Source organism: Schistocerca serialis, chromosome 4 (assembly GCF_023864345.2).
Source record: "Schistocerca serialis cubense isolate TAMUIC-IGC-003099 chromosome 4, iqSchSeri2.2, whole genome shotgun sequence".
NCBI classification, from domain to species: Eukaryota; Metazoa; Arthropoda; class Insecta; order Orthoptera; family Acrididae; genus Schistocerca; species Schistocerca serialis.
This window is the reverse complement of record NC_064641.1, coordinates 765,777,202-765,849,290: the sequence shown is the minus strand read 5'-3', so window position 1 is coordinate 765,849,290 and position 72,089 is coordinate 765,777,202. Positions and strand designations below refer to the sequence as shown.

General features: G+C 40.6%; 1 protein-coding gene across 1 annotated transcript; it reads left to right on the top strand.

Annotated features, from left to right (window-relative positions):
- The first annotated feature begins 31,560 nt into the window (after positions 1-31,560).
- On the top strand, positions 31,561-71,000 carry LOC126473315 (peroxiredoxin-like). The gene is made up of 7 exons (XM_050100298.1): positions 31,561-31,725; positions 32,521-32,566; positions 48,320-48,461; positions 55,458-55,593; positions 55,763-55,891; positions 64,733-64,838; positions 70,712-71,000. Exons 1-7 carry the CDS (start codon positions 31,672-31,674, stop codon positions 70,795-70,797), a joined length of 699 nt encoding a protein of 232 aa, XP_049956255.1. The 5' UTR covers positions 31,561-31,671; the 3' UTR covers positions 70,798-71,000.
- The last annotated feature ends 1,089 nt before the right edge of the window (positions 71,001-72,089 follow it).

The following is a 72,089-nucleotide window of genomic DNA, read 5'->3' as shown; positions in this document are numbered from 1 at the left end:
CATTGGTGCCGACATGAGCGACCACCTGCAGATGGGTGCACCCTGTACCCTTCACGGCATCCGGAAGGTCCCTTTCCACATCTGGAATGACTCCCCCCGGTATGCACACGGAGTGCACATTGGTTTTCTTCCCCTCTCTTGCTGCCATTTCCCTAAGGGGCCCCATTACGCACCTGACGTTGGAGTTCCCAACTACCAGTAAGCCCACCCTCTGCGACTGCCCGGATCTTGCAGACTGAGGGGCAACCTCTGGAACAGGACAAGCAGCCATGTCAGGCCAAAGATCAGTATCAGCCTGACACAGAGCCTGAAACCGGTTCGTCAGACAAACTGGAGAGGCTTTCCGTTCAGCCCTCCGGAATGTCTTTCGCCCCCTGCCACACCTTGAGACGACCTCCCACTCTACCACAGGTGAGGGATCAGACTCAATGCGGGCAGTATCCCGCGCAACCACAGTCTTAGTCCAATCAGGGGATGCGTGGGACGAGCTGGCCGTCCCCGACAAACGCCCATCCGGACCCCCACAGTGATGCCCATTGGCAACAGCCTCAAGCTGTGTGACCGAAGCCAACACTGCCTGAAGCTGGGAGTGAAGGGATGCCAACTCAGCCTGCATCCGAACACAGCAGTTGCAGTCCCTATCCATGCTAAAAACTGTTTTGCAAAGAACGTCTGAACTAATCTACAGAGAGCGCAAACAAATCAACAAAATTTAAACGGTTATTAAAATACAAGATTGCCTAGTAAATGCAGTAATGCTGCTACTTGCGCACTGCTGACACTGCTCGGCGGCGGAAGGAGACTACGCAAATTTACACTATTCAGGTACTAAAACGCGATGCTACAACTCTCAAATACTATAATACGTCCGAAATTTATGAATTAAACAATGCAAGTACCAAAAACACGCAAAGAAATTAAGAACTAAACTATGTAACAAATGAGTGAGCTAGGAGTAAACGACTTGCTGCTCAGCTGCTTATCCAACGGCGGCAGGGAGCACACTGACTGTGACCAACCGACACTGACCGTTCAAAACAAAAACAGAAGACAAACGACTACGCGAATTTACACTATTCAGGTACTAAAACGCGATGCTACAACTCTCAAATACTATAATACGTACGAAATTTATGAATTAAACAATGCAAGTACCAAAAACACGCAAAGAAATTAAGAATTAAACTATGTAACAAATGAGTGAGCTAGGAGTATACGACTTGCTGCTCAGCTGCTTATCCAACGGCGGCAGGGAGCACTGGGTGATCAAAAAGTCAGTATAAATTTGAAAACTGAATAAATCACGGAATAATGTAGATAGAGAGGTACAAATTGACACACATGCTTGGAATGACATGGGGTTTTATTAGAACCAAAATAATACAAATGTTCAAAAAATGTCCGACAGATGGCGCTTCATCTGATCAGAAAAGCAATAATTAGCATAACAAAGTAAGACAAAGCAAACATGATGTTCTCTACAGGAAATGCTCAATATGTCCAACATCATTCCTCAGCAATAGCTGTATTCGAAGAATAACGTTGTGAACAGCGCTGTAAAGCGTGTCCGGAGTCATGGTGAGGCATTGGAATCGGATGTTGTCTTTCAGCACCCCTAGAGATGTCGGTCGATCACGATACACTTGCGACTTCAGGTAACCCCAAAGCCAATAATCGCACGGACTGAGGTCTGGGGACCTGGGAGGCCAAGCATGACGAAAGTGGCGGCTGAGCACACGATCATCACCAAATGACGCGCGCAAGAGATCTTTCACGCGTCTAGCAATACTTTGTTGTTTTTTTTTGGTTCTAATAAAACCCCATGTCATTCCAAGCATGTGTGTCAATTTTTACCTCTCTATCTACATTATTCCGTGGTTTATTAAGTTTTCAAATTTATACTGACTTTTTGATCACCCGGTATATATGTGTTTTTTCTTTTAAAAATATAAAAATAAAGTATTATTGTTTTTCTTATTGACAGTATTAATTTATTTTCGTACCTAACAATGTTGCGATAAAAGAAGTTAACCAAGCAGCGCCTAGGTACGCAGACTAGTCATGAACTTTTAATTATCATTTCGAAAAAATAAAGCTAAATAATTAACTTTTTGATTGTACATGTCGGCAGTCCTGGGTGCACTTCGAAATCCCCACGCCACAGTACCGTAGTAAGCCACTACTGGAGCCGAAACAAAATTGCGCAGCCTGTTAATAAAGTGGTGTATCATGTAGTAATTCATTTTCTTCATTTGAAAGTAAACAACGCTGCTACGATACATGCTGAGCTACTGAAGTATGCGGCAACAATGCACCATAATATGAAACAGAGGTTAGGTGCTGTAGACCCTTCCAGTGTGGTCAAAGAAGTCTGAATGACGAAGAACGAAGTGGCACATCAGCTCTCTATGAAGAACCACAATTCACAAGAGAAATGGAAGCCCTGGTGCTTGAATACTGTCGTATCACAATAGATGCGATAGTGAAAAAAGTGAAAATCAGTCATGGATCACCTTTCAGTTCTCGTACGAAATCTGAACACAATAAAGGTCACGATCCGCTACAGTCAATGGCTGCTTACGTCCATTCATAAAGCCTACCGAACCGAGACTGCTGCGGTACAGCTGCTTTGAGGGCGATCTAGGCAGCTTCTCTAGTCACCTAGTCACTGTGGAAGAGTGCCCGGTGCGTCATTATAATCCCACAACAAAGCACCCAAGCAAGCCGTGGAACCTATAGATTTGCCACCACCGAGAAAGGCGAAGACCCAACGATCGTCGGAGGAGATGATAATTGGTGTGTTTTGGGACTCGCATGGGATTGTGCTCGCAGATTATACTCATAAGGGGCACTTCACAAGAGCTTACTACTGTAACCCCCTGATGAGGCCACAGTAGGACGTAGAAATAGTTGCTGAACAGTTCAAAGAAAACTTGAGTCTCATTTCAAATAGGTACCCCACTCATAAAATTATAGCTGGTCTACCCTCGATGCGCTGGAAAAATTATACTTTTAAAGCCGGCGGCAGGCATAAAACGTCATCCGAAATTGTACTAAATGCTTTCTCAGAAAATTATTTTGAACAATTTGTTCATGAGCCCACTCGAAGCGTAAATGGTTGCGAAAGTATACTTGACCTGTTAGCAACAAATTATCCTGTGCAAATAGGGAGTATCATGACTAATACAGGCATTAGCGACACAAGGCAGTTGCTGCTAGGCTGAATACCGTACCATCCGCAACCATTAAAAAGAAACGCAAAGTACATCTGTTTAAAAAATCTGATAAAAATGCTCTCAACGCCTTTTTAAGAGACAGTTTTCACTCCTTTCGATCTGATCACTAAGCGTAGAAAGGATGAGGAATGATTTCAGAGAGATAGTATCGACGGCAATTGAGAGATGTATACTACATAAATTAATAAGTGATGGTACTGATCCCCCATGGTACACAAAACAGGTCAAATCGCTGTTGCAGAAGCAACGAAAAAAGCATGCCAGATTTAAAAGAACGCAAATCCCGAAGATGGGCAAAGTTTTGTCGAAGTACGAAATATAGAGCGTGCTTCAATGCGAGATGCTTTTAATAATTTTCACAACGAAATTCTGTCTCGGAATTTGGCAGAAAACCCAGGGAGATTCTGATCATACATGAACCACACAAGTGGCAAGACCCAATCAATATCTTCACTGAGCGAAGTCACTGATGACAGTGCCACTAAAGCAGAACTATTAAACACGGTTTTCCGAAACTTCTTCACCAAAGAAGACGATGTAAATATTCCTGAATTCCAATCAAGAACAACTGCAAAGATGAGAAACATAGAAGTAGATATCCTCGGTGTAGCAAAGCAGCTCAAATCACTTAACAAAGGCAAGGCCTCCAGTCCAGATTGTATACCAGTTAAGCTCCTTTCAGAGTATGCTGATAGAATAGCTTCATACTTAGCAATTATATACAACCGCTCACTCACAGAAAGATCCGTACCTAAAGACTGGAAGATTGTTCAAGTCACACCAATATCCAAAAAGGGAAGTAGGAGTAATCCGCTGAATTACAGTCCCATATCACTAACGTCGATTTGCAGTAGGGTTTTGGAACATGTACTGTATTTGAACATTATGAATTACCTCAGCGAGAACGATTTATGGACACATACTCAGCACGGATTAAAAAAATATCGTTCTTGTGCAACACAAATAGCTCTTTATACTCATGAAGTAATGAGTGTTATCGACAGGGGATGTCAAATTGATTCTATATTTTTAGATTTCCATAAGGCTTTCGACACCGTTCTTCACAAGCGTTTACTAACCAAACTGCGTGCCTACGGAGTATCGCCTCAGTTGTGCGACTGGATTCGTGTTTTCCTGTCAGAAAGGTCACAGTTCATAGTAATAGACGGAAAGTCATCGAGAAAAAAGAAGTCATATCCGGCGTTCCTCAAGGAAGTGTTATAGGCCCTCTGTTGTTCCTGATCTATATTAACAACATAGGAGACAATCTGAGTAACCGTCTAAGTTTGTTTGCAGATGACGCTGTCATTTACCGTCTTGTAAAGTCATCAGATGATCAAAACAAATTGCAAAATGATTTAGATAAGATATCTGTTTAGTGCGAAAAGCGGCAATTGACCCTGAATAAAGAAGCGTGTGAAGTTATTCACATGAGTACTAAAAGAAATCAGCTAAATTTCAATTACGCGATAAGTCACACAAATCTGAAAGCTCTAAATTCAACTAAATACTTAGGGATTACAATTACAAATAACCTAAATTGGAACGACCACATAGATAATGTTGTGGGTAGAGCAAACCAAAGACTGCGATTCATTGACAGAACACTTAGAAGGTGCTACAGGTCTACTAAAGAGACTGCTTACATCACGCTTGTCTGCCATATTCTGGAGTATTGCTGTGCGGTGTGGGATCTGCATCAGGTGGCACTGACGGATGACATCGAAAAAGTACAAAGAAGGGCAGCTCGCTTTGTATTATCGCGAAATAGCGTGATGGGGTTTCGGGTTCCGCTGGATAGGTCAGGAGTCCACTAAACGCAACAAGCGGCTATACGGGTAGCAGGGGTTGTGTGGCGTGGGCTGGGCGGTTTTTTAGGTTAGATGGCCTTGGGCATGTACAGAAAGGGCAACAGCCTCAACGGGTGCGGGGCAAAGTCAGGACATGCGGGGACCAAGCAGCAATCGGTATTGTAATTGGCAACTGTCGAAGCTGCGTTGGTAAAGTACCGGAACTTCAAGCGCTGATAGAAAGCACCGAAGCTGAAATCGTTATAGGTACAGAAAGCTGGCTGAAGCCAGAGATAAATTCTGCCGAAATTTTTACAAAGGTACAGACGGTGTTTAGAAAGGACAGATTGCATGCAACCGGTGGTGGAGTGTTCGTCGCTGTTAGTAGTAGTTTATCCTGTAGTGAAGTAGAAGTGGGTAGTTCCTGTGAATTATTACGGGTGGAGGTTACACTCAACAACCGAGCTAGGTTAATAATTGGCTCCTTTTACCGACCTCCCGACTCAGCAGCATTAGTGGCAGAACAACTGAGAGAAAATTTGGAATACATTTCACATAAATTTTCTCAGCATGTTATAGTCTTAGGTGGAGATTTCAATTTATCAGATATAGACTGGGACACTCAGATGTTTAGGACGGGTGGTAGGGACAGAGCATCGAGTGACATTATACTTAGTGCACTATCCGAAAATTACCTCGAGCAATTAAACAGAGAACCGACTCGTGGAGATAACATCTTGGACCTACTGATAACAAACAGACCCGAACTTTTCGACTCTGTATGTACAGAACAGGGAATCAGTGATCATAAGGCCGTTGCAGCATCCCTGAATATGGAAGTTAATAGGAATATAAGAAAGGGAGGAAGGTTTATCTGTTTAGCAAGAGTAATAGAAGGCAGATTTCAGACTACCTAACAGATCAAAACGAAAATTTCTGTTCCGACACTGACAATGTTCAGTGGTTATGGAACAAGTTCAAGGCAATCGTAAAATGCGTTTTAGACAGGTACGTGCCGAGTAAAACTGTGAGGGACGGGAAAAACCCACCGTGGTACAACAACAAAGTTAGGAAACTGCTGCGAAAGCAAAGAGAGCTTCACTCCAAGTTTAAACGCAGCCAAAACCTCTCAGACAAACAGAAGCTAAACGATGTCAAAATTAGCGTAAGGAGGGCTATGCGTGAAGCGTTCAGTGAATTCGAAAGTAAAATTCTATGTACAGACTTGACAGAAAATCCTAGGAAGTTCTGGTCTTACGTTAAATCAGTAAGTGGCTCGAAACAGCATATCCAGACACTCCGGGATGATGATGGCATTGAAACAGAGGATGACACGCGTAAAGCTGAAATACTAAACACCTTTTTCCAAAGCTGTTTCACAGAGGAAGACCGCACTGCAGTTCCTTCTCTAAATCCTCGCACAAACGAAAAACTGGCTGACATTGAAATAAGTGTCCAAGGAATAGAAAAGCAACTGGAATCACTCAATAGAGGAAAGTCCACTGGACCTGACGGGATACCAATTCGATTCTACACAGAGTACGCGAAAGAACTTGCCCCCCTTCTAACAGCCGTGTACCGCAAGTCTCCAGAGGAACGGAAGGTTCCAAATGCTTGGAAAAGAGCACAGGTTGTCCCAGTCTTCAAGAAGGGCCGTCGAGCAGCAGCGTAGAACTATAGGCCTATATCTCTGACATCGATCTGTTGTAGAATTTTAGAACATGTTTTTTCCTCGCGTATCATGTTATTTCTGGAAACCCAGAATCTACTCTGTAGGAATCAACATGGATTCCGGAAACAGCGATCATGTGAGACCCAACTCGCTTTATTTGTTCATGAGACCCAGAAAATATTAGATACAGGCTCCCAGGTAGATGCTATTTTTCTTGACTTCCGGAAGGCGTTCGATACAGTTCTGCACTGTCGCCTGATCAACAAAGTAAGAGCCTACGGAATATCAGACCAGCTGTTTGGCTGGATTGAAGAGTTCTTAGCAAACAGAACACAGCATGTTGTTATCAATGGAGAGACGTCTACAGACGTTAAAGTAACCTCTGGCGTGCCACAGGGGAGTGTTATGGGACCATTGCTTTTCACAATATATATAAATGACCTAGTAGATAGTGTCGGAAGTTCCATGCGGCTTTTCGCGGATGATGCTGTTGTATACAGAGAAGTTGCAGCATTAGAAAATTGTAGCGAAATGCAGGAAGATCTGCAGCGAATAGGCACTTGGTGCAGGGAGTGGCAACTGACCCTTAACATAGACAAATGTAATGTATTGTGAATACATAGAAAGAAGGATCCTTTATTGTATGATTATATGATAGCGGAACAAACACTGGTAGCAGTTACTTCTGTAAAATATCTGGGAGTATGCGTGCGGAAGTGGAATGATCATATAAAATTAATTGCGGCTGTTCATAAGCCACACATCATGCCGGTAAAGCCGACAGATGTGGCCGAGCGGTTCTAGGCGCTTCAGTCTGGAACCGCGTGACAACTACGGTCGCAAGTTCGAATCCTGCCTCGGGGATGGATGTGTGTGATGTCCTTAGGTTAGTTAGGTTTAATTAGTTCTAAGTTTTAGGCGACTGATGACCTCAGAAGTTAAGTCGCATAGTGCTCAGAGCCATTTGAAGCATTTTTTTGGAACTGCTCGTTAATGGTTTGTGAATGAGAATATACTTATTACATGAGTGAAATTTGAACTAGAGACAGAAATAGCTTTTGGGGACAAGCAACAAAAATCTTCATAGCAAAAGAAGAATTGAAGCATAGATGGGAGTATCAGCACCTACATGACAAAAAAAAAAAGGGTTCAAATGGCTCTGACAAGGGAACCTCCCCATCGCACCCCCCTCAGATTTAGTTATAAGTTGGCACAGTGGATAGGCCTTGAAAAACTAAACACAGATCAATCGAGAAAACAGGAAGAAGTTGTGTGGAACTATGAAAAAAATTAGTAAAATATACAAACTGAGTAGTCCACGCGAAGATATGCAACATCAATGACTATAGGACTCAAGTAGCGCCGTGGTCCCGTGGTTAGCGTGAGTAGCTGCGAATTGAGAGGTCCTAGGTTCAAGTCTTCCCTCGACTGAAAATTTTAGTATCTTTATTTTCGCAAAGTTATGGCCTGTCCGTTCGTTCATTGACGTCTCTGTTCACTGTAATACGTTTAGTGTCTGTGTTTTGCGACCGTACCGGAAAACCGTGCGATTAGTAGACGAAAGGACGTGCCTCTCCAATGGGAACCGAAAACATTTGATCGCAAGGTTATAGGTCAACCGATTCCTCCACAGGAAAACACGTCTGATATATTCTATACGACACTGGTGACGGCATGTGTGTCACATGACAGGAATATGTTGTCTACCCACCTAACTTGTACACTTGGCGAATGGGTAAAAAGATTCTTCTACCTTGCCCGATTTTGATTTTCTTGTGGATGTGATAATCACTCCCAAAAAAAGTGATGAAAACATAAGCGTTTGTCACATAAACTGAAAATAAAAAGTTAAACTTTTCACCTGAGGGAAGGCTTGAACCTAAGTCCTCTCGTTCCCGAGTTGTTCAGGCTAACTACGGGACCATGGCGCTCCTTAGCTTACATTGTCCTTGATATTGCCTATCTTGCGCATGGACTACTCAGTTTGTATATTTTGCTTATTTTTTCATAGTTCCACAAAACTTCTTCCTGTTTTCTCGATTGATCTGTGTTCAGCTTTTCAAGGCCTATCCACTGTGGCAACTTATAACGAAATCTGAGGGGGGTGCGATGGGGAGGTTCCCTTGTGAGCACTATGGGACTTAACATCTGTGGTCATCAGTCCCCTAGAACTTAGAACTACTTAAACCTAACTAACCTAAGGACATCACACACATCCATGCCCGAGGCAGGATTCGAACCTGCGACCGGAGCAGTCCCGCGGTTCAGGACTGAGCGCCTAGAATAAATGACAAAAGATGGCAGTAATTATTCAGTAAGAGAGTCATCAATATTTGGCACCAGTGACAGTGCACCATGTCACCAGGTCACAATTGGTCGTGACTGGTCTGAAGAACATTCTGGACAATTCGAGTGAATGATATGAATCCTATCGAACATTTGTGGCATACAATCGAGAGGTCAGTGTGTGCACAAAATCCCCCACCAGCAATACTTTCACAATTGTAGACGGCTATAGAGGCAGCATGGTTCAATATTTCTGCAGTGGACTTCCAACGACTTGTTCAGACCAAGTCACGTCGTGTTGCTGCATTGCACCGGGCGAAAGGAGGCTTGTCACGGTGTTACGAGGTATCCTATGACTTTTGTCATTACAGTATAATCCTAACATCCAAACTGGTCTGCAGTAGCGCTAATTATGGCTCTGTGGCCCTACAGGGAATTTACATGTAATCAAACAGTACTGGAAACGGCTTGAGGACCTCAAAAGCTTTAATAAATGGATAATGAATAAATACTGTGGCGACAAAACATTAAAATTCCTTGGCCCCTTTGGCCTTAACAAATAGTTTATTAATTTACCAAACAATTACACTATGACCCTGCGCACTATGCCCCTTACGAGAGCTTCTAATTGTAAACCACTTACGTGAATGCCGTACAAATGATGGCTCTGTGGTCTCAAAACAATTTAAATCAAATTAAGCACTGAGGTTCCTAGGCCTGTAAATATGACTTTATCTAAGTTATATACCAATATGAGTTGGGATCCATTACCCAAAAAATTCTGTTATAAGTTCATATTCCTGTACTTGATGACCAAGACAAATAAATCCTGAAAGATTAAAATCCATTAAAATTTATGTTGTTGTTCAGTGGGAGAGGAAGTCGTCAGTAGGGATGGCTCACAGTTAGTAGACACGCTAACAGTGGTGACAAGCATGCAATTTCATTCAGTTGTTATTGGCGCACCCTACGGTCAACTACTGTGATAATATTGAGTGCTTATATTCCCTGATTTACTTGGTGGGTCGACATCTCGCTCTTTCTTTGTCTTTTCACCTTGTTACCCAGCTCAAAATACTCCTTTTTAATTTACAAATAATTTTCGACTTCAGTCCTGAAACATACAATGATCACGAACGTAATATACGTTTAATTACTGTACAAAGAACAGATTTTCCTAGTTGCACACTACAAGATCCAAGAGTTTAATACATATACTTCCTTGTCATACCTGTATTGGACTCAACACTACATTTGTTCCTGCTATTAAGAACTTTTCGCTTGTGGACGGTATTATTACTGTAAGAATTTTTAATCATTGTGGGGCAAACTTCCATCGGACGGACGTCGCAAACACTGCGAACAGTATATTCAAATAACAAACAGACAGCCACCCATTTTCTTATTCCTTGGACATACGTACTTTTACGTGTGATGGCGCGTTACATAACTATTTTTCCTGAAAAATGTTGCTCGATGCATTTCGCTGCTGAAGTACAAAAGCTTGGCGCTTTTCCTCGCCCGACGACAAAACTGCAGCGCTCTCTGGCTACCATCAATGCATCCCACTAAACATCAGCAGAATCACACAAGGCCTCCCTGTCGGGCAAATAAATCCAACTTCTCGTGCAATGCCCTCATTACTGCGATCCTTTCAGTACTGTCTAAAGCGGCTTAAATCTCCCGGAAACTCGCCCACATCATTATTCCTCACTTCTGCCTTCGCCCACGGCTATAAATATGGTTATATATTGAACAAATCTCCTAAAGTGCAAAATGTGTCGTCTACCTTAAGATTTTCGACTTCTGGTTGTCTCAGTTGCCACAACGTTAGTGTGCATAATTTTCCCGGCTCGGTAAGGCCCAGATCGTGCACAGAAAAATTTGTGGCTGATAAATTCGTTTTCTCGTGACCTCCTTCTTGTTTACAGTAACATTTTATCGTTCAGAAACGCTCTCCATTTCGTCGCTCTCTTCGGTTATCTCATGACGGCTCATCATCTCAAACAAATATTTATATTATGCATACACAAACATGTCCTCCTAATAATGATTCGCATCTCGTCATCTCCTTTACAGCGCTTCCAGCAAACATTATATTTTTAGATTTTTCTGGCGTCTCATCAAATCAAACAAATCTCCATTTTCTGCACCCGCTCAGGTGTTCAAATACTAATTTTTCATTGATCACGACTTCTTCTATTGCACATCCAGTATTCAAAGTACCTTTTATCTTTTCTTATCGCACTTCCAGTGCTCACAAAATATTCCCAACCTGCTTAATTTCTGAACTTACGTTAGCCAAAACTTATCAATTCACAAAGAAAATTCCTGCGACAGAATTTCGTGAAACGGCAAAGTCGAGCAATCGGCTGTCGGCCAGTTTCGCTTTATCACACTATAGTTACATGCTGAGATTCGCAGCGATCTCAGTGTAAGTATTACCATCTTTGTGTCAAATTTTCTTGAGGTTGTAGCCTGCTGCACTTCAGTGGCTGATTTCGACAAGTGAAACAACAGGGAGGCGCGTGGAAACACTTGTCAGTAATTCGCTAACCTTCCTGTACACTAAAACGCTACTGTTCTTCGTATTTTCATTACCAAATAATCCGTCCACTTCCACAGTCACCCGATGTTATGTCTTACTTCTTGCGGCAGGCTACCAATCCGTTTGCAACATTTACATGAAACACTAATACTGGTTCTAACCGACGTATAAGCGCTACAGGTCCCTCTGCTCTTCCTGGTAACTGAATTGGATTTGCAACAGGCACAACCTCTACGATTTCGTTAACTCTTTATGTATCATTACTGTCCCGATCCTCTCTTAATACAACCAGCTGATTCAGATCTGCAGTAGGTGTAACCTTGTCTGCTTCATTAACCGTTTCTCTATCATTATTTTCCTGGCCTGCTTCTAGCACAACGACGCTTGGTAAATTTGATTCACCATTAATTACTTTAAATGGAATTAGTCATCTATTTCGTGGCTAACTCGCACCGTATATTCATCACATACATCAACAGTCTCCTCTTAAACAACTTGAACCTCCTGCGCTTCAGTGTGCTCTTTAATTTGATTTGCAGGTTTCTGAACAACTGTGACCTGCCTCAATCTGTTCTCTTCTGTTATCATTAGCTTCCTGTTCCTTCGCTACATCTGAACTCTTTTCCAGCAATTCTAATTCCACATTTGCATTTTTAACTTCTTACGTTGCTCTACCTGACTTAGCTTTGCCATTAATGATCCAGTCCTGAATGATTATTTTCGTTCGCTCCTAAGAATTCTTTACTTCTTCCCCGTTATTTTTGTCTAGTTTTTCCATTCATTCGTCACACGCTTGTGCAAGACCGGTGACCTGTTGTTCTAGTCTCTTAAGACGATCGATCTGTTCTTTAAATTCATCTGCAATACTCATGAAACGCGACTCGTTTTACTCCTCTGCCTTCTTAAAATGTTCACCTGTCCTTTTAATTCCTTCTTCCATCTTTTTGTCCCGCTCATTCGCCTTTTTGTCTCTTTCCTCCTCCTTTTTTGACTGTTGTTCCGACCATTTCGACTGTTGTTGGACAGTTGGCAACACTTGTTATGGTGACAGTGTAGCATCATTTGAAACTGTAGAACACGTAGCGGTATCAGCAACACACCGTGTAACGTTTTCGCGGCCAGCGGTTGCTGAATCATCCGTTGCTTGTGAAAGTGTCACGTTCTCTTTCACGTAATCGCTCTGTTTCTGTTTGTTCTACGTTATTTTATAAGTTAAAGGATTCACGATTAGTCAATAATGACTCGTTAATATTACATCCCATTACCTCAGAACTTGGTGAACTGTCTTGTTTGATCTCTATATTAAGTTCGCGATTTACAGAATAAGTCGTTTCCTGCACTCTACCGTCGTCACCCTCTCTAAACTACATGCATGCACACGGGTTAGCCTTGGTTATACCAAATACTGACATTAAAATCACGCATTTTTCCCCAAATAACTAAACTGCTTTTCTACACGCCACGAAACCCAATGAAGTTCCTAACCATATACATAAACATATAAAAATTATTTCCCCAAAAATTACAATGACGAAAATTCAGGACAATGACTTCGTGGTTGACCCATCAGCTTCATGGTGGGTAATGCTTTCGGCATGGTTCTTCCATTCCTGAGCTATGTCTCCATGGCCAAACACAGCCAGTTGGCTGTGTAGTGTCCAGTTCACTCTGCTGAGCCTAAATTTTGAGACTCTTCTGCCTTCTTTCTGACACTGCCCTATGTGAAAGGTGAATCCAGTTGCAAAAATTGGTCCGCAGCTCGTGGTCGTGCGGTAGCGTTCTCGCTTCCCGCGCCTGGGTTCCCGGGTTCGATTCCCAGCGGGGTCAGGGATTTTCTCTGCCTCATGATGACTGGGTGTTGTTTGATGTCCTTAGGTTGGTTAGGTTTAAGTATTTCTAAGTTCTAGGGGACTGATGACCATAGATGCTAAGTCCCATAGTGCTCAGAGCCATTTGAACCATTTTTTTTTGCAAAAATTGTCATTAAATTGTAATTCATCAACCACTTCTCACTGAGTAGTGTCTGCAATGTTAGAACGTGACACATATCTTTATTTACATATACCAGTACATTAGGAGAGGTACTGCAGCTGTGCTCCTTTCAAAGATACACTTCAGCTGAAGCATTTGGGTGAGGGCATATTTTATCTCATCAAGCTCGTATTTGGTGTGTTTTATATTATTACCACATTATAACTCAAGTCATGCACATACGTAAATGCTGTTCCAAAACACTAGCACATTGAGGATCTGTCAGATAATGAGTTATCGGCGTTAAAGTTTTCACGAGGCATATAGCACAGGCAAAATTATTTGTTGCATGTCGTCACTGTGGTGTAGTGGATAATGTCCTCAGTAGTGGATGAAAATGTGGATTTGCAAATGTGGAAATTTTGGTTCACATCTTGCCATCTTATTATTCACCTCCAGTTCCTGAGAGCTTCTGAAATTTGTCATTGACAACAATTTATAAATTAAGCATGAAACACTGACATGTGAGTGAATGTTCAAAACACGTTGATTATCTGGTAAAAAAATACCACTCATCCTCAGAACAAAAAGCATACAGACTGATACATGTGGCAAAGAATTTAAAGGCGACTTAGTCTCACTGTGAGCTACCTATAAAGTACATGAAAAATAAGACTTACAACCCAGTTGCTTCATGAGGATTCTGTTCCAAACAAGAACAGCTTCAAACTAAGCAGACAAAATATATTCTGGTACTGGTGCAGGCATATTTCTAGTGGCATTTTTTTCTAGTTCTTTCGGCTACGCGGCACCCCCGTCAGAGGTCCGAGTCCTCGCTCGGGCATGGGTGTCTGTGTTGTCCTTATCGTAAGTTAGTTTAAGTTGGATAAAGTAGTGCGTAAGCTTAGGGATCAATGACCTCAGCAGTTTGGTCCCATAAGACCCCACCACAAATTTCCAAAAAGTGCTGAAATCGCCGGCCGCGGTGGCCGAGCGGTTCTAGGCGCTTCAGTCTGGAACCGCGCGACTGCTACGGTCACAGGTTCGAATCCTGCCTCGGGCATGGATGTGTGTGTTGTCGTTAGGTTTGTTAGGTTTAAGTAGTTATAAGTTCTAGAGAACTGATGACCTCAGGTGTTAAGTCCCAAAGTGCTCAGAGCCATTTTTTAGAGCTGAAATTTTTAATTTTTCGCGCAAGTTAGAACATACTTTACACAATAGCACATTTATTTAGCAGTGAGGGAACTTCTCCTTAAGTATATCTGTGATATACTCCACTGTGTAAATAAATGGTATTTAGTTGACAGGTTCTCACTTTCAAAGAAAGAAAATAGTTGTAATTTTTCACACAAATAGCAGAACAAGCTTCACACAACAGCACCCTTATTTAACGTTGGAGCTTCTTAAATAGGCTACTTTTCGTGCTACGTGCTGCTATGTAAATAACAGTAATAGGAAGATAGGGGATGGTACGACACTTTTGATATCAAATTGATATGCAAATTAACTAAATTGATCAATTAACTACCCCCCCGAATACGCCCATCCCCATCATGTGTTCTTCTCAGTCTGCACGTGGGTCCCAGACCTGTCCCTCTCCCTCCCCGTCTCCCTCCTCCCCCACCAACCCTACTGGCGGGAATATCGAATTTTGGTGGGAATTTCCTTGTACCAGGGCTGTGCTGACGTCCCACCCCATACCACTACTCGGGAATTGGCGAGAAGCGAAAAATGGCGGTCCCCCTCCCTCAACTTGAACCATAGTCCTCCTCGATGGAAAGCCCAAGTGCACCCCCTAACACAATTAAAGCACTAGAGGTGATTGGAATTTGCGGGAAATTAAAAATGGCAGTGCCCATTCCGGGGCTCATATCCTGGTACTTTGGCCGTACGGTTCTAGGCGCTACAGTCTGGAACCGCGAGACCGCTACGGTCGCAGGTTCGAATCCTGCCTCGGGCATGGATGAGTGTGATGTCCTTAGGTTAGTTAGGTTTAAGTACTTCTAAGTTCTAGGGGACTGATGACCTCAGAAGTTGAGTCCCATAGTGCTCAGAGCCATTTGAACCATTTTTGAACCCTGGTCCTTCTGGATGGAAAGTCTAAGTGCGCCCCACAACACATGGGAAACTGCTCAGATATAGGGTGGTTAGTGTGCTTTATTTATTTCGGTTGGGACACTGAAGTAAAAATCGGCCGTAATTAAGTAATTGATCATAAAGATTGGGTCTAATTATACAGCTATATTCATAACGCTACATTAGGAATGCCTAAAATCGCAATATAGTTCAAAAATTGACGACGCCATACAACTGGTGTAATCCTGCTGCGAGAAAATTTCATAATACCACTCGAAACAAGTGACAGACACACTCAAACTCTACCCTTCACGTTCAAGCTGGCGGGAAAAAAGCTGGGGTGTAAAGAAGTATCTTTATCCTTTTTTGTGGGAAATATGTTCAACTGACGAGATGCTAGTGTTGGCCAGAGTGGAGTTTAATATGTGTCTTACCTGTAGGCATACAGCTGAGGACTGTATCTATCGCTGTTTGACGTGAGAGTCCGCTACAGACACTTGCTCGACAGTTACCCTGCAGCCCAGGTTATCGAAGCTAATACATGCAACCACAACTGGTGCAAAAAATGCATTACTGTTTTAATTACACTTCGAAATTGTCATGAAAAAACCGGCACTCGTAATGAATGGGTCATAATTAAAGACACATACTGAGGAAAATCGTGGTTCTAAAAGACTGCAGAGAGGGCAATAGTTGAAATTTTCCTAGATGGGCGCCCACGGACTAACCAACTTGAAGGCAGTGTCACCCCGTTTCAACCCCTCATTCGTACCCCCCCCCCCCCCCCCTCTCATCACTGTAAATAGGTATAGAGGCCTATTCTCTCTTGCCACTGGTGGTTCACAGAGTTCCTTCATGTGACATCGAAATACTTTTGTGCAATCTGTTAAATGACCTCCTTGAAATAACAACGTAATTTCGGAAAACTCTCCAGATCGCGTTTTCAAACGGTCAGCAGTTCTGCCAATTGCCTCGCGGCTTTTCTGCGGCCCGAGTTTGCCGCAGTCTCTGACCGCCTTGAGCCGACAGTCCTTCGCCAACATAAAAGCATGTGTAGTCAACTAAACAATAGGAGATAAAAGGACCGCCACCCAGAGTGCAACTTGTTCGTCTAAAATATAGCGACACAGCCCCATCCCCACAAATCACACCCATGGTCAGGGGACGCAACTGTGTTGGCAACCGCACACAGACTAGGCCTGCCCCCAATGCCCCCAATACGTCTGTCATTCTGCAATGGAGAACACTTTTATTTAACGTCAACTAAGTCTTTCTTGCAATCTACTAAAGGTATTTCTCGGAAAAAGTGGACCCCTCTGGAACCACAACGAAATTCCAGAGAACGCTCCAGATGGCTTTTTCAAAAGTCAGCTGCTTGGAAAACAGGAAGCCCTCCACCTAAAGCGACCGCAGACCCCAGAACAGAATCACACTGCAGTGTCTTCAGTACAATGCATCCCCGCGAGCATGTGGCTGGGCGGTCAGGGTTATAGACGCCGACAAAAGCTACTCATACAGTATAGAGCACGCCGGCATCCCTCAGAACAAAACCGTGGTAATGAGGGCTATCCTGACTGCAGGTTGTTCGTCTAAAAGAACATCCGCGACCTCCTAAGGAACTCGGCCATCACGCCGGTCTGAGCACTGCACTGTAACATTTGTATTTAACATTAACGCATCTCCTGTAATCAATCATGTATTAAAAAAGGAAAACACAACTTCAGAATCGGTATAGTGTTTACATTCAACTGCAGGGTGCAATTCCTATCTAATTATTTTTCGACATTCAACGAAGTGAAACGCCACCGATCACAGATGATCAAGAGAGACACGTCCACCCAGCAAAATCTTCCACTATTTTGCTGCGAAAATTACCAATCACCACAGAATGTCCTCGTTATTTCGAAACCATCGTCGGAGTAAAGAAAAAGGGAGAATTTAAACTCTGTAGAGAAAACGTCTATGTTAAGCAATTTCTTTCACCTTCATGGACAAATTACACGACCTGAGAGCGTCTCTCAAGTGCAAATCAGTGTCTGTAAATGAACTGCCATGCCCGTGTGTTTCATAAACATTTCAGGCACGTGAAATAACATTAGAGAATACAGTCGTTCACGCCATTGACTCACATGTCGGAAAAACCTCAATCAGTTTACTTTCGACAACAAGAAGCTATAATTCAAGAGGACGTAGCTGTTTTGTACACAATGGCAGGCCCCATTTTACCAATGCGATGCCACATCATACTAGCATTTGCGAAACAAATCGTGAGAGTCTGTCTCGCCCTGTGTAGGTGGGAGATTGAAATTTTGTTAAAAGATGTCGACGCAACGAAAAAAAACCGCCTGTCAAGAATCATTCTGTGGTGCCCTAGCCATCTCTTCCACCTACCAGGCAGTTAGTCATTGACGTCAAATTGATAGTCTAATCAATTAAAGTGATAATGAGAGTCACTTTGCATGCCGAGTAATTTTGTTTTCAGCAGTCGTATTACACTCACTGGGTAGGTCAAATGGAGATCATTGGAGGGAAGACGATATTCTTTCCGAGAAACGCTATTGGGAACCGACATTTGAAGCTGATGACAGAGGGATTGTACAGCCCACAACATACATTTCGTGTAAGGACCGCGCTAATGAAAACACACGATCATAGCGGCTATGTTACCGTCACCCCACATAAAAAGCAGTCTTGGGTCTACAGGCACACACAAGAGTCACTGACAGTGTTACTCTTCCTGGTAGAAATGCTGCCTGTGATTTGGAATCAAGTCTATCCAAGACCCAGACTAGACCCAAGTTAGTGTTTGAGTGTGGATCCGCCATGAGTTATATATGAAGCGACGTTCGGATGTGGATGCACAATATGCCACATCCGGGATAGGCTTAGCAAGTGGATCCACCAAGCGTTGTATCCAAAGCGATATTCAGAGTTAGATCCACAATGTGTCACATCTGGGACAGGGTTCAAAGGTGAATCCATCATGTGTTACGTCCGCAGTTGTGTCGCACGTCCAAAGTTGGATCCACCAGCTGGAGGAATGGGTCACTGGATCCATCTGCGACACAGACATCCAGAAAATAGAGCAAACGCACTGCAGCTGAAGAATATGGGTGGCGGTGACTGGATGCAGTCGAGAACAGTGCTATACTATGTTCTCCAATCAGAAAACTAGTGCATTTGCACTAGGTGTTGACAACTGTAACACATTTACAAGCAATTTTAAAATACGTGGCAAGAAGCGATGTCATAATCCTGTGTGCAGAAGGGACAGAAAATCGATAAAATTACGAAAAATAATGAAAAACGCGTATAAATTGAGGGAAAATACCCCAAAATGCGCAGGAATTGAGAGGACTGAGTGGGTACTTGCATGTCTTCTACTTGGAGGAGGAAAATTCTTGACCATGGGAACTAGTACGTGACAGAAAGAGGAATACGAGAAAAAGTTGACATGAAAGCAGCTGAAACAAGGTAGACAGTCATCTTTTCGTCGACAGCGATAAGACGGTGTGGGGTAGAATGTTTAACGTGGATGACCATCAAATGTAGAGTAATAGATTTATGTTTATTGGGTCTCAAGCCCAGGTGTGACCCAGAAGTTCTTGGCAACCGCCTTACAAATTTTTACGAGGGTAATGCCAAAAGTAAGGTTTCCTATTCTTTTTTTTATAAATACAGAACTCCGTTTGTGTGGCAGTTGGTCACATTGTTATGAAGAGTGCTTCACGCGCTGCGTGTAAACATGCGCACGCCGCACTGAGGCGCTCAGTCTTGGCTTGGCACACGGGAGCGGAAATGCGACCTCCCACTCCTTTAGCCACCATGATGAATCTCGAGCTGTGACGTCACCTGGCAACTACTGCAGTTTGTTTACAACGGTGTCGCTCAGTGTTTCTATCGACGGTGTGCATGTGAGTTCGTGTCACACGTTAGTTTGTGTGTAATTCTTGTCCTGCCAAGTGTTCAGTTGGAAAGGAATTGTTCCGTGAGTCTTGTAGCTTAGTTCTTGGAATTATGTCTACAAATACGTCGTATTGTGCAGTTGCTGAATGTAGTCATAGTGGACGTAAGACTGAAGCTGTAATTTATCATCGTTTTCCAAAAAAAGGTTGAACTACAGCGTAAGTGGATTGCTCGTTGTAAACGAGAAGACAAAATTAATGTTAATAATGCAAGAGTTTGTTCTGAACATTTTTGTGAAAGCGATTCAAACGAGACTTGCAGAATGAATTGTTAGGTCTACCTACACGGAAACTGCTACAGGTTAATGCTGTTCCGTCTCTAAAAATACCAAACTGGCACGCAAATGTATTCGAAGTTCCAGGTCCTAGCACCGCAAATGTTACCGGTAGTGTTCTAACAGAGAGAGAACGTCGCTGTGACACTAGAACAGTAAAAAAAAAAGAGTTCTCTCAACGTTGAAAACTTTTTCTCCCAAGAAAAGTAAGCTGGACAAATCCAGCAACACAGAAGCTTTTACTGATCCGCTAATTTCACTTAAAGACCATGAAATTCAAGCACCGAAGAAAGAATTGATTAGTTTGAAGATTAAAAATGTTCGACTGGAACAAAGAATTAAGTCCACGAAAGAAATTATAAAGCAAGCTACATCTATAAAACGTAATATGTCTCACACTAAGAAGCACAAATGTGTATGCTTGGATGTGAGAAGTACACTTTCTCAGTGTTTCACACCAGGACAAATTCGTTGTCTGTTAAAAGAAGAGGTAGCAAGTAAAGTGGTGCTCAGAGGACATTGCAAATGCTCTCACATTGAGAGCTTTGTCTCCTAAAGCATATGCCTACCTGAGGAGGAAGAAGTATCCTTTTCCCTGCAGGTCAACACTCCAGACATGGACGAAACAGTTCAAGTGCCAACCAGGTATTTTGAAACCAGTTTTGGAGTTAATTAAAGGTAGTTCGGAAACGTTCACATCATTAGAGGCGATTGGTGTCGTAAGCTTCGACGAGATGAGCATTGACGGTCGTGTGACTTACGATTCGTCCGACGATGTAGAACTCGGATCACACAACAATGTCCAAGTCGTCATGGTTCGCAGCTTGTTTTCAAAATAGAAGCAGCCAGTGTATTATGACTTTGATGTTGCAATGTCTAGTGATTTGTTGCAGAATGTCATAAAAGAAGTTGAAACACCAGGAATCCGTATCGTAGCTGTTACATGTGACATGGCACCAAAAAATATGAATATGTGGAAGCAACTTGGTGTGTCTACATCCAAGACATTCTTTTCAAACCCTGTTGATCATAGCAGAAAAGTCTGGGTTATTTTTGATGTTCCACATTTGCTTAAGTTATTAAGAAATCATTTTCTTGATGACGGAATTACTTTGCCTGATGGTACTGTGATTACAAAAATGGTTATAGAAGATCTTCTTCGACATCAGAAAGGCGATCTTTCGATCAATCACCACATATCGGAGGTTCTTCTTAACGTTAGTGGACGTGATCGTCAGAATGTCTGAAGGGCTGCACAGATATTTTCACGTCGCACTGTCCAAGCTGTGGGATATGTTCTGCATAAAGATCGCGAAGGAAGCTTCATTGAGCTCGTGAATAAGGTTTTCGATGTGCTGAATTCGAGATACCCTCAAGATGAGAAAGCTCCCCTTAGAAGTGGTTACGGGTTTAATATCAGAAGCCAGGAAAACTCTCTAAAAAGATTTCTTGAAATGTGTTCTAATATGCGAATAGGAAAATGAAACAGTCTTCTCCCATTTCCGAAGGGATTCATTATATCAATAAATTCATTTTTTGGACTTTACAATGATATGAAAAATTCCGGAGCTACTTATATATCGGCAGCCAAACTTCATCAAGATTGTCTGGAAAATTTGTTTTCCAGAATCCGTGGCCTTGGTGTCTTCTACAACAATCCCACTCCTTTCGAGGTGAAAAACAGAATTCGTTTGTTGATACTGACTGGAAGTGCAAGTGAAATACCTTTGTCTTCTGGTGCTTCGACTTCAGAGGACAGAAATGAGAATTCTGCTTCTGAAAACTACCCGACACCAGCTGATGAAACTGAGGAAGATTTTGCACATTTTCTCTCGAGTGATTTATGTATAAGAGTAACTGATAAATCATTTGACGTCGCTACAGATGACGAAAACTTGCTCTTAGATTTCGAGCTCAGTGATTCAGTGTGTACCAGTGAAGACGTGAATGATGATGCTTTAAAATATCTAGCAGGATATATAGCATTCAAGTGCAAAAACGTTGATAGTTCTTTGGGAAATACAGCAGGGCAATGCGTTGTTGGTACAGAATAAAGTCTGAAGCAAGACTGGATTACTATTATTTCAAAAGGGGGCCTCATTTCTCCCTCTACTGATTGGTTTGCTAAAAAACGTGAATTAGAAATTATATTTGCTGCTTTTCATGGATCAAATATTTCTCATTGTAATAGAGTGATGGCAACCTTGGCAGATCATATAAGTGCGAAATTTCCCGAACTTAATAGCAAAATAGTTCAGTTATATGTCAGAACAAGAACTTTTATACGGATTAGACATTTAAACAAAAGAGCCAAAATTGATGCAATGAAACAGAACTGGGCAAGGAAGAATCGGCTCTGGTCAGCGTCGCCTTCAGCATCTTCGATGTAGCTTCTGCATCAAATTTGTAAGGTAAGTTCGAAGATTACTATCTTTTCATTTACAAAAACATATGTAAGATATGCAGTACCCAACTGTAAAACATTTACCGTAGTCAGATGCCTAAAACAGGAGCATGAATGCGGATGCAAACATTGGCCACTAGTTTTGCGTGGCGATATATCATCATTGCTACTAATATTTAACGTATTTCTTTCGGAAACCTTGTATATAATATTAACATGAAGTGTGTTCACCCCTGTGAGCGCGAAATTTTAAGTTATATGAGAAGAGAAGATACATGAAAACAGTTATTTTGCAATCTCTCATATTGTACAAACGGAGATTGCTGCCGTCTGGCTGCTGGGTGACGTAACAAGTCGCTGGCCAATGAGAGCGCACTAAGCCAATCTGGCATACCTTTTTTATTCTATGTTCCTTGGCTTGGCAGCCGTTGAGGATGGAGCTCCCGTTGGATGTTACCGCCAAATGCGACCTGCACGCAGTTATTCGGTTTTTGAACGCAAAGGGCACTTCGCCAATTGAAATCCACCGCCAATTGACGGAAGTGTATGGTGAGTCGTGCATGGATGTCAAAGATGTTCGTGAGTGGCGTAGAGAGTTTGCACGACGAACAAACGAGCGGGAGACCATCAATTTCTGGGGAGACAGTGTTGAAGGTTGAGCAAAGCATGCATGAAGATCGGCAGATCACCCTGGATGATCTCTGCACGTTGGTTCCTGAGGTTTCCCGAAGCACCGTTCACAGAATTTTAACGGAAACCTTGAACTACCGAAAGGTGTGCGCAAGATGGCTGCCACTTGTGCTGACTAAGGACCACATGCGGCAATCAGTTGATAATTCCCGCACATTTCTTCGTCACCTTGCATCCAAACAGGACAACTTTCTGGACTCAATTGTCACGGGTGACGAAACCTGGGCATACCACTTTACGCCTGAGACCAAGCAACAGTCACACCAGTGGCGGCATCCTTCTTCGCCAAAGCCGCGGATATTCAAACAAACACAGTCTGCCATTAAAGTCATGACAACTGTTTCTTGGGATCGGAAAGGGGTATTGTTGGTCGACATTATGCCCACTGGGACCACAATTAACGCTGACAGGTACTGTGAGACTCTGAAAAAACTCAAACAGGCATTTCAGAACCGGAGAAGAGGAATGTTGAGCAAGGGCGCATACATTCTCCATGACAATGCTTGCCCACACATCGCTCGGCAAACCGTTGCTCTTCTGCAACAGTTTCAGTGGAACATAATCACCCACCCACCTTATAGTCCTGACTCCCTAAGTTAAAAGAACATTTGGCCAGAAAGCGATTCAGTTCCAACGACGAGGTGAAAGAAGATGTTCATAACTTTCTGAACAGCATGGCGCCGAGCTGGTATGACATGGGCATACGAAAACTGCCACAGTGTCTACAAAAATGCATCGACAGAAATGGTGATTATGTCGAAAAATAGCTAAATGTTCAAGCTGTACAATGATGTAAACCATTGTAGAAATAAACATGTTATGCACTTATAAAAAATAGGAGACCTTACTTTTGGGATTACCCTCGTATAATGTGTCCTTAGCTAAAGAGCGTTGTATTACCAGCTGGCTTGACTGCAATATACAACTACAGCATGGATCACATGTTTGACCCCGTGCAGGACTGTTTAGGTGTTTTAAACCCTAACAAACAGTATTTGGAATGTGCTTCTCTGTGATCTCCACTAGTCACAGCCCTGCGGTGTAATCAAACAAAAACCGTACAAACAATTGCTGTGTGGCTTTTTAACAACATTCTACTGCATGTCTATTGCGGTAATAATGATAAATAGAAGTTAACTGCTATCATTGATGCTTTCCTGGAAAAAAGAGCCACCTGCCTCTAAACTGACATGGATCTGCATCAAAGGATGATACGAAGTGGACGGAGTGATAGGCTGAGAGGGGTTGTAGCGAGGTATGATTTAATGGTAGACTGATGATGCATTCTAGGGAAAGGGAGATGTTGCTGCATGCCATTTATCACGCATTTAACCATTTTTTTCCGTTGTACTCTCGAGGTGTATCAGTTGTGTGGTATATCCTGCGGCTGATTAGTCTGCAATGGCGTGTTATGTGTGAGTGAGTAGAGCACCTGCGATCGTTAACAGCAAGCATCTCCATACCACAGTCATCAGAGAGCTTCCAACGCATGTTTCATGGTGAAACATATCTATCAATGGAAAATATGGTTCGGCATCTAGACAAACGAATAGGTGTGCGAAGTGCTCCATTTCTCTGCCACATCTTGCACATAAATGAATCTTCAGTTTCATATAGGTATGAAGCGGCTGTTACTACACTTTTTGTGTTCGTCCTATCCAAAATGCATTCTCGTGGATCATCAGGAAGGAGGCAGGACGTTTTAGTAGGTCGGTGTATAAAATGCGCAAATTTTATCGTAGAAGATCAAGCAGCACGTGGGTATGTCAGCAATATGACCACAGACATACGGAAAATTGTGGAAAAAATATGGAAATAGAATCGCTAAAAGTCGAGTAAAAGTTGGTATGATCACGAAAAATTGATGTGGTCTACATAAATACTGAGGAAGTCATATGACATATGTAAAATCGCGAAAACCTAGTAAAATCATGGAAACTAACTGAGAATACATAAAATTAGAGACAAGTTCCATGAAAAAAGTACTTAGCAAAATCAATAGAATTGCATGTTCTGGAGGAGGAAAATAGGCTGATATTACATGTACACACCTAAATAGTGGAGAGAGGAGGAATTCTAGAGGCGTGGCGTCAAGGCGAAACGGCAATATTATCCTGCTCATGAGCAATACAACTTAACATTGGGCCATGACTCCTGTGTGCAAGAGGAAAGTTACCAGAGGTGGTGGTATCCTATGGTAATACTGTTACATCTCCTCTGGCAACTGATGATGGTGTTTATTTCTTCGTATGGAATTTCTGCTACCGACGATCATTTTATAGGGTTGTTATTAGCGTATCACAGTTTCCGAACTGTAATCGGGCTTGAACTTCGTAAATAAGATGCGGCGTACACCTCTGGAAACCTATGTAGTGTTTGTGTTACAAAGAATCGACGTTTTCTTTGTTGTGAAAGGTAGTAGTTTCGTGCTTTGCTGTTTCTCACCATAGATTACGATAGAGAAACTTGCAGGGAGAATGTACGTGATGCGCTGTCAATATATTTTTTACATTGGAATATTTAACAGCATTGCATTCCACATAACTAATTGGCCGGAAGCCACGCCGCTTTAGCATTGCAGTGTGTTTTAAGTGAAGATCCGTGTAGCCTTAGGGGTGTATGTGTTTATGTTCCACAATCATTTCTCTCTTACTAATACCTTCGCAGTACAGACCTCAGACACTGCAACAATACTTGTGGATTGATAGCGCAGTTAATGTACGTGAAATGCTTCAAACTCCGTCCGTCTGGACTTCCATAATGCATAAACAACTCTTTTCTTCTTAGTAACCGCCTGTTATGTCGTCACAACACTCTCATATCTACTATACACCGATAAGGGGTGCTAACCTCCTCGACATGCCGGCATCTGGAGAGATCTTGTACACTTGGGTGGGAGCTATGAGCAAAATTAGTGTGGGACAGTTTTAGCTGAACTTCAGTTACGGATTTGGTTCGCTCTGTTCCTTCATGAGTCGTGGAATGTAGTGCATATAGTAGCCTCCCACTTCTGGTCAGCTGGTCAGTGTCACAGTTACAGGGAGTGTTGGTCAAAGAGAATGCTGGTAGATCTTTCAGTCTCCAGCTTTGTCTTAAGAATTCAAGAGTTCCCTGTGACTCCGATCCGCATACGGAACTATGGGAAATCGTAATCGTAAATAACGCGCTATGGTCGAAGTGTTAGAAATATGTACACTCATGCTCATAAATTAAGGATAATGCTGATACATAGTGAAACAACGCTCTGGTGGGCGGTTTGTGGGTTTAAATCACCTCGGGGTATGACCATGCGGTGGATTTGACCTGTGGTCGTCTCACGGTGCCGCTGGCAGCAGTCCACATATGCAGAGGTGTGTTGGTGCATGTCAGCGTATGGTGCACCGAGTAAGTATGCAGACGTTTCCAGACGTGCTAATGGTGACTGTGTGTTGAAAATGGCTCAAAGAACACATATTGATGACGTTATGATTGTTAGAATACGAGGGCGAGTGGAGGCTGGTCAAACACAGCAGGTCGTAACACGGGCCCTCCATGTGCCACAAAGTGTGATCTCACGATTATGGCAACGATTCCAGCGAACAGGAAATGTGTCCAGGCGCTGCAGTAAGGGATGCCCACAGTGTACAATACTACAAGAAGACCGATATCTCACTATCAGTACCCGCATACGGCCATGGAGTACTGCAGGTAGCCTTCCTCAGGATCTTACCTCAGCCACTGGAACAGTTGTTTCCAGACACGCAGTCTACAGACGACTGAACAGACTTGGTTTATTCGCCCAGAGACCTGCAAGGTTAATTCCACTGGCCCCTGGCCTCAGGAGAGCCCATAAAGCCTGGTGTCAAGAACTACATGGTCATTGGAACAGTGGTCCCAGGTTATGTTCATGGACGAGTCCAGGTATAGTCTGAACAGTGATTCTCACCGGGTTTTCATCTGGAGTGAACCAGGAACCAGATACCAACCCCTTAATGTCCTTGAAAGGAACCTGTATGGAGGTCGTGGTTTGATGGTGTGGGGTGGGATTATGATTGGTGCACATACACCCCTGCATGTCTTTGACAGAGGAACTGTAACAGGTCAGGTGTATTGGGACGTCATTTTGCACCAGTATGTCCACCTTTTCAGGGATGCAGTGGGTCCCACCCTCATTCTGATAGATGATAATGCACGGCCCCACCGAGCTGCCATCGTGAAGGAGTGCTTTGAAACAGAAGATATCAGGCAAATGGAGTAGCCTGCCTGTTCTCCAGACCCAAAGCCCATCGAGCACGTCTGGGATGCTCTCGGTTGACGTATCACTGCACGTCTTCAAACCCCTGCGACACTGCAGAAGCTCTGACAGGCACTGGTGCAAGAATGGGAGGCTATACCTCAACAGCTTCTCGACCACCCGATCAAGAGTATGCCAACCCGTTGTGTGGCCTGTGTACGTGTGCATGGTGATCATGCACAGGAAACAGTGGTGTTTTGTAGCACATGTGTTTTGGGAGGGTTTTCTCAACTTATCACCAATACTGTGGGCTTACAGATCTGTGTCGTCTGTGTTCCCTATGTGCCTATGCTATTAGCGCCAGTTTTGTGTAGTGCCATGTTGTGTGGCACCACATTCAGCAATTTCCCTTAATTTATGAGCGTGAGTGGAGATCAATATAGGACGCTGTCTGGTATACTTTGGTATATACATGTTCGAGAATTAAAAATGAATGGACATACTGCACAGTCATCTATCTATATTCGCAGTCTTGTATATTATACTAACAAAGTAATGGAGGGGTGGTTTAGCGATGACACAGAAATTGGGAAGCACGCTGCCGCCTCATTGGTCAGTGCTGAAATATAGAAAAACTTGTAGAATTGCTAAAATTGTTTACATTACCAATTGTGGTGCTTATTACAGTAAATCGACAGCATCTCCTCCATCCCACCTGTCCACTGGTACGCTGTTGACTACCATATGATAATTAACTGATATCACTTGTTTGAGATGGAGAGAGAGTCTTAGTGGGAGCAACACCCTCCTGGGATGGTCTGCACCAAAACAGTGATCGCGTACATGGCTGCAATACGACGGATCAGTCGAAACAGGGCCCGTAGACATCTAATAGCACGTCACTGAGAAAGAAGACTTTAAATGAAGAGGTCATCAGTCACTATTGGACAGCTGTTTGGAAATGCTCCTCAACGTCACAAAACTCTACCAGTTTCCGTATGTCATGATGTCTTCCACATTTTTTCTGTCAATAAGAAACACCGCCTCTGTCTTTTATTTCAATCATTCTGTGTGTATCATGGAAGTAGCAGCAACATAATTTACACTATGTGATGTTCAGCTTTCGGTGAGATCCAATGGATCGAGACATGCTAATGTTGGTTTAGCATGTCTCAATCCATTGGATCTCACCGAAAGCTGAACATCACATGGTGTAAATTATGTTGCTGCTACTTCCGGTGGAAAAGACAAAATTATGGTGGTGTTTGTAGTTGTATTCATGCACTGCTTGGATTTGTTACAGCAGAAAAAAATGTTTCAAGCAACAACACAGGCACCCTCTCTTCCGATTGATAGTCTGTGGGATATGGTCCTCCTAAAGCACAAGTGACGATACTTTACACTGATCTGTGGAAACGACTTCAATCACGAGCCGCCTACTGCAATAAACCAATACCTGTATATTTAATAGGATTGCTACATATGGTCAATGCCGGCATGCAGACTGTACTTGTTTTCGATATATCAGAAGACAGGGACGCATTAATATGTTATCGAGTTCTCTAACGGATGACAGTAGCAGAGTTTTTATAGCTCGTAGCTTTTCTCTGTTGGATGTTATGAAATAACAAGGTGGGAGAAAAATTTTAAGTGACAGACATGAATGCACAGTGAGAGTCGCAGATCTCTTTCGGACTGCAGTGTCTGTATGTAGTTTGGAGACGTACTGCAATGCAGTAGCAAAATCCTCATCTTTCTTCCGTGCCCCGAATGATGTGCAGTCTTCCTCATTTTCCCAACAGGAAACACCACCATAATTGCACGTACTACCTTTTCTACTACCCCATGTTGCAGGGAAAAGCTTTGTTTGGCGCCGGCCTTACACACTGTACACAGTTGGCAGAGCTATCAAAACATGTTCCCATTTCCACGAAGTGGTCAAAACGCGGTCCTGTCGCATAAACTCAACTTGCCCCGTTTCTCCACAGGCTGCCGAAGGTCTCAGATATAGCACTTTCTGACTAATGCTCGGGTTTGACTTAAATTTGGACGATCACATGGACATGGCCGCAGAAAGGATGGGGCAGACTCTGAGGAGCAGTAAGCAAGACGCAGAGGGACTGTTTAAAAAACAGCACTGGAATTTTTGCTGTATGGGATCCTTAGCAGGTAGGATCGGAAAAGGTGACTCGTTTGGGATTATGAGAGTGGCACGGATATGATTCACCAGTGGCTGTAACCATTAAAAGACGTCTTTACAGGATCCAACACAAGTATGTGGTTGAATAGATAGACTTGATTCCAAATTATAGACAGGATTTCTACCAGAAAGCGTAACACAATCAGCGAGTCTTGTGGGTGATTTTAGACCCAATACCGCTTTTTACGCAGGGTGACGGCAACATAGTCGCTAAGATCGTATGTTCAATAGCACGATCCTTACAATAGAAGGTTAAAAAAAAAAAAAAGCTGATTGGAGTGAAGTGAACAATGAGTCTAATGACAGCTCTAAAATCGACTATTCCTTAATAAGTTTGAAAACAGTTTTTCAAAGTAATAATTAAGTGTAACACAAGGAAGTCATCAAAGTAATCACTACAGGTATTAAAGTACCTTGAAGATGGAAAAGGAAAATCTACAAATTACCCAGAACGAGTAAGAAACCTGAAGTATTTTCATGTTATATACAGTATTGTAACATTTAAGAAAATGTTTCACACTAATTCATGAGTATGAATATCTTGCCATAAATTGGCAGATTAGATGATAATATCAAATCAATACAGAATGCAGTTAAAACAGACACAGGGAAAAAAGCCTTGAACATGGGACTATTTCTACTAAAGAGAAAGGCCACATTAAAAAAGAAATTTGATCTGCGGTAGATATTTTTAATAATTTCTTATCAGAAGCATATGAGGAAATCTGTTCAAGAAACTCAGAAGTGAAAGCAAAAATATACAACAAAGAATCAGTACAGAGGAGCTTTAACAGAATGAGCATTTTTCACACATTCCCATCTGAAATAAACAAGATTATCATAATCTTCAAAACTAAAAGTTCTTAATGAGTTAGGAAATCTCCAATAAGATACTAAAAAGTTATGGTCCTGTAATTTCTTATGTGCCGAGCCACATGTGTAATAAACAGTTCAGCGTATTTTGGTATACACTTTGAACCACACCATTGTTAGGTCTCTCAATAAGAAAGATGACTTCACTGATCGAGCCTCATATTTTACATCATTGTTCAAAATTAATCAGAAGATAGTGTACTCAAAGATTGTCACACCTGTCCAGTAATTGAATACTTACTCAGTCACAGTTTTGATTTTACAGAGCTACACTACAGATGGAAGCTGTTTAGATCTTCACTGAGCACATAACAAAATTTGTAAACAATAAAACATCCTCGGTTGGGATCTTCAGTGATTTATCAAATGCATCTGTCATCCTAATATTCTGTTAGGTAAATGATATTTTTATTGCTTGCATGGTTCAGCACACGCTTGGTTTCATTGCTGTTTATGGAATGGGGTACAGAAAGTCAATCTAGGATAGATGAATGATACAGCGATGCGATATCGTCTTTATGAGGCAAAATCGCAATGAGAATCCACAGGATTTGAGCATGGTCCCATTACTGTTCTTCCTCTATGCTCACGATCTATCACTTTATTTGAATGAGGAGTCTGTCAAGCTGATCAATGAAGCATCCACAGAGAAAACATTAAATGATGTTTTCATTAAAACTATTGATCGGTTTGTTATAGATAGAAAAGCTTCAAACTTTTAAGAAACCTGGTTTGTCTATTTTTTTACTGTCATAAATTTCCCACATACATACAATGTAGCCCATTAAGTTAACTGTAGGCCTACCTATAACAAATAATAAACAGTGCATATAGTTCTAAGCTTTTGGGTGTGCACATTGATAAAACTGTAGATTGAAAAAAAAACACATACTAGACATGCTAAAACACTTAGGTATGGTTGTTTTTGCCATAAAAGTAAGTAAAAACTGTGAGCACAGTAAATTTGCACATTTTTATTCACTGATGTCCTACAGTATAAAATCCATAGACAAAAATATTTATTGCATAAGGGAAAGTACTCCTATATATTTTCACTATTAATTAATGTATTCTTATTCTATTGGATGTACGCTATATTGTTAATTACTTGTATTCTTAATGTTGTATTCTTTCTATTCGCGGCTGCTAAACGATTAAGGTCTGGTAATAAACAGCGATAATATGAGGATGTCCATTCCATATAATTACTGTTAATTTATCCCATAAATTATTTGGCTGTCAGGGTCTTGGTGTATTTCGTTTGGATGTATATTATCTATATCTATTTGAATTCAGTAATGAGATATCGACTAAAGTTACATTTTGTCGATATGCGGCATATGAAATTCTGTCGTCAGTAATATCGCAGGATCGATGTCGGTCGTCGGAAGTTCAAGTGTAACTGCATGACTTTTGAAGAGTTGTGTGGTTGTTACAACTTTGTTTTTTTAAAGTAGTGATTTTTTTTTAACATGGCTGGACTAATCAAGTGCATTGCGACAAGGATTCTGCTCTCTAATTCTACGGTAAGTCTAGAAAAGAACAGCTAGGGTACAATGTCAGACACCGGTCTTCATGCATTTCTTCATTCATTTTATGATTACATGCCGATCATATGTTACGAAATTAGATTTTGTCACTGCGTTTTTATTTAATTCATGGTAGAAATACATAATCTAGACCAGGATCTTTAATTCTATCACCCCAGAGATCACATTGCTACTTCCAGTGTGTGTTATTAACCACAATAGTATTTGACCATTTTTATTTCTCATGTTGAGCTGACGTAGACTTTTCTTCTATTCAGAACATTTGTAAGTTGAGTTCCTAACGACGATTAGATGTAGCATTAAGAACAAGTTGTACGACATTTTGTTGTATTTTAGTTCGAAAAACCACAAGGCAATAGTAAATTTTATCCTGAGGTCACTGTTACTGTCGTAGTTTGAGTCGGATAATCCTTTAACTTACCAATTGCAGATGTAACTTGACTGCATTTAATCGGTTAGATCAAATAATTCTAACTAATAAATTCCAATTTACACGAGTAGTTGAGTGGTATATGTAATAAGGAACACAGAGCAGGTAACTTCAATCTCAAGTCACCTTTTCTTTACTTACAGCAGAAACGGAATGGATTTGCTTCTGCTAGAATAACACCAGAGTCGATACTAGTTCAGACAGAATAAAGAACCAGTTGATATGTGCCGAATTCTGTTGTAGTGAAGTGCAGTTATGCCCTTATTCTGACACTTTCCTTTTTGTCCACAGAATAATCCTGTCATAGATAAACTACATTTTACTCCTTTTTTTTCTTTCAGAAATCAAATGTGATTTCTTCAGTGTTCAGCCGCAATATACAACTGGGTAAGTGTTTTGCTTTAATTTCTGAGTTGTGTATGTTTGAAGTTGTATTAAACAGATCTTGATGTCGCCAGTATGTAAATTAGCTGCTAGTGAGCTGTGTTCAATGAATGCTTTGTTGCTGTTTTCAATAAAAACAGCAGCTGATAGTATAAGAGAAGCAGTGGTTATTTTTAATGTTTCAAAGTACCTGTTTTCTTTTAGTAAACATATGTAAATCAGTCAAGAAGGAACTCCCGTAAGTGTCAATTAGAGTAAGTTTGCAAGATCATCATGTTATTGGTTTATTTTACTGAAGGGGCTGGTAGCATGTGCCTATTTGTTCCTGGTTATGCATGATTTGACTTACGCTTCATCTCTGAAGGCTCTCATTTGTAAGGCTACTTCTGGCATACCCTTGAATGGGTAACTGCTGTCTAGTGTGTGGTTGTTATAGAGGAAGAAATTCATCAGTCACTTCAAATGTTGATTTAGGAAGTATCATTCTATCCTAAATGATGTGACTCTCATGGAGGTGGCTGTAAAAGAAGCTTTCTTATGGGATAGTATGTTAAGAGAATAGTCTTATGTTATTGAAGCACCAAATGACACTGGAGGAACCACATACCAAGCCAGTGTAATTTTCCCATTGGTCGTTCTCTAAGTTTAGGTCTTATCTCGAGCAGTAAATGCTAAATGTTATTCTACTCATGTTTAATCAACTGTGGATGTGTCAGTTTGTGAATGTCTTCACTGAATAATGTGCTAAAGCTTCTGACATACACACTTGCAGTTATAGGCTTCAGATTCAGTACTGTTGCTTCTGAAAGAATATTGCCAAATATAACTCAGTTTGTGAATCTCAACTTGGCAGTTCTGTCAGTTTTGATTAGAGTACAATCTTCATATATCTTCTGATGTTGATCACATATTTGCTCAGCTTTGGCTTTTATTCCTCGGCGAATGATACACAAATGCACAACCAGGTAATCTCTCTTGCGGAGTTAACACTGCGATTGCTGTCTCACCTTGAAGATATACGTCATTTCTTAGACATAGCTTGCATGTGAAAATAAACAATAAATTTGCACAGTAGTTGTGATATCCTTTACAGGGTGTCCAAGGAGGAATGGTCAATACTCAGGTATATTGGGTCGACAGAAGCGTCCGATCCAACGCGTCGGCTTTGACCCGTGACGTAAGGGTGTTGTCGTGTGTGACGTCATGACGGCGCAGAGTTTGGTTTGAGTGTGGCTGTCTCCAGTTCTGTTTTATCTTATTTTATTTACTTTTCTGATCTGTTCGTTCTATCCCGTGAGATTTTTTTTTTTTTTTAAGACAAAAAACACTAATCAGCTACTGAAGCATCTTTATCTTCTATGAGTTGCAGGGGTTACGACCCCTGGGGAGGTGGGTGGGTATTCATGCATGGCTGTCTTCACTTACACGTTGTAGCTATGCAAGGCGTCTAAATTTGTTTATGTTTAGTTTGCCCCCCACCCAAAACACCCCATTTCCCGCGCTTGTCCCATTAGTGTCATTAGGCTTCTTGTGGAAAGTGTGTGTGTTTGTTTTTGTTTCCGCCATATTTGTGACGTCGTGGGTCAAAGCAGACGGGTGGGATCGGACGCTTCCGTATTTCCGGTATATGACAGGAACAATTGATTGAAGCAAAAGATTCATATTGACATACGCCCTATTCCAAGTGGTTTATTTTCTGTACTATTCAACACACAAAGGTTTACACATGTACACGCATTCAACAGTTAGTAAACATTACAACATGTGTTTTCTAAAGTATCAATTGAACAATGCATATTTTTAACACATTCACCTCTAAGCCTTACTGCACATCACATTACAGCTGTTGTAGAGTTCACAAGAAATTTTTGACCACCCCACTGTCAGTTGCTGCCTCTGCACATCCCCTAATGAAGGCAGCAGTGTCCATGTTGCAGCCAGGCAAATCATCTCATTTATTCACCTTTCGTTTGTACACCTCGTGCTTCATCCAACCCCAAAAACAAGAATCCAATGGCTTAATGTGTGGCGATCTTCGTGGCCAGTAATTTGAACTACCATGACCAGTCCAGCGATAAGGGTAAGATCATTTGAGATGTTCCCCCACATGTCTAGGAAAATGTGAAGGGTCTGTACCATGCGGGAAGTACGTTGCAGTCTGTGTGGCCAAAGGAATGTACTCAAGGTGATCAACAAACGAATTTTCCAAGAAATGCAAGTAATCTGTCCTGTCATTCACTCTTGTAAAATGACTGGACTGAACATATTACCCATCATGCAGCACCAAACACTGGTCTAAAACCAGATCTGGAAATTAGTTTCCACTGTAACATTTGGATTATCCTGAAGCCGTCAATGATTATTAGACGTGGATTCCATTTCGTGTAAGCACAGCTTCATCAGTGAAAGGTATTATTGGAAGTACGTGACAATTGACATTTGGCTGGTGACAATTCTGTTTGTGTGGCATTGTTGCAAAGTTGAAGATTGTGGTTGAAATGCATACGCGAAATGCACATGTAATGTTTTCCACAAAAGTATTGGTCGGAAATTAATATGGTGAGCATATCTTTTTGTGCTGGTAGTGGGACTGGTGCAACATTTCAACAATGTGTTGCTGTTCCAGTGCACTTTGTTGAACTGTATTTCAGAAGAAAAAAAATGGGGACTTTAAAGAATACCTTTTTCATGCAGTTTGCTGAAAACTCTGGTAAACACACTATGATCAGGAATTCAATGCGATGGAAAGTGCCAGTGGTATTCTTCAACAGCAAGAGGAGCACTGCGATTGCAGGTGCCATAAACATACACTATATTTGCATAATCTTCATTATTTTAGATATGTGGCATTTTAGCCAGTGCATGTACAAGCACAGTTAACCAAAGCTTCTCTTTGATACGCTCAATGTCTTACACTACTGCACTCACAATACACCAAGGAGAACTATGCATTCCATAGGTTAGTTTAATGGCAGAAATAACTCAAGCCAAAAGGTTGAAAGCAATGAGGTATGTTGGGCTAGAATAAAACATGAGATGTTGGATGGGTAAAATGCATATGTGCATGCCACTAGCCAAAACAAGTGTATATTAAATGTGTCCTATCTTGGAAATCATTTGGAGTAGAGCATGCATCCATATGAAGTTTTTTTGCTTCAAACGAGTGTTCCTATCATATCTCTGAATATTGAATATTGACACCTCATGTAATAAATTATTATATTGTTTGTTAGTATCATTCATTGGAAAGGTAAATGTAGGATTACGCATCAACTGGGACTTTTGTGGAAGGTTGCCAGATTTATTGAAATCCTTAACTTCAAAGCTATATTCCACTACCAGATCAGAGACATGTTCTCAGTCAGTTTTGTAAGAAAATGGTTTATGCTTCAGAGACTGGAGGCATGGACACAAAAATACAGGTTTCAAGTTTGCAATTGATAAAACCAAGTGTGTTAATTTAATTTTATGAATCATAACTACAGTGAACCAGAGCTAGATTTTAATGGCAGCATTTTTCATTTAGATCAGTCAGCTAGGTTCCTTCATCTCATTTTTGAGAAAAGGCTCACCAGTAAACATCAGAGTATATCTGTGGTACAGTTTGGTATGTAGAAAAGTTCTGTAGACAATAGTTTTTAAAGCATTGTTCCAGTACTGTCTACACTAAAAGTGTAAAATTTATGGCTTGGCTTAAAGATTTTGCACATAGTGCACAATGTTGGCAGGCAAGTGGGATTTACTGAACGATTCCTATCCCTGGCCTCTTTATTGAAATGGGTGAACCTTTACTATTTGATAGCAGCTGTTGTTGTGATGCGCAAGCACAACTACTGCTTGCTGCTTCACTTCTCAATGGTTACCCTGTTCGTGTCGAGTCCCATAGAACTTTGAATTCCCCCACTGGTGTAATTTACACCAGGCTGCTCGATGGTCTCACCAAGGCCGAAATCCAATCTTACCTCTCTGATCAGGGTGTCATTGCTGTCCATTGTGTAATGAAAAAGGTTGATTCCTCCTTAGTGCCCACCTGCACACTCTTTCTCACCTTTGATGGAGTGGTGCTTCTGTCCAAGCCCAAAGCAGGCTATGAAATTATCACAGTCCGGCCGTACATTCCAAACCCAATGCACTGCTACTAGTGTCATCGTTTCAGCCACACTAGAAGGTCTTGTTGACACCCAGCCAAATGTGTCAGCTGTGGTAGGGATGTCGACAAGGCCGGTTTTCCACCTCCTTCTCCCCATTGCCCATTGTATCAACTGTAATGGCGGCCATGCTATCTCCTCTTGGGATTGTCCCGTGTATCTTGATGAGCGGGCTGTTCAAGAGATCCAGCTAAAGGAAAAGGTGCCTTACCCAGTAGCTCGCAAGTTACTGGCTAGTCGCAAACCCTGCATTCACCCGTCTGGCACCTATAGTTCTGTTCTTGTTACCCCTCGCTCCATGAAGGACATGGCCACGCAGACATGCAGCCTCAAATTCAGCTCTGAGATTGTGAAATCACCCGGTGTCAAGGTAGCATAGCCATCCGTCCCATCCAACTTTGCAACAATGTGTCGAACTCTGGCCTCAAGGGGTGCAGCCACCACTACACCACCATTAGGCCAGGAAGGACAGAAGTAGTACTCCCGTTAAGACTTCCTCCGTCACTCCAGCCAAATACCACCCAAGTCTTCCTCTAACCGGAAGGTCTCGAAGAAGTCCACCAAAGCCAAATGGTATTCTCCTTTGCCAACTTGAAGACCCTCTTCACTGGTGTTACCATGTGGCACCCTAGCCTGGCCGGCTTCTGTATCGCCGGTGCGCACCACCAACCATTTAATAGCGTTGGACTCCGCAGACCGACTGCACAAGGAAGCTGATGCCCCTGTGGACCCCCATGGAGAAGACTCCCTGCTTCTGTGTCCTGTAGTAATGACTACACCGGCTGTCACTCGACAGCTGCCGAGTTGACACCCCTACATCTCTTCCTCATCATGACTCTCCTCCAATGGAACATTTGCGGCCTTTGGTCTCACAAAGAGGATTTACAGCTGCTTTTAGCATTGCAGCATGCACTTGTACTCCACCTTCAGGAAACAAAATTACGCCCTCATGACTGCTTTGGGCTTTCACTTTACCTCCTGATTCGTTTTGACCTTCCCCCTGAGGTTGGCATTTCATCTCATAGGGGTGTCGTGCTGCTCATGCAGGGATGCATGTCATAGTCAACCCATCTCTGTGACTAACCGTCTTCAGGATGTTGAAGTTCACCTTTTCCTTCCCCAGCTCACTTTTTTCCCTCTGTACCATTCATGTCCTTCCATCATTTGATGTCACCAGGGCAGACTTCCTTCAGCTTATTGGGCAGCTACCTCCATTTTTGGTACTCAGTGACTTTAATCCGCATCATTCCCTTTGGGGTTCTCCCAGGACCTGTCAGATAGGTGCCCTCTTCGCTGACCTTCTTAACCTACTTAACCTCTTCTGCCTTAACATTGGAGCACCCACTTTCCTTTCTGACTCCTCACACACCTATTCCCATTTGGACCTATCGTTTTGCACTGCCCAGCTTCCCCATAGTCTTCAGTGGTCCATTCTTCTTGACACCTACTCGAGCAATCATTTCCTGTGTGCTCTCCATTTGCTGACTCCTGCCCCATCTGCATGCACGCCCAAATGGCAGCTTTACTCCTCCCCGGTGATCTTCGAAGAACAAGATTTTCCCATTTGTGATGACCAGGTGGACTATCTCACCAACATTATCCTTACTGCTGCAGAATGTTCCATTCCTCGCACTTCCTCTTTACCATGCCGTGTCCCTGTCCTGTGGTGGACTGAAGCATGCAGCGATGCAATTAGCACACAGGGGTGTGCTCTCCGCGTATTTAACCATCATCCTACAGTGGCAAACTGCATTCATTATAAACAGGTGCATGCTAAGTGTCGTCATGTTCTTCGGGATAGCAAATGAGCTAGCTATATTTTATTCACTAATTCTTTTAACAGTTCCACCCCTTCCTCTGTCGTGTGGGCGAACCTCCGGCGGCTCTAAGGGACCAAGATCCATTCCCCAATTTTCGGCCTCACACTAGCAGACAGCGTTATCGTAGATCCTATTGCTATCTCCAATACCTTAGGCCATCATTTTGTGGAAGCTATCAGCCTGTCTTCCTCCATCGGAAGTGAGTGGAGGCCGCTTGGGCGATACCCTTCTCTTTTCCGAATCGTGAGTGCTACAATGCCGCCTTTATTATGAGAGAGCTCGATCATGCTCTCAGTTTATCCTGATGCTCCGCCCCAGGGCAGGACGCGATCCACATTCAGATGTTGCAGCACCTTTCTCTTGCGGGCAGAAGGCACATTTCCCAGATGCTGGCGTGAAGCCAGCATCATACCCTTACCTAAGCCCAGTAATGACAAAAACCTTCCTTCTAGCTACCGCGCCATCTCTTACCAGCTGTGTTTGCAGGGTGATGGAACACACGATTCATGCCATGCTGGTATGGTGGCTCGAATCTCAATTTGCTGACCAATACACAGTGTGGATTTCGAGCACGGCGTTTGGCAGTTGACCATCTCATTACTTTGTCCACTCATGGCATGAATGGTTTTCTGTGGAAATTCCAGACTGTGACCATGTTTTTCGAGTTGGAGAAGGCCTGCGACACCTGCTGGAGAACTGGTAACCTCCGTACTCTTTCCACGTGGGGCTTCCGTGGCCGCCTGCCCTGTTTGCTTCATGCATTTTTAAAAAATAGTTTTCAGGGTGTGTTTGGGTTCTGCCTTGTCAGACACCTTTATACAGGAAAGCAGTGTGCCCCATGTTTCTGTCCTGAGTGTTATGCTCTTTGCTAGTGCCATTAACCCTGTTATGGCCTGTCTCCCACTGAGCATCTCTGGCTCCCTTGTTGTTGACGATTTTTCCATCTATTGCAGTTCTCCACGGACCTGTCCCACTGAGCGGTGTCTTCAGCGGCGTCTCGATCATCTTTACTCGTGGAGCATCAACAATGGCTTTCATTTTTCCACTGACAAAACCGTCTGTAAGAATTTGTAGTGACACAAGTGGTTTCTCCCATCATCATTACATCTTGGGCCTGTAGCCCTTCTGTTCATTGAAATTACGAAATTTCTGCGGCTCATGCTCAATAGGAAACACTCTTGGTCCTCCCAAGTCTCTTATCTGGTAGCCCGCTGTCCGTGGTTCCTCAGTGTCCTACATGTTTTCAATGGTATTGCCTGGGGTGCCGATCGAACCACCCTCCTCTGTTTGTACCAGTCCCTTGTCTGTTCGAATCTTGACTATGGGTGCTTTGTTTATGCGTCTGCACACCCACCCATCTTATGCCGTCTCAACACTATACACCATCATGGCTTCCACTTGGCCACGGGCCTCTTTTACTCCAGCTCAGTTGAGAGTCCGTATGCTGAAGCTGCTGAACTACCACTGTCGTACCATCGTGACTTTATCCTCAGCAAATACGCATGCCGTTTGTCTGCCACATGTGGCCACCTTTCTTATGTCTCCTCCGTTGATGATTCCTTAGATCATCAGTATGGGGCTCGTCCCTCTTCTCTGTTACCTCCTGGAGTCCTCTTTCGGCACTTGCTACAGTGGCTTAACTTCACACTACCTGCACTTTTCGCGGTGGGTGTCAACCCTTCGCCACCTTGGCTTCGTGAAGCGGCCCATGTTAATCTTGGCTGTCATTTGCTTCCTAAGGACACTACTCCAGCCTTGCTCTATTGCCTTCAGTTTCAAACCTTTGCATGGAACTTCGCGATTGTACCTTTATATACACTGATGGCTCTCAGACTGACTGTGGGGACAGGTGTGCCTTCATCATTGGCACCCGTGTCTTTCGATATCGGCTTCTGGCACACTCGTCAGTATTTGCAATCGAGCTTTTTGCCTTGCATCAGGCCACGGAGTACATCTGGCGACACAGCCTTCCTACTTGTGTCCTCTGTTCAGACTCACTCAGCGCCCTCCAAAGTCTGTGCACTGTATACTGCTCATCCCTTAGTGCAGTGGGCCTAGGAAAACTGTCACTTGCTCACTGTTGGTGGAGTCAATGTCATGTTTCTGTGGGTTCCTGGTCATGTTGGTCTGCCAGGAAACGAGGCTGCTGATGCTGCTGCCAAATCTGCGTTCCTAGTACCTCAGCCTGTGAGTACCTATATTCCCTCCAATGATCTGTGTTCTGTCTGTCAGGATGTGGTGTCCCTTTGGCATCGCCAATGGTCCACCCTTCACAGGAATAAGCTCCGGCTTATTAAGCCTCTCTCAGCGGCTTGGACGACCTCTTCTCGGCCCTCCAGCTGGGAGGAGGTTATTTTAACTCAGCTGCATAGCGGAACTGCCTTTTTAGCAACCGTGATTTGCTAACTGGTGCTACCCCACCAATTCGTACACATTGCACCCAAGTGTTAACCGTCCGCCACTTCCTGAGGCAATGTCCATTTTTTGACCTTTTACGTTCCCGTTTGAGTTATCGGCCGTTTTAGCAAATGGCACTTGGACTGTTTACCGTGTTTTACTTTTTATCTCCCAAAGCAGTGCGGCAAAGGCCATTTAGATTTTAGTTTTGGACATCCATTTCTGTATGGTGTCTTTTTTTTGCCCTTTTCCACGTGCCTGTTTTTAGCCGTCTTCTATTGTGTCAGTTGGGATTGGCGTATCGCCATTTAACTCCTCTCTGTCTTCGAGTTCTATAGTTTTGACATGGGCACGTGTGACCCCAGTTGTTTTTGTGCTCTAAAACAAAACAAAACAAGCTGATTTGTTCAGTCTCCAGCAGCTGTCTTTGTACAACATCCAGTAGGAAGACTGTCCCTGAACTTCCCATGAACCACCAAACCATTAAGAGTTCTGGGCAAAACAGTATTTATTAGAGAACAACACAGAAGATACCATTGTTTTCTGTTATGCAGCAAGCAACCACCTCAGGTGATACGGAGACCAAGATAAAGTTTCAATTACTTGAACACAAGAAGTTGAATAAGACATATTTTTAGTATCAACATTTATATCATTGTAGCAGCACTATAATGACTCAGTGGCTTACATGGAAGACTACAAGCAAGGAGACTTTACCTGGCTCTTAAATTGCTTTCCCAGATGGTGACATAGGGATTCATCTACCAACAAAATTCAGTGTGTGCGCTACAAAGTTATCTGCATTCATTATGGCTATTGAGGAGATAAGTGCACATACAAAAATTTTCCTCTTTTCCTCTGGCTCCCAGAGTGCCCTGCCAAGCATCTAGAGAATCTTATCCACCAGGGAACCTTGCCAAGAAAATCAAGGATATGCTCTGCACAGGCAGGTCAAGGAAGTGTCATTCTGTTGGGTATCTGGCCATGTTAGAATTCATGGTAACGAGATTGCTAGAGCAGTAGCTATACAGGCTAGTAAATAATTAAGTCGCATCATGTGAAGGCACTATTGGCTATATGGGAAAGAGGGTTGTTGGAAATGAGTGTAAATAAACGGGGCAGATAAGCAAACGATGACATCTTTACATCCAGCCACTCAGATAAAATCCTTCTTTTAGGTCACAGCCTGTTAACTGGTGGTTTCGTCCATTGCCATGGTGGGCCTCATCATGTGATGTCTGTGGCATGATTATAACAGTGTCCCATACTTAAAATGACTATCATTTGTATGTTGATAAGAGAGCATTCATTCATTGGTTGGACTGGAGACATACCATCTGTTTTAATCAATGGTTTTGTGAGTGTAGCACAGGTTTTACATTTCTGTGAGGAATGATTTTTCCTCTCTCAGTTCTAAGGGAATAGATTGTAATGATGGAGTGGCAGGCTTTTTTATTATGTATATTAGTGATCAGCGAGTCCTATAAATCCGGACCAAGCCTTTCATGGCTGAGGGCCCAGTACTCAATGGTCCAGATGACCACTGCAGAGCAGTTTATTTCTAATAGCTAATCGGTTGGTAAGAGGAGAGAGAAAACCAGTTATTTGGCATACTGAGAGTTGATGTGAAGAAGATCAATGACTTCTGATGTGAATGAATATATTTATCTCAATGGCAAAGAAGATGGACAAGTCATTGTCTCCTGACAGTGATACCTCAACGGGAGCAAAAGCAGAGAGAACGTACCTCAGTATGGCGGAACTAGTGTTAGAGGCAACTCACCGAGCAGAAGAAAAATTCACGTAGCGTCTGACTTGCAACAAGTGGCTACATGGTCAGCATCTCTACATGTTGATGACAGCTGCAAAAATAAGTAGTGTCTGTTGTCAAAGTGATCAGCTACAAAAAGGCATCTTTTGCCATATTGGGCAGCCTATTAAGAACTATCTGGCAATTTGACCACAGCTATAGCATCCCATAAAGGGGCTAACACCCCTTCCTAATTTACTTCCAACCAGGACATGATTGTAAACACTGAATGGAAAATTACTCCAAGAAGTAAACAATCCTTCATCACTGGAAACAGTGATGCAGCTAGGCCATCAGATTGTGGAGAGCCTAGAACATTTGTAAGGAAGAGTTGGAGCTTCCTAGAACTTATACAGTGTAGGCTTTCACGGCCAGTATTGTCTTTACTTAGAACGTCCAGGCTGATAGGCCATGATTGATGATGTATAAATTTCTCCCGACATTTCTTCTCCGACTGCAGGAGACATTGTCTGAGGTTAGGCGGCGAACTGCTGGAAGTTTTAATTGCTTCCTAGAACTTACCACACTCAGCCTAAGAAAAAACATCTGTTAGGCACATTGAACATCAACACTTTACTAAAGACTGGGAAATTTAACTATTGACAGATTTGTTAAACAGATGCAACACACTCATCCTAGCACTTCAAGAAACCAGATACACTGATGAGAATGCATTTGAAACCGAGGGCTACAGGATTTATGAAGGACAACCAGCCATAAAGAATAAACAAAGTCACTACGCTTGGACAGCTTTCCTGGTCAAATGGAATCTAACACAACCCATAACAAATTTTGCATCACCATCAGAGCGAATATCACTTCTTTCATTTAGATCTGCAAACAAGGGCTATACCATCATAAATGCACATCCACTTACCAACAATGACAACAGAAAAAGAAAAACAGAAAAAGTCTAACAATTCTGGGAAACGCTAGAAAATAAGACATCAAAAATACCAAAGCACCACATAAAGCTACTCGTAGGAGACTTCAATGCACAGATTGGTAGAGAAGAGAAATAAAAGGCAATAGTAGGAAATTTTCTAGCACTCATATGCCAGTAAGAATGGGAAAAGGCTCATCAACTTCCACAGACAATTTGGTTTAAAAGTAATGTCAGCATTTTAGAGAAAATTACCAAGGAGAAAGAACACCTGGTCTTCTCCAATACACATTTAGGCCCATATCAACTGGATCATTGTGCAATAACCAAACAAGAATGTAGAGAAATAGTGAACATACAGGTCAGAAGAGGATCTAGGCATAGATTTGCACCATTTTTTAACAGAGATCAAAGTCAAATTTCAATGTAAAAAACCCAAATTTAAAAATCTCCATAGAATTGAGACAAAATTTTGCTCAAACAACAAGAAGTAATTTGTTAAAAAGCTTTGCACAAAGATGATGAGAAATTGGCATGAAGTCAGAGAAGCAATCATAGATACAGTGAAAGAACCAGGATGACCACAAATGAGAAGGAAATATAGGTGGTGGAATCAGGTGATGGAATAAGATGTGATGAAGCAATAGGGTGTAGACTAACCGGTTGGAAAAACAGAATGCTTGTGCAAAAAGGAAAGAGCCTGGAACACATTCACTGAGACCATAAAACTGACGGCAAAAATTATTTGATCAGAGAAACGGAAATGTGACAAAATGATTATTGGATATGGATACAGATTTCAGACAGAATGATACTAGGGATTTCTACACAGTTTTCAGAGAAGAAATAACAGGTTACAAGCCGATGAGTTTACACTTCAAAGATTCAACAGGCAAATAATTACTAACCATGCAGACAACTGTGAGTTGCTAGCAAAATACTTCAAACATCTTCTAAACTGCAAGGAACCAACATGACGAATAATTTGCAGGCAACCTCAAAAGGAAATTCCACCTTTACAACCACTGTCATTGCATAAAATTGTACAATATATTGGCCAGCTGAAAAACAAAAGAGCACCAGGTAAAGATGAGGTTTTAGCTGAGATGTAGAAGCAGAGGGAAGTGGGCAGGTGAAACCGTTAATGAGGTCATCAAAAGATTGCTGGGAAGAAGGAAGAATACTGGATGACTGGAAACAAGCCATAATCCGTCTACTACATAAGAATTGTGACAAGACAGACACCAACAATTACTGAGGCATACCTTTGTTTCCAGTCAGCTACAAAATTATATCCAGAACTCTCCTGAACAAGATAGAAGATTAAGCAGAACACACTATTGGGGAGTAACAAGCGGGGTTCAGAAAAAATAACTTGTGCTTGGACTGAATTTTTAACTTGAAAGCCATCCTCAGGATCAGTACAACATGGAACCTTAACTCAGTCATTACATTCATTGAGGTAAAAAAAAGGGTGTATGATTCTGTGGACAGACAGACAGACAGACAGACAATATTCGAAACATTGGAAGCAGCACGTATCAAGAAAACCAGCAGATTGTTGAACATAGACTCAGAGACACAACTTCAAAAGTTAAATTTCTAAATGTTTCTGAACCTTGTCGAATTAAAACAGATGTTCGACAGGGTGATGGGTTTTCACCGATTCTCTTTAATCGGCTTTCACTGATTGTCTTTAATCTGGTCCTCATGAGAGTGAAATAAATAACTACATGAGAAAAACATCAAAGGAATCCATCTAGGACAAGGAAGAGAGAGATTTGAGGTGAAATGTCCTGCTTTTGCTGATGATATTTCAGTAATTTCTAAGGACAAAACAGATGCAAAGATAATGATAGAAACAATTCACGAAATTGTAGCTAAAACAGGATTATTAATATATGAGAAAACAGAATATATTGAACATAAACACAACAGAGAAAGATTGACAATATGGAAACATCAAGAGAGTCGATAAGTTCAAGTGCTAGGGAGATCAAAAAAAGTTGAATTAGCATACAACCTCATCCGAAACTGATATAATAAAAGATCAGTATCATTCCAGGCAAAAATCAAACACTACTCAACAGTAATTGAAACAGCAGCACTTTATGGATTTGAATGCCTAACACTGAATAAGAGGTGAACAAGAAGAACTGGGAAATAAAGGAATGAAAATACTCAGAAAAAAATTAGAACCAACAAAGATAACAACTGGATGATGAGAAGAAATGATGATCTTCACAGAAACGTAGAAACAATCACAGACCCAATAAGAAAGAGGAGACGAAAGTTTTACGGTCATGTTTACAAAATGAATGACAGTAGGCTAAACAGTCATATTTACACAATGAATGATGATAGGTTAATGAAGAATATTTTTGATTTCATTTCTAAATTTAAAAAAAAAACACAATAGGATGGCTGGAAAACTTAACGTCACAGAAGACACTGTACAGAACAGGGAAAGTTTCTGGCTACTGATCAATACTGAAAAATTTCATGACCAACAATGAAATCCACAACCTAGGGGTGTGATATTAGATGAACAGAGGCAGGCGAACAGGCAACACATGAGGTAGTTCTGTGAAAATAAAAAGATTATACCTTTGTCTTAGGTTCCAAGCGGTCTGTAATTGGCCAAATTCTGTAAGTAAAAAAGTCTGGGTGAAAGTTATAGACTTTTATACAGCAAATCTTCATTTCACAAAGCTGAATTTTATGTTAAGACTGCCACAATTTTGTAAACCTGTGATGATATTTTCTTAAGCGTGTGATGACATACACTCATGCATATTTTTGTTCTTTGTTTTAATACACCTGTTATTTAACTACATTTTTAATTATGTAAGAAGTAAAGGTTTACAAATTATAGACTTGCTCGTCCGAAATAATTCTTAACTTGATGCAGTAGTGAGCTGGGCAATAGTGGCAGAGGTAGGGTTTCCCTTGTAGGTCTGTTCGGGAAGCGTGCCCTTCACCCCAGATGTTCTCGGACATTGTCGATATGTTATGTAGGTGACACCTCAATTTTTTTTGCTGTAGATGTTGTCGTGTTTTTGTAAAGTTTTTAAAATATTTGAAAGTGTTATTAACAAGAACGTCTCCACACAAAAACCTTTTTTATTCTTCTGGTCAGCCAGGCCATCTGCTATGTTATTTTAATATCTTCCAGTGCTTTTTTCCCTAGTAATGCATGTTTTCCCATTTTGGTTTGTTGCTTTCGTTAGTATTCGGCCTTTTTACTTTCCCTGACTCCTTTTGGGACAGGTTTTAACACGAGACCTGTTTGCATGAGGAAGAAGGGACTGATGACCCTGTAGTTGGTCCCTTTACTCTCCAAACCAACCAACTGAACACAATTCCAGTGCAGCTTCAGTTAATGTGTCAGTTTGTGTTTTGGTAATGTTTTCATGTTAGTTGCATAACCCATTGGACAGTTCTTGAGGCCACCATATTTATGATGTCATCAGTCCACCAGTGCAGAACATGTCATTTACTGATCTTCTTGTATTTTTCACAGAGTTGTTTACTTGCAGTTTTTACTATCTTTTTCAATCTATTTTGTACGAGTTACATTTTTGGTAATTTTAAAGATTACTTGTGAGCGATGTATATCGAGCATGCAACTGTCAAGGTGTGAGATTTTGATTTTGTTTAGTGTTAACAACAACAACAATAAAGATTTACCAAAAAAAGTGACAGTAATTTAACTTACCCGATCGTGGTCCAGATCTTCATAATTGACAATTCTTCATTTTGTGTATGCATTTGGGGGCAGTCCTACTCACTGTCCAGTCTAGCTTTATCTTTCACCAAGTTTGATTCACAGCAATCCACGCAATCCCTAATATTGTGATTTGGGAATAAATCAAGTCTAAATCATTTTCCACAGTACACAGTCTCAGAAATAATTCCTATCAGGTAATAGTCATGCAAGCTGACAGAACCAGTATCACTCGTCTCTAGAACAGTGCTGACAAGATGTTCTGTTGTCAACAATGCTGTAAACAAAATCATGAAAATTGCCACATTTTGTGTTTGTATCAAAAGCAAAATTCAGTTGGGCGGAGGAAAAAAAAACCTGTTGACATTGAAAGACAGATTGGCTGGTCAGTTGTTAACTTCAGGAGGTGAAATTCCAACTAATGGTAATAGAGACATTTAAAATTGGAAAATAGTGTTCTTTGTTGTCAGAACTTGGATGTTCCTTCCTCAAGGATGAAAGAGGGATTGAATGTGCAAGGTAGGAAAGGAGAAGCAAGTCAATAATAACCTTACGTTGTGAGGGATCAAACTGTTGTGTAGATTTGGGGAGATGAATCTTTCCTTCCTCTCATCCTCACAACAGGTGAGTCCCTCACAGCCCAAGGTTATGACTGACGTACCTTTCCTTTCCAACCTTCCCCATATGTATTTTGAGAGTGATGCTTTGTAGATTTCTACATTGTCTATCAGCAGTATTTGGAATTTCGTCTCCTGAAGGTAAGCTAGACCAGCCAGTCTGGTTTCTTGTAATTCTTCTGTAATTGTATTAGTTCTGTCTTGCAGTGTAAAGACAAAAACAATTTACACTCTTAATAATTAGATATTAATTACAAATCAGTGAAAGAGATAATAAAAATGTGGTCAGAAAAGTAGTTGTGGTACACAGATTAATTAGTGCACAGTTAAGTTGGATTGTTTCCACATTTCCAGGTGCTACTAGTTTTGCACCAAGAGTTCAGGCGCCAGCTCCAGATTTTCGTGGAACAGCTGTTGTAAACAGCTCTTTTGAAGAAATAAAATTGGCTGATTACAAAGGAAAATATCTTGTACTTTTCTTCTACCCACTCGATTTGTAAGTATTATATGTAATTAGTTTATTATTACAACTTAAATGATTTAATATAGGAATACTAATTTAATATTTTAAGCAATATTTCTGCTTTTGAAAAGAACAATAATTGTTATGTTCGGTGCAGGATGTGATAAGGAACACTGGTTTGAAAATAGTGTCAACAGGAAATGTGTTCTAACTTATGTAATTATTTGTAGGGAGCTCCAACAACAAACTAGTCACCCCTCTCTTACCCCATCCAATTCACTATCCAAAAGAGAAATGTCTGGAATTAGCTTATTGGGAGGAGTATGAGTAAGCCTATCATTCTATGAGGTCACTTCCCAGGAGGCTCACCACTCTTGGGTGAGTTCGTGCTTGGGTACCGAGGGGCCCCAGCCTTTGCAGCATCTTTACGGTTTCATTTTGCATCCTCCTGCTATTCTTTTTCCCGTCCCTTGCCTGGGATATTTTTGGGAATGTGATCTGTATTTTCAGTAGCCTGACATGAGAATTGCCCTTACACTGTTTCTTTCTTTCTTTCTTTTTTTCGTTCTCCATCTCCTATCCTTCCTCTGCATTGGCATTAGGGGTTCCTCTTTGTTTCTTCTTCCTCCGTGTGCTCTCTTGAAGGCTGGCCCACGCACCTGCCACATAACGGGTGACTGGGTAATGCATAATTCCCAGCCCTGGGTCAACAGGTAGAGTTCACGTGTACCCGCTTGTACAGGCCTGGCCCAGGGTGGGGTGATTGTTTGAGCTGTTTTCTTACCAAATTGCTACTTAGCCCCTTTGTGACGAGTTTGGGAGGTGTGACCTGAGGTGTGACCTGAGGTGTGAACAATTACCTCCTATGCAGGGGCCCTAGTTGGAAGGAGCAAGCCATTGGAGATATTAGCAATCATGGGGGATTTTCTCACAGGGAGCCATTCACCATCTCAGTCTAGATTTTTAAATGCAAACAGAATGAGGCTAAAGATTCCAAGACTCTCCTAGCTGCACCTTACTTCCTTGTGGTATCACATACTGAAGGAGGTCAGTCCTTTGCTACGGTTAATCCATTTATAGTTCAGGAATGTGTAGATGCAATTGCTGGCCTTGTGAAGTCCTCCTCTTGTTCATTTAATGGCACATTGCTTTTGGAGACGAATTGTGATTCTCAAGCCCGCAACTGTTTGCAACTTCTCTCCTTCACAGCTACCCTGTTTGTGTTCAGGCCCATTGAACACTGAATTCTTGACATGGTGTTATTTACACTAGGCTGCTCGATGGTCTAACTGAGGGAAAAATCCAAACTTACCTCTCTGATCAGGGCGTCACTCTAGTCCATCGGGTAATTGCAACCTTAACACACACACACACACACACACACACACACACACTCCAACAAAGGACTCAGTCATGTAGACATACGACCTCAGATTCAGCACCACGGTTGTAAAGTTGTCCACATCTTCGCCTCTGGCGGCAGAATCACCTGCTACACAACCAGCAGGCTAGAAAGAACAGAAGGAATACTCTCGCAAAGTCAAACAAAGGCAAATGGCCTTCTCCATCTTTGCTGACTCGGCGATCCTCTTCAACGGTGTCATCGATATGAGGGTACCCAGCCAACCTCAATTTCGCTGGGGTGCACCACAAACCATTTTTCTGTTGTGGAATCCACAAGCTAACCCAGCGAGAATGCCAGTTCCTCTGTAGATCTCACGGAACAAGATCGTCCAGCTTCTGCGCCCCGTAGCAGTTCGAAGGCTGGCAATTGGCAGCTGCTGAGGTGACTTCTTCTTTTTCTTTTTTTTCCCCCCATTTCCCCATCATGACTCTCCTCCAATGAAATGTTTGTAGCATTCGATCCAACAAAGAGAAATTACAACTGCCCATGGAATTGTAGCATCTACTTGTTTTCTGCCTCCAAGAAACAAAATTGCATTCTCATAACCACTTTGACCTTACTCAGTTCTTTTTGGTCCACTTTGAACTTCCTCCTGAGGATGGCATTCCATCTCGTGGGGAAGTCATGCCGCTCATCAGAGATGACGTTCATAGTCAAACTATCTCACTGAACATCCAGCTGCAAACTGTAGCAGTCTGCATTTTCCTTTCTCACTCCACCTTTTCTCTTCAACGTCTACATCCCTCCATCACTTAGTGTCACCAGTGAAGACTTCCTCCAGTTTTGTGGTCAACTCCCTCTCTCCTTTCTGCTGTTTGGTGACTTTAATGCACACCATCCCCGCTGGGGCTCTTCCAGATCCTGTCCATGGGGTGTCCACTTGGCTGACCTTCTCAGTCGACTAAGCATCATCTGCTTTAACACTGGAGCACCCATATGCCTTTCAGACTCCACACACACCTATTGCCATTTAGGCCCCTCATTCTCCAATGACCATCTTGCCTGTAGTCTCATGTGGTCCATTCTCTCTAACACGTACTCAAGCAACCATTTCCCATGTGCTATCCGTTTGCTGACTCCTACCCCACCTAAGTCACCTAAGTCTAAACCAAATTGGCAGCTTTCTAAGGCTGACTGGAGGCTTTATTTCTCCCTGGCGATGTTCGATGAATAATATTTCCACAGAATGTTCCATTCCTCGCACTTGATCTTTACCGCACTGTGTCCTGGTCCCTTGGTGGACTGAGGCATGCTGCAATGTTATTCGCGCACGGAGATGTGCTCTCCACATTTTTAACCATCATCTTACAATGGTGAACTGTATTAATTATCAACAGTGCATGCGCAATGTCGTTGCATTCTTCGGGCCGCCAAATGAGGTAGCTGGATTTAATTTACTATTTCTTTTAACAGTTTTCCTTCAGGAATTTTTAAGAGACAGAGCTTTTAAAGTCCTTGGGGCTTCTGCCTTGTTGGACATCTGTATCCAGGGAAACAGGGTGCTGTCCTGAGCATTGTCCACTTTGCTGTAGCCATTAACCCCATTATGACCTGTCTCCTGCCTGGCATCTCTGGTTCCATTTTTGTCAAAGATTTTACGATCCATCCATGGACTTTCTTCCTTGAGCAGCACTTCAGCACTGTCTCAGTTGTCTTTACTTGTCGAGCATTGACAATGGCTTTCGCTTTTCCACTGACAAAACCGTTTGTATGGATTTCTGGCAGTGTAGTGGGTTTCTTCCACTGTCCTTACATCTTGTGTGTGTTCTTTTGTTCGCTGAAACTTCGAAATTGCTGAGGCTCGTGTTTCATAGAAATCTTTCTTGGTCATCCCTCACGTCTTACCTGGCCGCCCACTGCACCCGGTCACTCAATGTCGTATGTGTGCTAAGCAGTACTCCCTGTGGAGCAGATCGGACAACTCTCCTCCATTTGTTCTGATCCCTTGGCCATTCAAAACTAGACTGTTGGTGTTTCATTTATGCATGTGCACATCTGTCAATCTTAGGCCATCTAAATACAATCCACCGTTGTGAAGTCCGTTTGGCCACTGGTTCTCTATGCAGAAGCAGGGGAACTACTGCTGTCATACTGGTGTGGTCATACCAGTGTGATGTTCTACTCAGTAGGTATGCAAGCCATTATGCTGCCTTGCCCAGCCACATGTCCTATGCCGCCTTTTTTGATGACTCCTTTGACTGCCAGTATGGGGTGTGACGCTCTTCTCTGCTGCCCCTAGAGTTTGCTTTAGGCTATTGCTTTGGCAGCGCAACTTCATGCTATGTGCTGCTTTCCCAGCGGGTGGGAACACCTCTCCACCTTGGACTTAATCCCCTTCCTAAGGAAACTACACCAGATTTGATCTATGACTAAGTTTCTCGATCTTTGCATGGAACTCGGTGATAGTACCTTTGTGTACACTGATGGCTCTCGGCCTGACTTTGTGTGTCAGTTGTGCCTTCGTCATTAGCAATGATGATTTTCGGTATTGGCTTCTGTCAGTATTTACAGCAGAGCTCTTCATCCTGTATCAGGCCACACAGTATGTGTGACAACACAGGCTTTTAAATTGTGTTATCTGGCCTGAATTGCCGTGTCCTTCAGAGCCTCTGTGTGCTGTACACAGTCCATCCCTTAGTGTGAGTTCAAGAAAATTTCCACATGGTAACTTGTGAGGGAGCCAGTGTTATGTTTGTTGGTTGCTGTTCATGTAGTCAGATGGGAACTCTAGTTCTTCTGTCACATCCTCAAACGATTCATCCCCTTCATAGAAACCTTCAGTGTTCTCTTCCTAGTTATCTGCTCTTCCCTCTGAATTTAACAGTAGAATACTTTTAATGTTGACATCTGTGCTTTTAATTCTTTTAATTTCACTGTCTGTTTTGACTTTTCTGTACACTGAATCTGTCCTTTTGACAACCATTTCTGTTTCAAGTTTTCCCTAACTTCCTATTTAATGGCTTATATTGCTATATTTTTATCTTTCTTGAACAAATTTGTACTTCTTCTTTCTTCGATCTGATGTATTTCTTCTGTTTCTCAGTCTTTCTCTTCTCTCATTGCTCCTATAACTCTGTGTTCTGCACCATCCTCAAATAGTGTTCCAGCTATCCATGAATACTAGATTTTCATCCCCTCTTACTTACTGCATCACATATTCAATATCTTCATATACTTTCTCTCTCTGTTCATGTTCTGCTTGCGCTCTTGGCAAAGCACTAATATTGTTGGCATTATTTTGCTGTTGATTCTGACAAGAACAATCCTATCATTGAACTGTTTGCAGTAACTCACAATCTGCCATACCTTCCTACTCCCATTATACCATTTTCTTCTTCTGTTGTTAATACCCTACACTCATCTGACCACAAATCCTTAGTGTCTTTCCATTTCACTTTACTGACTCTAACTAGGTCTCGACTGAGCCTTTGCATTTTGCTATCAGTTTTTCCAGATTCCCTACCAAGTACCTCACTCGGACTTTTAGAACATTATCCTTTAGTTTTTGGTCTTTAAATATGTCTGCTTGTGTCTGTATGTGTGGATGGATATGTGCGTGTGTGCGAGTGTATACCTGTCCTTTTTTTCCCCCTAAGGTAAGTCTTTCCGCTCCCGGGATTGGAATGACTCCTTACCCTCTCCCTTAAAACCCACTTCCTTTCGTCTTCCCCTCTCCTTCCCTCTTTCCTGATGAGGCAACAGTTTGTTGCGAAAGCTTGAATTTTGTGTGTATGTTTGTGTTTGTTTGTGTGTCTATCGACCTGCCAGCGCTTTTGTTCGGTAAGTCACCTCATCTTTGTTTTTATATATAATTTTTCCCACGTGGAATGTTTCCTTCCATTATATTGATTATCCTTTAGTTTGATTTTCAATCTTTTTTCCACAGTAATCTTCATCATGGCAGTCTGCTCTGATATCAAAATAGATGACTAATCTGGCATCTTTTGCCAGTGAAGAGTTCATGATGCTTTCCGATTACAGACCACTTGTGCTGTGGGTGTATATTATTTTTGATGCATTAGTGTCCATTGCCGTCTGCATCCTCATATTGTTGATCATTGCTGATTCTTATGCCTTTTAGGGCAGTTTCCCACCCACAAGGTCAGGGAGGTGCTCCCTATCTCCATTGACTTCTCCGCCCTCTTTGACAATGCCGTTGGCAGAACAAGGGTGAGTTCTTATACCAAAAATATGTGGCTTCCATTGCTGATTTTTATTCAGATTTTAAGCAGTGGCTAATATCAAACCAAAGTCTGAGATTACTAGTCAGTTACTACACCGGTTCTAAGGTGACAAACTATTGAGATAACAGAAGAATTAGTCCAATTCTCTGAAATTGTTATGAGGCTGATAAGGAAATGTTTGCATTTTATTTGACTCCATGTTGTTGATCTTTCTGTGTAACAGGTCAACCAAAAATATGATCGATTTTCTTCATTTCTTTCCTCTATGTGTTACACACTTTTAATTTCTTTATAAATAGTTTATATTACTGCATGTCAAAAGTGAAATGTAAGATATTGATATGTGAAGTTTGCAAACTAAAATTTCTATCCTCTTCAGCTCTTACATAAGGTAATGTGTTTGTGTTACTGTGTATGAGGCTGCCTCCTGCATCAGGGGGATGCTGTAGTTCTCATTCCAAGGTCGAACTTGCAACTTAAGTCTCTTCCTCCCTCTCCCCCCCTCCCCCCTCCCCCACTCCTCCACCCCTCCCTCCAAGTGTGAGAGATCCTTAGCTTCTTCCCATTTCACTTCACTGACTCTAACACTATATATTAACTTTCTGCTTAAAATAGACTACTTGTGGGTTACATTCTAGTGTTTAGATCAGCTGCAAACCACATTGCATGTGGGTCAGTGATGTCAATGATCAATTGACTCTGCCAACTATGGAGTCGTGAGTATACTGCAGACGGCATGTATGTGAACAGGGGACTGTGGCTTTGTTTGCTTAGATTGGAAGTTAACCTGTTCTTATTTAGATCACTGCATTATGGTGGTAGATTTTGTGCTTTCATATCTTCTTAATCTTTATTGCTGTTGATTTTTGTGACACATTGCAGACGTTGTACTAGATCATGAAATTTCTCATACTAGTATTCTCCTACACGAAAGATGAAATATCTAAAAGCAGCAAAGTGTTTGTTTCACTATACCTAGAGAGAAAAATTGTGTGCATGTCTAGGAATGTAAGTTAAAAAACATTTGTTCATGAAAATTGTTTCAGCAGTAAAAAAAAGTTGGATCTGTATGATGAGAAAAATGATTTTTGATGTTATTTAGATCTTGGAAAGAAAATGCAAAGGATAAGTAAAAAAGCACTATTTACTGCCTTCAAAATATTGTTTGACATCTTTGTAAATATATTTTTTCTCAGGAGATAAATTTGGTTTTTTGATACATCTGGATGACTTATCTCCTATTCCTTCAGTTTTCTGGGGTGTGGAGAATTTACCTTACGTCATTTGCCAAGAATTTTTCTCTGTCATCAATAAACATCATTGCTTGTCCCTACATTGTTAATATATTTCAGTTTTTTTTAATGAAAAGGATGGTCCCTCTCAGTTTCACAAATGCACATATGTTTATGTAGCAGTTTAATGTATGTTTAATTTTTTCAGCACATTTGTATGTCCAACAGAAATCATAGCTTTCAATGAAAGGATACAAGAATTCAAATCACTGAATACTGAAGTCATAGGTGTATCAACAGATTCACATTTTAGTCATCTAGCTTGGATTAACACACCACGAAAGGTAAGAATTAAAGGAATAATTTGAGTTGCTTGTCTATGTCTCTGTCTGGAGGAAATGGATTTCGTTAGATTAAGGAGCTTGTAAGACATGAAGTAAACCATTAATTTTCCCAGTTTTCCAGTTATGGTTTCAACCATAATATATCAGAAATTGTTATATTCTGTTCCAGGCAGGAGGCTTAGGATCATTAAACTTCCCACTACTGTCAGATTTCAACAAGATTATCTCCCGTAATTATGGAGTGTTGGTTGAATCTGAGGGTGTTGCACTAAGAGGACTGTTCATTATTGACCCACAGGTAAGGGTTTTGACCATTTTTTGAGATCATCAGTGTGCATAACTTGCTGATTTGTTGAAAAGGCACCTGAAAAATCTCAAGATTATGGACCGAGGTTAACTATCACTTATATGAATTCTTTTGCATTTTGAAACAACTTCTTTGATCTACAGTTTTCGAGATCCTTCTCTGATTGTAATTTATTGGAATTCCTCGTAATGCTGTAGAGTCTATCAGTTTCCTTCTTGTCATTGTATGAGTATCATAAGTATATAACTAAGTTACAACAACAAAATGAATCAATTATTGATAAAACTATTTAATTGGATACATAAAAAATCTGCTTACCAAGCGGCAGCAGAACACATACATAAGACTTTTAGTCTTTTATTTGTGTGTGTGTTCTGCCACAGCTTGGTGAGTAGATTTTTTATCACTCCAATTAAGTAATTAGTAAGCTAGAATCTCAAAAAATACTTCGATTTGTAAGAAACTGCTACACTGCTGCCTACATAAGTGGAAGAGGTGTGGGAGCACTGAATATTTTTTAACATAATTATGTTACAGTAAGGCAGCTTTAAGAGCCAGATTTTATACAGAAAATATTTGTAGGGACACAAGTGCATTCTGACTGTAAATTCAATAATTATGAAATTCAGGTTAAAACAGAAATTAAGATGGAATGTGGATAAGTTTCAACAACCTGAAATTGTTGACAGTTTAAAAGTTGGTATTCTCAAATTACTAACCAATATCGGGAAAAATTCAATAGAAGATTAAAGGGTAGTTTGAGGGGTGTAATACTTAATGCAGAAGAAAAATTAGCCAAAAAGATGAAAGCTATTAGAAACTCCTGAAGACACACCAGGTATTAAATTTAATTGATGAAAGGAGAAAACATAAAAATCCGGTAAAGGAAGCCAGCAAAAGGGAATATAGACTGTCAGGAAATATAAAATAGCTAGATGAGACTGAGAAATGCAAACTAGTTGAAACATATGTGCCCATGGGAAAGATTGATGTTCCATATTAGATAGTTAAAGAAACTTTTGGAGAAAAGAGGAGGAGCTGTATGAATATGAAGAACTCATACGATAAGGTAATATTAAGGTAGAAAGGGAAGAGGAAGTGGATGAAGATAAGGGGGGGAGATATGAAACTGTTAGAATAATATTTTAAAGCATTGTAAGAATAAAATCAAAAAGCAAGCTACATTCCCTTAGAGTTATTAAGTTTATTGGGATAACTAAGCATGTTTATCTGGTATGTAGGGTATGAGACAGATGAAACATCCCCAGACTGCAAGAAAAAAAAAAAAGATGCGCAGTACCAAAGAAGGCATTGGTGGAAGGTTTATAATTGAACCATCAGTTTAATGAGTCTTGTTTGTGAAAAACTAATGTAGATTATTTGAGTAACAATGGAAAGACAGAAGCTACATAGGGAGATGAGAATAGATTCATGTAAAAGGTAAGAACAGGCGAGGTGATATGACCCAACACTTACCTTAGAAGATAAATTTAAAAAGGCAAACCTACATCTCACGCACTGTTGAATGAATTATGAGGGTTGTTCAATAAATAATGCTCCACATTTTTTTTTTCAAACCCCTTAATATACATAGACAAACGTTCTTGTTGGTGCTTCACATTTGATGTTTGTTCTGTGTGTCGGTGAAGTTTCGAACTGTTCTGGCAGATGGCAGAGCTGTAGTAGTGTCAAAATGGCGTCTAAATATGACTCACAATATAATCAGCGTGCTGTTGTTCAATTCTTGTGTGCAGAAAAAGAAACCGTGGTGAACATCCATAAACGTTTGTGTGCAGTGTACGGGGATGCTGTAGTTGATAGTAGTACAGTCGGGCAAAGGGTAAAGAAAGTTACAGCCTCAGAAAATGCAGAAACAGAGCTCCATGATCAGCCACACTTGGGACATTCTGTCACAGCCACTACTCCAGACATGATGGATCGTGTGGATGCCATTATTTGTGCTGACCGGTGCAGCACAACTCGACAATTGGCTCTATAGTTGTCAGTCAGGGTTGGAAGTGAGTCTTTAATGATCAAGACTCTTGGATATTCGAAGAGGTGTTCATGATGGGTTCCATGAATACTCACAGTGGACCACAAGATTCAAAGAAAGGCCATTTCAGCTGTATTGTTGGAGCATTTTGAGACTGACGGAAAGGCATTTCTGTCACAGATCATTAAGGTGGACGAAAGCTGGGTGCACTACTTTGCGCCAGAAGCAAAAAGGCAAGTGGCATCATCCTCATTCACCACAAAAGGAGAAATTCAAGACAACCCTTTCTGCCAGAAAAGTCAAGGTGACAGTCTTCTGGGATTTGTGATGGCGTCATTCTTGAGGATGTGATGCCAAGAGGGCCGGCCAACCATCATTTCAGAGATGTACGTGTAGACTCTGAATAAACTCAACAACCATTTCTGACGTGTTCGATCAGAGAAGAATCCAACAGAAATCTTGCTCCAGCATGATAATGCACACCCACATACAAGTCTGACAACCTGGGAATACATTGCCAAATTGGGTTGGACATCATTGCCTTATGCACCCCACAGTCCAGACCTGGCAGCCTCGGATTTCCATTTTGGGCCACTTAAAGATTCTCTGCGGGGACACACTTTGAAGATTACAAAAGTGTGTCATGCAATGAAAACATGGCTATGCCTACAGGACAAGCGCTTTTACCAGCAGGGATTACATGCTCTTCCAAAACATTGGCATATGGTCATAGAACGTAATGGAGACTACGTAGAAAAATAGGTCATTGACAAGACGTGTTGATGTGTTGTCACCAAATTCTGACTCTTAACAATAAATATGTTCTGAGAAAAAAAAGTGGGGCATTATTTGTTGAACGACCCTTGTAGATTAGGTCATCAGATACTAAAAATAGACCAGTTTTGCTATTGGTTAGTATTGTTATTGAGGATACCAGAAGTAGAGGGAACATACAGTGTAGACTAGGAACAGCAAGAAAAGCTTTTCTGTAAAAGAAAAATATGTCAATATCCGTTTAAGTGTTAGTAAGTCTTAAGAAATAGTTGTCTAATGTGTATCCTTATATGTAAGTAGAACATGAACAATAAAGACTTCAAAAAAGACAAAAAGAGAAACTTTGGACTATGGTGCTACAGAAGAATTCTGAAGATTTGAGAGGTATTGAATGAAAATGGATGAAAAAGAATTTAAGACACAATTTGACTAGAAGAAGGGTTTGGGTAGTATGACACATCCTGAGACATCAGGGATTCGTTAATTTGGTAATGTAGGAAAGTGTGAGGAGTTCAAATTGTAGCTGGAATCATAGGTGTGACTACAGTTAACTGATTCAAGTGGATATAGGTTGCAGTAGTTGTATGTAGATGAAGAAACATGTATGGGATAGACGAGCATGAAGGGCTGCATAAAATTAGTATTCAGATTGAAGACCACAAAAACACCACCACCAATATGTGGTGGTATAATTGCAAGACTGTGTAGTTAAGAGCTTGTCCTTGAGTTTGTTCTTTGTCAGTATACTGATACGTATAGATTCTCATTTATTTGTATTTTGTGTTCATACCTGCTTTTTTGTGCAAAATTAACTTCTGTGTAATGTGCCTGAAGTGTCCCCCCATGAACCATGGACTTTGCCATTGGTGGGAGGCTTGCATGCCTCAGCGACACAGGTAGCCATACCGTAGGTGCAACCACAATGGAGGGCCAGACAAATGTGTGGTTCCTGGAGTGGGGTAGAGCCTTTTCAGTAGCTGCAAGGGCAACAGTCTGGATGATTGACTGATCTGGCCTTGTAACTTAAAGCAAAACGGCCTTGCTGCAAAGAGCTGAAAGCAAGGGGAAGATACATTCCGATTTTTCCTGAGGCCATACAGCTGTACTGTATAGTTAAATGAAGGTGGTGTCTCTTGTTAAAATATTCCAGAGGTAAAATAGTCCCCATTCAGATATCCCAGTGGGGAATACTCAGGAGGATGTAATTATCAGGAGAAACAAAACGGGTGTTCTGTGGACTGGAGTGTGGAATGTCAGAACCCATAATTGGGGAGGTAGGTTAGAAAATTTAAAAAGGGAAATAGATAGGTTAAAGTTACATGTGGTGGGAATTAGTGAAGTTCAGTGGCAGGAGTAACAGACTGATGGTCAGGTAAATACAGGATTATAAATACAAAGTCAAATAGGGGTAATGCTGGAGTAGGTTTAATAATGAATTTAAAAAAATAGGAATGTGAACAAACTACTATGAACTGTATAGTGAATGCATTATTGTAGCCAAGATACACATGAAGCCCACACCCACCACAATAGTACAAGTTTAAATGCCAACTAGCTTTTCAGATGAGGTGGAGATTGAGGAAATGTGTGACGAGTTAAAAGAAATTATTCAGATTATTGAGGGAGACGAAAATTTAAGTCGTGGGGGGATTGGATTTTGATTCTAGGAAAAGGAAGAAGGAAAAGTAGTAGCTGAGTATTGACAAGGGGAAAGGTATGAAAGAGGAAGCCACGTGATAGAATTTTGCATAGAGCATAATTTAATCACAGTTAACACTTGCTTTAAGAATCATGAAAGAAGGTTGTATACATGGAAGAGACCTTGGAGACACCAGAAGGTTTCAGATTCATTATGTAATGGTAAAACAGAGATTTTGGAACCAGCTTTTAAATTGTAAGACATTTCCATAGGCACATGAGGACTCTGACCACAAGTAATTGGTTATGAACTGCAGATTAAAACTGAAGAAACTGCAAAAGAGCAAGAATTTAAGGAGATCGGACCTGGATAAACTGAAAGAGCTGTAGGTTTTATAATGTTTCAGAGGGAGTGTGGGAACAGTTGACAAGATGAAGGAAAAGGAATACAGAAGAAGAAAAATGGGTAGCTTTTAAACATGAAATAGTGAATGCAACAGAAGATCAAGCAGGTAAAAAGACGAGGGCTAGCAGAAATCCATGGATGACACATTAAGCACTGAAGGTGCGTCTAACATGGTAATCGGGTGCTTTTATAGGGAGCCTACGTCAGGAGCTGTAGTGAAGAGATACTGAATTAAATTGATGAAAGCAGAAAATATAAAAATGCAGTAAATGAAGCAGGCAAAAGGGAATAAAAAGTCTCAAAAATGGGAGAGACAAGAAGTGCAAAACAGCTAAACAAGGAATGCTAGAGGACAAATGTAGGGATGTAGAAGCATATATTGCTAGGGGAAAAGATAGGTGCTGCCTACAGGGAAGTTAGAGAGACCTTTGGAGAAAAGAGAACCACATGTATGAATATCAAGACCTCAGACTGAAAACCATTCCTAAGCAAAGAAGGAAAAGCAGAAAGATGGGAGTATACAGAGGGTCTATACAAGAGCAATGTACTTGAGGGCAATATTATGGAAATGGAAGGTGACATAGATGAAGATGAAATGGGAGATACGACAACTGCATGAAGAATTTGACAGAGCACTGAAAGACCAAAGTCGAAACAAGGCCCCAGAGTAGACAACATTCCATTAGAACTGCTGACAGCCTTGGGAGAGCCAGTCCTGACAAAACTCTACCAACTGGTGAGGAAGATTTAATAAGTCTCGGCTGCAAAATACTAACACAAATTCTTTACTACAGAAGAATGGGAAAACTGGTAGAAGCCGACCTTGGGGAAGATCAGTTTGGATTCGGGAGGAATGTTGGAACACGTGAGGCAAGACTGACCCTACGACTTATCTTAGAAGATAGATTAAGAAAAGGCAAACCTACATTTCTAGCATTTGTAGACTTAGAGAAAGCTTTTGACAATATTGACTGGAGTACTCTTTCAAATTGTAAAGGTGGCGGGGGTAAAATACAGAGCGAAAGGCTACTTACAGTTGGTGCAGAAACCAGATGGCAGTTGTAAGAGTCATGGGGCATGAAAGCGAAACAGTGGTTGAGAAGGGGAGGGAGACAGGTTTGGAGCCTATCCCCGATGTTATTCAATGTGTATATTGAGCGACGACTACTACTACTATTTGTATTTTCCTCTTTCCTCTTTGTACTTAATTAATTAATTAACTTATGGTTGGTGGATGATCATCCAACTTGTCATTTTTTTTTTTAGTAAGGTCTTCCTGCCACCAGTACTTTAATAAAAACAGAATTATTTGGTCTTGTCTTATTTTAAATAGAATGATATTTTCTAAAAACTAGAAAAAGTATATGCAGATTATCATTGTATCCTCTGAAATTTATTTTGCAATGCAAAAGATGTGTTGTCTTCATCATATCATTACATCTTCTGCTCCTCCCCCTCTTCGTGATCCTCTTGCTGCTGAAGCCCTAGAAAGCTATGTAGCAATCATAGTGAAAGTTATGGAGTGAATCACTGTGCAATGTGGAAAAGTGGTAAGGCGTTGGACTCACTTTTGGGACTATGGTGGTCCTTCCCAAATAGGAGCCTGTGCTCGATCTTTAATGATCTTGTTATTAATGGGACATTAAAACCTAATACTGCCTTGTTCTCTGAATTGAATCATAGATTGAAACATCATCTAGGTTCTGAAATCCAAACATCCTTGGACACTTACTGTGTGGGTTTAAAAGGTGATAGTTCACTGCTAATAACCCACCCACTAGAAACAGTTATTCAAAAAGTGTTTTGAGGAGGCAGCATCTAGTAGACATTTTATTTAACTATCCAGAGGCTTGTCATTACTGTTTGAAAGCATATCTTTTCCACTAACCAGCTTTTTACATGGAGTGCCTGGGGTTTCTGTCTTTATTCTGTACTACTTTCCCTGATATTTAAGGTCTAATCAGTGATATATTTTCTGATTATGAGCAACAGAATGATGTTCAAGAAGGTAGTGCTGAAAGTATGGCAGTTTTCTAATTGTTACTCATATTGTTATGTCCACGGCAAAGACAGCACTTAAGTGTTCCTAATTAATAGATGACATTGATATTTCTAGTTATTGTTTTAATATTGCATCTGGTATTTAAGAGGCTGGAACAGTGATCAAACATACTGACTTTTACTCTTAAACTGAGAAATCAGTTGCATTCATTTGTAGTTGGTCTGCTTCTTACTTCTGTCTTTTGTGAACAGTAAATGACAGACATAGTTACAGATTTTAAAATTAGTCAAGTTTTTGTGCCTCACTTTTGTTGGCTTATGATGTTGCTACAACTAAGGTATAGACCAATTACAGTCCCTCATGTCTTAAAGCTGCAATTAAATGGAGCTCAGACACAGGATATTCAGTTCAACTGTGAAAGTTTTCATGATCCTTATGTAATATGGAAAGCACAGTAGTTGGTATGTCTTAGATCCTAATTCACGAAAATGCTAAATGCAGTAAACTTCAGCAGACTGAAATTGACCACAAGTGTATTTTCAGTTAACTCAGTTCCCAGACTTTGCACTGAGGCCACTGAGTTGCCATTTTACATCTACTAGTAGTGCTTCATGGAGTGAGAGGCCATTGTCCAACTTTTTGTGGGATGACATTCTGACAGTTGCCAGCCAGATATGAGGCCATGCAAATCCATGCAGAGATCAGGTTATTAAACTGGACACAGCGTGTTAATCATTTGCTCCATTATTTGTGCAGATACCTAAATTTGTTACCTCGGAAGCAGAATTATATTAAATTCTCCAAAATTAAAGAAACTGTGCAATCCTTGATGTAGTTTTCAACTTTTTCTGTAATAGTTGTTTGAAAGTTAGTATACACCAGTGGATCAAAGCAAGTGACTCCCTTGACTATTTCTAAGTGACATGACATGGCAGAGCAGTTAAGACAGTTTGCTTGTATTTGAGCAGGGTGTGTTCAAATCTTTGTCCAGTTATCCTGCTGAATTTAATGGCAGGTGCCTCAACAAGGTTAGCATGTTGTGTTCTGCATTATTGACTAATTGTACCAGAACTCCAACTCCGATGTTCTTGATATTATTGTAATGTTAAACACTAATCTGTTTTCTCCTCACTCTTCAGTCATTTTCATTTGTACTTTACTCACATCCCCCATTGAATTTTGTGTTCATAGTACAGAGTCATATGTGATCATGAAGGCCCTAAGTGAAACAATGTGTGTTCAGAGGCAGAATTTTTCATTTGTTCTAATCCTATAGTGCTCTAAAAGAGCTGAAACAGATGTTCTTAGTAAAGAAAATGGACAAAGCCTTCTGTTGCTACAAAATCAGAGAAACGATGTATCTCTGCCACATACCGGGGCATATTGGAGACCACGGAAATAAGCCATATGACGCAGTAGTGGGTCTGAATGGGGTATAGAGGGGCAAAATATGTCATTTTCCTACAGGCTGTCATTTCACTATTGAGTCATTAGAAGATTGGAAGAAACTGGAAGTGTTGAATAATAAGTTGTGGTTGTTTTAATAGTCATAAATTCCTTATTCAGTCGGACAGGACAGTAAGACCGATGTGATTCCACATAAGACACTGTTCCCCTGTGGTTGCATTCATACTCTGCCGAAGGGAAGGGAGACCAATTCTTACAGCTTGTGGAGTGTGAATTGTTTGACAGACTGTTTTCTATTGTTATGATAGTGTCTGTAAATTTAATTCATAATTGCCCACTGTTTAGATTCCTTCCTCCCACTTCCTCAAATCCTGTGCTACCTAGGTTTATACTGTTTTATGTCTCCATGATGTCTCATATAGTCAGTGATCTCAAACAGTAATAGCACTAATGCAATATTTCACTCTCAAAAATGTACTTTATTCTGTTTTGGATTTTTATTGGTTTCAGTTATTTGTATAAAACTTAAATTTAATAGACTGATGATGAATTAGATCTTCTATATAAGTTTAAATTATTACGTGTATTAACTGTGTTTATCTAATCATACAGGGCATCCTCAGGCAGATTACAATAAATGATCTTCCTGTTGGCCGCAGTGTTGATGAGACTTTGAGGCTGATAAAGGCATTCCAGTTTGTTGAGAAGCATGGTGAAGGTGAGAGGTTTTTTAGTTTACAAAGATTTAATTGTTTCTGTATCACTTGTTTATGAGTTTCTGTGATTTGATTAGAGTGGGCATAAATTGATTACAAAATGTTTTACTTAAATAAATTTGCCATGATTTTGTTTGCACAGCAGCAATAGCTTTTATAATCAATGTATATTGTCTGAGTATGTGCAGATGTATAATTATCACACCAACTGGATGCTTTGCAAGCAGTTGGCTGTGTTTAAATCCATGGTAAGTTTTAAAAATATAGGCCACACTAAAAATATGGTTAATCATGAATCCAGGCATGTATTTCTTGGATTAAGTGAACAATCACTTGGCAGTCAGCATGTGGTTAGTAGGGACACTGCAATTTGAGTTTAGACTACCTGCAGAAAATCAGGTCTAGAATAAGTTCCAGGAAGTTCTGTAGAGGAGAAAAATGGAATTTAAATTGTATTCAAAATTTGAGAAAACAATTCTGCTCTTGCCGAGTAATTTTGAGGGCTTCAACAGTGGTCAGTGATAATGAAGTAGAGGTCTCCTGTAATGAAGCCTTAGTCATAACATGGACAAATATACAACATTTCAATAACATAATTTCCATTAAGTTGTACTGTTGAGATGTTGTGGAAAGGGTTTTGTGGCTTAGATCAGTGAGGTTCTTTCATTATGTAACTTTTAGATTCTGCATTATCTTAGTGCAGAAGTTTGTCATTAACAGATCTGGTGAAATATATTACAGCACTTTGAGTAAAATTGAAGTACTTCTAGAATTCTTCCCTGTTTCTGGATGAATTCAGTAGTAGCCAAATAATTATTAAGATTGCCTCAAGAGGTAGAGAATTCGGGTTAGCTCATACTTCATCTTTGATGATCTTGTTGTCACTATGATGTACAACTCGCTGCAAGGTCTGTTAAAAGCTGTTTTAATATTTTTATTCAACTTTGATTTTTCGTTTTTGTCTCTTTCTAAATTCTCTTCTCCTCCACACATCTATTCCAGTGGTGTTTACAATATCGTGCAGCTCTAGAAAGCTTATTTTGGAATGATGTGTTCGTTAATGTCATCAATGTTATAAACAAGAAGAAACAACATGGATTGGGTTCTGGGTTGTGATTTGTAGTGCAGAAGTATTGGGAAATGAAATATCAATGGATACTGTACCTCTATGTCAGGATAAATTGCTTTGTTAATGCGAAAAAAGGAATGTTCAGTGACCTTACTAACAAGCTTTTGGGAAATATCAAGGGATAGATACTTCGGACAGATGTGAAAGAAAAACGCACTGTGCTGCACCTTCAAAGTCGGCTAACCACTCGTTATCTTCACAGACCCATATGGCTCTGCCATAGGTTCCTGTTAAACCATGTAGTGGTGTCTATAAATGCTGATATGAGTGTTACATATGCCTGTAATGGCAGATATCAGCTAGCTAAATGTTATAAGGGGTTACAAATCCATTTTATATACTGTAAAATTAATGTTCTATATCTGCAAGATATATGAACATTGTAAAATATTTGGTGTTGTGCTGAAGGCAATTAGTCAATTGTGCTGAAATATAGACTCTAGGTGCCTGTCTGGATACAATAGTGAAGTGTTGACAGATTGCCAGCATGCAGTCTCAGAAGAGAATTTGTATGTTACAGCAATGCTTTCTTTTCAAAAACTTTGTTGGGTTCAGTAGTTTTTTCTTTGACAACATTTGAAAGTTTCAACTTTTTTTGAATAATATAAACAAATGTGATGTTAGTAAATATAATGTAACTGATATGTTTAAAATGAAAATATACCAAATATTGTAAAATGATGAAATAAGACGAAAATGATTGTATGTTACTTCTAAAATAATGATGAATACTAAAACTGGCAGGGAAGGGAACATTAAAACTGGCAAGAAGATAAAATGTTTTCACTGTCCTTGTCCATTGACTGTTGTGCTATAAGGGATTTAAAAAAAAAAAAAATGGTATACTGTCGTGGAGACTCTCATTGACTTGTGAGCTTTAATTTTTATTTATTTTTGACACAATCAGATAACCATTATACAATACCAAAACTGATTTCAACCAGTCAGCAGTCATCTTTAGAGTAAACATTTGTGACAACACTAAGGAAATCGCTAGCAGAATGTTCCCTTTGTCTGAAGATGATCACTAGCTGTTCGATAGCAGTGAAGACATTGGGAAGTGCTCATTTGATGGCATTGAAGGCATTTAAATAGAAAACTATTAGGGCTTTATTGAGACTCCAGTCTTTCAAAAGCATCTGTGGAATGAGTGTGGTCTTTGGGCAGAATTGTTGTGTGTTTTCCTGGTTGCCCAAAAATTGCCAAAATATGACTCTGAAACTTGGTTTTACATCATTCTCAATAGAGGACTTCACACTGGCCACAACAAACCATTCAGGAGATGGACAACAATGAAAACTCATAATTATGGCTTCCATTCTGCAAGCCATTTTCTTGATTCTTTCTCTTCAACTGTGGCTCTAAATGATGCGTTTGTTACACAATTCTGTGTGGTATTAGAATACTGAAAAATTATGCAATAGGAATTGTACTTCCTTGCACACTACATATTAAATCTTCCAATTATCTGATGATGTCTTAGGAACACAGGTGCCAGCTGACATAAATATTTGTTTTGAATAGTACCTGTTAACGAAATTTGCGAACTGAGTGGGGTGGCACACTACTCTCCAGTCATCTTGAATTTGATTGTCCATTGTTACCCTAAAATACTACAAATAAATTCTTTAAGGGACAACTTCATTTATCTCCTTTCCCAGTCGTCTCAATTCTGGGTTCTAATAAGATTTATGTCAGTGAGATGTTAAACTAAAAATTTTGTTCCTTCAGGTTTTTCTGATTTTGAAGTGGTACACGATAATGAGAAACTGAACATTGTCTATATATGAGACAGTATGTAATTTACAAATCACCTGATGTTCACTCTGTCTTCAGGTGTGTAATTGAATACATAGTTTAAAATAAGAATGCAAAAACAATCATTAGTTATGAAGTAGGATGAGTTTAAAATAAAAGCATACAGAACCTGGAATTTGACCATAACCATCACCACCATCTTGTACAGTATCCCAGCTCTGGTAGGGTTTGCTTGGAATGCAAGCCTCAGTCTTCTCCAGTTCATCCTACCACTTTTATGTTGCTATTTTGAGCCAATCTTCTCCCCTAAGCCAGTACCCTCCCCTATTTCACGTATTTTCTTCCACTCCATTTAGTGAGATGTCCCGTTCTCTTCACCTTGATCTCTTGTGTTTTATCTTCATTTCATGCATCACCATTTGATTTACCCTCTGTATAAATGTTTCATTTAAAAAACAACTAAAGTATGTAGCTTCCTTTTTTGTGTAACATGTTGTTGAAATCATGCTGTGACTTATTACATTTTTTAAATAGAGCTTACAGGAAAGGATCAAACCTTGGAATGAATTTAACAAAATGTTATAAATTTGCTTCTTAAATGAAACCCTGATACTGAGGATAAAATGAATTAACTTAAGCATTTTGAATGAAAAAAATCCCCTGCAGTTGATCGAATAGAAAAAATTATGTAAAAGTCCATTAAATTTATGTTGTAAGAATTATTGAGGGACTTTTAAAAAAGACTACAGCATATTCAAATCATATAAATTTTGTTATTAGTCTTTTTTAATAACCTCCACAGTAAATTTTTTCTGTCTGTGGGAAATGAGAAACATACATTGCTGTCATTAAATGAGAATTTTTTGTCGTTCATTGCATCGCCGTTCAAATATGAAACTCTTACATACATAAATATTTCATGTTGTCACCAGAATCAACCCCAAATTCAAAATCAGGATTGTAAGTAAAATACAACACTTGGCACTGAAAGCACGTTTCTTATGAACACCAGTGTACACCCAGAACAGAACTGACTTCGAGGATGGAGAGTGCAGCTATTTATAGAAACTTTGTGCATAGTTCAGAATGCTGATACTTATAAAAACATCAAATATTCCAGAATTTACAAACATTAAGATAATCCAAGAACCTTAGAGAAATGATAATTATAACAGATAATTGGTAATGGTCAGGTTTGAACTGGCTACCTGCAGCACGTGAGACAGTCAGTACACTGTGTGATGTACTTGCATCTTCAGCTCTCATGTTCAGTATATAGCATCATACTAAAACTGTAATGGTCCGGTGTCTGTCTAAACTGTTCATTGAATCAGAATTTCTTTAAAATACTCACAGGCTTCTTTCTTTTCAAAATTTATTTTTCTTCTTTCTTGTTACTGTTACAAAATTAACTATAAAAATTGTAACAACAATGTCAAATATTCTAGAAACTTCAAATTACATGTAACTATTTAGCAGGTATAATATTTTTTGGTGAATGAAGTTGATATCCAACTTCTTACTCTCAAATATTTTTACACCATAGAAGTATATTGAAGTTTCATCACCAGAACTGTCAATATTAAAGTACAATATAATGCCGCTTCTGTGTTCTGTAACTAACTTTTTCCTGTTGTTTATGACATTTTTTATCACTCCCATCAAATTTTCTATGTGCACAACGTTAATTAACACCCAATTTTGCGTCAACATATTTATAATTTTCCTGCAATTTACGCTTTATGAAAAAATGTTTGTGGAAAAAAAACTGACGTAAAATGAAGCTGGCATGATCTTGGTCATCAAGTAGTGTTTACAAAAATGAATAAAGATATCATGACCAACTATAACCATTTCTGAACTGTCTCTCCAGTGCATGCACAGTTTTGTGATTGTCGTAATCATCGGCACACCTCTGTCGAACCATATTTAGTGTGTTTCGTGTTTTGGCTGCTTTTAGCACTAGTTGACAGCTTCATTCAGTTTGCGTTGCTTAAATGTTTTTGGTTTAAACACAGTGCGAATTATGTATGTCCTCATGTTGAGCAAAACGTGTTTCAAGGAATTATTCTCGTTGTTAAGTGCAGTATTTACATATGTATTTTTTGTGATGTTACACAGGGAAAAAACAATAAGAGTGATAGCTTGCATGTGTGGCTTTCTACATAACTGAGGAAGCCCAGTGCCGGATAACCTCAAAAAGACAACTACAGTTCAAGAGATGCAGAACAACACACATACAAACACAACCAAAAATACTTATGTAAATGTTTGCACTTGATATCGAGAAAAAATTCTCGAAACATACCGTGCTAAGCATGAAAAAATATGTAACTGATGCAGTGTTTCATTATTTAAATAATGAATGACAGCTGCAGGCGTTCCAAAAACCTCGGTAATGATGTATGAAATGGGGTCAAACGTTTCTGCTTCCCAATAATTAGTTCCCATTTTATGAGTGGTTTTTATAAGATAATAAACCTTTATTAGATAAGAAACAAGTCCCTGACAAGAGTATTTTGATGCCTATTATGTGCATATACATGAATTATGAAAATGCAGGGGGGTATCCTATACATAACATTTACAGCTTAAAACATTATTCCCCACATTTTGCACTTTTTGTTTTGTTTTTTAAGTCCCTTGAAAAGTGTAAAAGTGGGGTTTCACTGTAGTTGAACTATTGCTGGAGGACATAGGTTGAGGCTCAATGAAGCATTCAGCATCCAAGATATTGTGCTGGAATCTATGTGAGGTTCAAGGAGGTGGCTTTTTGGTGTTTTGCTGTGAAGAGCATGAAGTAAAATGCTAATGATGTTACTTCAAAGTATGTTGCTTATAGAATTTGAGATTTTTTTGTATTTAGTATGTTCGTTGTGTTCCTTATATTCTATTTTCTGTTTCAGTTTTTATGATTTGATTGTATGTCCCTCTTGCGTATTAGTCACATTCATTGTCTCTAATTTCTTTCATTATTTTTTTTTCCAGTCTGCCCTGCTAATTGGAAACCTGATTCACCAACCATCAAACCTGACCCTGTTGGTTCAAGGAAGTACTTTGAAAAAGTTAATTAGAAATGGAAACACCACAACAGGAATACATTTTGTAAGCTTTGTCCAAAAGTGGTCAAACATCCTGATTTGCGGGATTATTTTCTCAATGGGTGCTACTTGCCAACATATGATGTGATGAATATAAACTTTTACGAAATGTTGATACACTTGTTGATATGTTTTGATTGTTTTTAATTAGTAAAGAAATGTGCTCACTGTTTGTATATCTGGTAGTCTTTTTAATTATTAGTCACCTTATTCATGACTGAGACATTACCTTAATAATTCCTCAAAATTTCATTAAAAATTGATGCTAAAAATTTGTATGTGTACACAATGACTTGAAAACCCTCTTGCACTCATTTGAAATCTGCATTTGTTATCAGCCATCATTGAATTGAACAGTGAACATGATTGTCATATCTGGTGTACTCTGTAATGCTCCCTGTTTTATTTCTAGCATTTCACGTAATAAACACACTCGTTCTTTTTATAGTAGTATGCTGTTATTGATTGTACTGTATTGACAGTTTGTGTAATTATTTCATGCCCTATGGTGCTCTTTATTTCACTTCTGTTTAACTTCTAAATTTATTCATTATTCTATTTTAATGCATAATACCTTAATAAAGAACCTCTTCTCTTTTATAATATGCACATTATCCAGCTGTGGAAATCTTTTCCTGCAGTATATGAGCTTTATTCTCATGTAGCTTTTACGCCAGCTTAGTTAATGGATAGAAGTTTCAGTATCAGGACAAAGAAAACTGGCATTCTACAGATTGGGTTGTGGGACATCAGATCCCTTAATCAGCCTGGTAGGTTACAAAATGTAAAAAGGAAAATGGATAGTTTAAAGTTAGATATAGTGGGAATTAGTGAAGTTTGGTGGCAGGAGCATTAAGACTTTTGGTCAGGTGAATACAGGGTTATAAATACAAAATCAAATAGGGGTAATGCAGGAGTAGGTTTAATAATGAATAAAAAATTGGACCACAGGTAAGCTACTATGAACATCATAATGAACACATTATTGTAGCCAAAATAGACACGAATCCCATGCCTACCACAATAGTAAAAGATTAGCTCCAGAGATGATGGAGTGATTGAAGAAATATATGATACGACAAAAGAAATTATTCAGATAGTGAAGGGAGACGAAAATTAATAGTAATGGGAGACTGGAATTTGATAGTGGGAAAAGGAAGAGAAGGAAAATTTTAGGTGAATGCGGAGTGGGGGTAAGGAATGAAGGAGGAAGCCACCTGGTAGAATTTTGCATAGAGTGTAACTTAATCACAACTAACACTCGG

Coding starts and splice junctions, on each gene's coding strand:
- LOC126473315 (XM_050100298.1), top strand. CDS start 31,672: ATGGCTGGACTAATCAAGTGCATTGCGACAAGGATTCTGCTCTCTAAT. Junction 48,462..55,457: donor TTCTTCTACCCACTCGATTT/GTAAGTATTATA, acceptor TAATTTTTTCAG/CACATTTGTATGTCCAACAG. Junction 55,594..55,762: donor GGATTAACACACCACGAAAG/GTAAGAATTAAA, acceptor ATTCTGTTCCAG/GCAGGAGGCTTAGGATCATT.